Source organism: Salminus brasiliensis, chromosome 5 (genome assembly GCF_030463535.1).
Source record: "Salminus brasiliensis chromosome 5, fSalBra1.hap2, whole genome shotgun sequence".
Classification (NCBI taxonomy): Eukaryota; Metazoa; Chordata; class Actinopteri; order Characiformes; family Bryconidae; genus Salminus; species Salminus brasiliensis.
Window position 1 is genome coordinate 45907502 of NC_132882.1, and position 72089 is coordinate 45979590.

Below are 72089 nucleotides of genomic sequence, written 5' to 3' on the forward strand. Positions count from 1 at the left end.
TGTACACCAATTAGCATGGTGCTAACTGCTGGCCTAAATCACTACACACTCTCCTCAAACCCTGTGGAGTAACCTGATTATGTGGTTTCTGACACCGTGTTCTGACACAGTTATCTAGAACGTGGACTGAATGAAGGGCGGACACGGTTCAGGACACCAGCGTTAGCGTCATAATGAACATCAGTTTCAAGGAGCCTAAAATAGAACCCTGTGGGACTCCACAGGATGAGCTAACCCAAGTGATTACTGAGTAATTCACAGTAGTTTCTGCATTAGAATTAATATGAATATGCATTAATGTAATATGAATAATTAACCCAGACGTCTATTAAGACGTCCATCTTTCTTAATTGCTCGAAATCTAAAGCTGAGCTGATGTTTTCAGTGTGTTGCCTGATGAAGTGCCATGCAAGTATTCTTTAATCTGCAGTATTACTTCTGTATTCAGTAGACCTAATTACAAATGATCAGTGTTGTGCCATTTAAGCCTGAAAGTATCTGAAATATAACCACAGTATATTTTAATAGGAATAAATATTACAGATTATAAAGACTATATGATATTTGCATATAATTATTGTGATTATATGTCATTATAAAAAAAGATTATAATTACGTATAATAGCCCTGCTTTACGTCTGCATCATTTCGCACCTCGCTGAAGATCCTGCCGTCTCATTTCTCCACGCGGTTCAAGGTGATTAGTATTAGCCAACAGAAAGGCCTCAGTTAAAGGCCGTGATTATGAGTGACCTCGCTGAAGCCCAGTTTGCTCCCGGTAAGATACTGATGTGGAAATTCCCACTAGAGACTGGTATTGACTTTTAAATGAGGGCTGTTGATGATATTGACCTTCTGTGCTGTGGAATACTGATGCACTGACTGTGCCTGTTTACTGTCTCCTCTGAAGAACATCAGTGAGGGGTTTACTGTACCAGACTGAGGGGGGCGCTGTAAATCCATACACACCCAGTTCAGTTCTATACTGTGTGATGACTGACCCACCATCACATCTACAGGTCTTTCATTGTTTGTTAGTTATAGTAGCAATGTGTGAAACTACCTCCACCATGTTTGGAGGCTGTACTGTAGTCTGGCTAGCTCTCACTGTGAGCTGTAGCAGTGTGTGAAACTACCTCCACCATGTTTGGAGGCTGTACTGTAGCCTGGCTAGCTCTCACTGTGAGCTGTAGCAGTGTGTGAAACTACCTCCACCATGTTTGGAGGCTGTACTGTAGCCTGGCTAACTCTCACTGTGAGCTGTAGCAGTGTGTGGAACTACCTCCACCATGTTTGGAGGCTGCACTGTAACCTGGCTAACTCTCACTGTGAGCTGTAGCAGTGTGTGGAACTACCTCCACCATGTTTGGAGGCTGCACTGTAGCCTGGCTAACTCTCACTGTGAGCTGTAGCAGTGTGTGAAACTACCTCCACCATGTTTGGAGGCTGTACTGTAGCCTGGCTAGCTCTCACTGTGAGCTGTAGCAGTGTGTGAAACTACCGCCACCATGTTTGGAAGCTGTACTGTAGCCTGGCTAGCTCTCACTGTGAGCTGTAGCAGTGTGTGAAACTACCTCCACCATGTTTGGAAGCTGTACTGTAGCCTGGCTAGCTCTCACTGTGAGCTGAAGATGATCTGCTTTAAATCGGAGCTCTATTACGCCACCAAGAGGAGCTTGAAAGAGGACATTCTGGGACTTCTGCAACACCTCAGTCATCAAACACACTCACAATGAAAGCACACAGTTTATCTTTTGTTTGTTTTTGTTTATATTTTCTAATTTTTAATATATAATATAATAATTTAAAATAATAATTTAAAAAAGAGAAATTAAATTAAAATTAATATTTAAGAAATAATCGTTTAAAAATTAAGAAGTGTTATCTCTATATTCACCGCTCCCAAATAATCGTTTCCTCGGAACAGCGCCGCCTAGTGTTTTAATGAAGAACTGCGTTAAGCGCGCCAGCGTTGCACCCAGCTGCTGCTTCAGGTGTGTAATTAACCGCTACTCATTCAAACGGCTTTCATTGGTCAGTTAACACATTAGACCCGCCTCTTTTAGTGACAAGCCAATCGACCTCTCGTAAAGTCACGATTGACATGACCTTCAGCCAATCCCCGTTTACCAACCATTTCCAGCGCTTTCTCAATCAGCGGGGGAAGCTCTCGGCCCGAGGCGGCAGTGAGGAGGACAGAAGACTGAAGACTTTTAATAAGCAGATATTAAACTGATTAATTATGAGTTCAGATAATTACCTGATCAATAACCCGCGCGGAGGATCAGCTCGAGGTTGATAAGGTAAGGTCATATCAGTCTGAGGCGTCGCGATAAAGACAGGTAGCTAGCGCTAGCACGGCGGCTAACGGCGCATAGCTTTAATAAACGTGTGGAAATGGAACACTAAAATACACAAAACTTTAATAAACATCTTTAAATACTTAAAGACTTTAAATAACGGGAGTTCCTGTGGAGTTTCCAAGAGCTCTAGAGTGTAGTTCAGTAGTTTAGCTAGCGCTAATCAGCTAGTGCTAACTCTGTGGCCGTATAGTAATAATAATAATAATAATAATAATAATAATGATGATGATGATTAATAATGATAGTATTATAACTCAGCAGTGTTTAAGGGTTAAACTGTTGGACTTAATGTGTTTTCCTCTCTAAATTACCACAAGTGTTTTGTTAGCATCAAGCTAACGGTGTTCTGCACACTGAGGCAGAATCTCTAATGGCTCCGAGCTCGCGCTGCATCTGATATTAGCCCTATACCATTGCATCCACCCTCATATCCATCTATACCCACCCACACCCTTCATAACCATACCATGCACCCATCCTCCCTCGCACCCATGCACCCATCCACCCATTCCATCCTCATACCCATCCTCCCTCGCACCCATCCACATACCCATGCACCCATCCTCCCTCGCACCCATCCTCCCTCGCACCCATCCACCCATCCTCCCTCGCACCCATCCATCCTCATACCCATGCACCCATCCACCCATCCATCCTCGCACCCATCCATCCTCGCACCCATCCATCCTCGCACCCATCCTCCCTCGCACCCATGCACCCATCCATCCTCATACCCATGCACCCATCCTCCCTCGCACCCATCCATCCTCATACCCATGCACCCATCCTCCCTCGCACCCATCCATCCACATACCCATGCACCCATCCTCCCTCGCACCCATCCTCCCTCGTACCCATCCACCCATCCTCCCTCGCACCCATCCATCCTCATACCCATGCACCCATCCTCCCTCGCACCCATCCTCCCTCGCACCCATCCACCCATCCTCCCTCGCACCCATCCATCCTCATACCCATGCACCCATCCACCCATCCTCCCTCGCACCCATCCATCCTCGCACCCATCCATCCTCGCACCCATCCTCCCTCGCACCCATGCACCCATCCATCCTCATACCCATGCACCCATCCATCCTCGCACCCATCCATCCTCGCACCCATCCTCCCTCGCACCCATGCACCCATCCATCCTCATACCCATGCACCCATCCACCCATCCTCCCTCGCACCCATGCACCCATCCTCCCTCGCACCCATGCACCCATCCATCCTCATACCCATCCACCCATCCATCCTCGCACCCATCCACCCATCCATCCTCGCACCCATCCATCCTCATACCCATGCACCCATACTCCCTCGCAACCATCCATCCTCATACCCATGCACCCATCCATCCTCATACCCATGCACCCATCCATCCTCATACCCATGCACCCATCCTCCCTCGCACCCATGCACCCATCCTCCCTCGCACCCATCCACCCATCCTCCCTCGCACCCATGCACCCATCCATCCTCATACCCATCCACCCATCCATCCTCGCACCCATCCACCCATCCATCCTCGCACCCATCCATCCTCATACCCATGCACCCATACTCCCTCGCAACCATCCATCCTCATACCCATGCACCCATCCATCCTCATACCCATGCACCCATACTCCCTCGCAACCATCCATCCTCGCACCCATCCAACCATCCATCCTCGCACCCATCCTCCCTCGTACCCATGCACCTCTACATTTCCATAGACGGGTTTCCTGTTTACAAAAGATCTTATCTTCACCTGCAGCTTTATTTTATTTATTTATTTTCGAGCAACATTTTACATCTTCTTCTATACATCTAAACTATTAAGAAATAGTTTTAAGCTTTGACTAAAGTAACGCTTTTGTTCAACCAAAAATGTTTTTATGATCAATAAATAAATAATAATAATGATGATGATAAAAATAATAATGATAATGATCATCAGCTGTCGAACAAGAGGAAGAATTGTGGTGCTGTATACCATAATACCATAAAATCATGATTTTCCTCATGGGGGGAAAAACCTTGCAACCGCTGCAACCCCAACATGTACCCGTTAAGCCGCCCCCTTGCTGAAGCTCCGTATACCATCTATCTATACCCATAAGCCATGTCTGAGGTGTGTAGCTTGTGCTTTTCTTAGTGATTATAGAAAATATAATCATTGGATCTGAGGGTAGGACAGTGAGTACATGATCAGTAGCAGTCCTGCTGTTAAATGCTGTGTACTCTAAATACTCTAAATATAGCACATTCACCCGCCTGCGTCTCTGATTGTTGCTGCAGTCTTCCCACAGAGACTCAGTGTGACCAGCTGAGCTGAACGGACAGGGAAATGATAGATCAGGAGGGAGGAAATGATGGGGTAGAGAAGGGCCGCAGCGCTCCCAGCAGGCAGTAATGGCCCAGCGGGGGGCGTTGTCACAGCAGCTGTTCGGCCATTCAGACTCCAGCTCCTGCTGAGACTGTAAGTAAACCGACTGTTACTGTGCTTTAGAAATGAGCTGCTGATGATGCTGCCTTGTGACCCCCCCCATGCTACATGGCCACTTTATTGGAAACACCAAAGTGTATGCACATTGTAGGTGTTTCTAATAAAGTGGCCAGTTAGTGAGGATACAGGTGTAGTATGTGGTGTAGATTTCACATCAGGCAGCAGACTGCTGTAATACCCTGGAGGTCATGGCTGGTGGCAATGGACAGTGAAGACAGGGCTCAGCAGGGGTGAAACAGCACAGTTGGGCTTTATTAAGGTCAGATTTTCAGTGCTTTCAGAAGAACCTGATTTTAAAAAGGCAAGTACAGTCACCGTCCTCAAGTGATGATTGGCGGAAGTAAGAACACGTATTGCTTCTCTGTCTAGTCTCTCATCCTATAAAAGATCACAAAATTAATTTAGAGTATTTACAATGTTTACATGTTTATCTAACATGCAGATGAGTTACTGGTCAGTCAGTGGCATTGCCAGATCATACAGACCAGTACAGCGTGAAGCAGGACAACTCCCAGCTCCTGACTCCCAACCCTAATTGCAGACTGTCCAACAGTCTACAGTAACGTTCACACCAGGCTCAGCCACAACTAGGGTTGCAAAGGGGTGGAAAATTTCCAATAAATTTCCAGTATCTTTCCAAGGGGACTTTAGCTCGGGAACTTTGGAAATTTTCCAAATGGTCTCAATAGCCCTTCAGTGTGTAGTGTGTCTAGGATTGAGGAGCAGCTTTGCTAGTAAACTGTTTTGGTATCATATCTAATTATTTTTGCCAATATTATGCTTTAGTATATATATTTTTTACCAACTATATGCAAGAGTCTAATCGTTAACTTTGAATATTCCCATTTTATTCCCATTATTGCCTGTTAATTCCCATGGCAAATTTCCAGAATATTGCAACCCTAGTCAAGACCTAGTAAACTACCGACCCCTGTTCACTCTGGTCCGAATCAGTTCAGGAGTTTGTGATCGTGGAGCGTTTCCCTCTTGGTTTGGTCTGTTTTCTCACAGGATAAAAATTTAAGCTCACCAAAATCCATCACAGAAAACCACCTGAGAACGTTCTCTCTGCCGAATGGTCAGACCTGTCTGGAAGGTGAAGGTGCTGTGTTCTGGACTAGTGCAGTTTAAGCCGGAGCAGCAGCAGAGATGCATCTGCTCATAGCCGTTTAGCTCAAACCTGCATCGGAGGTCAGACCCAAGACACCTCTCCAGCGTTCGTTTGGGTCTGGCCTGAAACCACCTCCTCTAAAGGGTCTCAGGGTGTTGTTTTAGACTGCATCGGAGTGTGATGATTGCTGTGTTCACACCCACCCAAACGAATCACACCAAGGGGGAAACGAACCAGAGCCCGGTTTATATATTAAAACAGAATAATATTCTGCAGTGTGTAGCTTTATAGTCTAATTGTTAGAAATGCTAATTGAATGTAGTCCAGGATGAATCTACAGTGTCCACAGCTAGAAACCAGTTAGCCTGAAGCGCAACACTTTACTGTTTAACAGTAATTATTTCCGGAGCGGGTTTAATCCAGTATGAATCTGGTGTGCGTACGTGGCTTTTACAGGCTGTTTGTAGTAACTGCAGATTGGTTTGAATTCAGCATGAATTTGCACTGTGTAGCTTTTCAAGTCTGACTGTAGCAATAGTTGAAAGACTTTAATCCAGTATGAATCTGAGCGGTGTGTATATAGTGTTTAACAGTCTGACGATAGCAGCTGAATACTGACTTTAAAGGCTATGCGCTGCAGATTCATACTGGGTTTAAAAGGCTGACTGTAATAATAATCCAGGGTTTAAACAGTCTGATAGGATTGATCAGAGTGATGTCTGTCTGAACTCACACTGTATAGTGTTTAACAGTCGTAGGTGTAGATTTTACAGCCTGACAGTAATAAATGTGGAGCGATTTTAATCCAGTATGAATCACAGAGTAGTGTAAATATGCCCAACCCTAAACGGTTCCAGTGCTGATTCACTGTTGGCGTTAGTTTACTCCAGCGTGTGAGAGTGCGTCGGACTGGACGTATCTGATCAGATAAATGGAATCTGGCTTTTGCGCGTCTTAACTTCAGCACAGGAAACTACTGCCACTCCGACACTGAGTACTTCCTGTCTGACTACTATCGCTTTGCCTCTGAAAGCTCACTCTAGCTGCAGACTGTCTGTCTGCCTTTTCCTGATTGTCTAAGGCCGGAAACCTCTGCCTGAAGCACTTTCTGAGCAGGGTTCCTGATGCGAGGCTGCAGGTCTTTCGTATGCAAGGCCACACTACTGCTACCTGGAGAGACAAGAGTCCACCTGGTCTTAATCCGGTATGAATGTGCTATGTAGCTTTTGTAGGCTGTAGGTGATGACTGAATTGATCTGAACTTTAATTGGTGTTTTAGGTCGGTCAGTAATAACGAGATAGTGGCTTTAATCCAGCATGAATCTGCAGTACGTTTAGTATTTACTGTCTAACCGTAATAGACTAGTTTTTATCCAGGATGAATCTACAGTGTAGCTTTTACAGTCTGCCTGTAGTTGTGAAATGCTTGTAAATCCAGTATGAATCTGCACTATGCTTAGTGTTTTACAGTGAATCCAGTATGAATCTGCATAGTGTGAAGTGTTTAAGGTCAAACAGTACTTATGGATTATTTTGGACCATAAATGGATTTTTTTTTTAATCCGGTATGAATCTGCACCCTTATTCCATCATCAAGAGATCGGCTACTAGTCATCGTAACCTGCTGCTGATGGACAGAGTGATTTTTATTACCCCAGTGGCGTAACGCCAACCTAACCGTCGGGGTGATCTGTGGAACTCTTCATCCTAACCTAATTATCCAATCAATCCCACACATGATGTTCCCAGCCTCCTCTGGGACAGTCATCCAGCCGCAGTGGTGCTTCAGTGCAGATCAGGTTGTTGTTTAGGAGCAACCATCATCTTCTGCAGAGTCATCTCACATTTCTGAACCTAATCAGAAGATGGATCTCCTTGGCTCCTCATGATTTTATCTCTGCGGTCAGTAAGGTTCAGTTCAGTTCGCCCCCTTGGGGCTGCCTATTGTAATTGTGCCCCATCTCCATCCCTTATGCTGGCGAGAGGGAGAGTGGCGCCGTGTCTTCTTTCAGTAGTGGTCTGCTCAGAGCTGCTGAGAGTCCTACACCTTCGGCTCCAGCCTGTGAGACAGTTCGAACAGAGTCTGCTGATTGTCGATGATGTGGAGATAGTTGATGTAGCCTCTGGCCTCTGGACTGTCCTTCTGCGTCAACATGTTTCCTTTAAAGTAGCAAAAAAGTGAAAACTCTGTATTAATTTTCACAGCTGGATTAAAGCTAAGAATAAGTGTCATGTTAATTCCACTAGATATTTAAATTAGGATAATTTATTATTATTTTTATTAGTATTTTTAGGTTTCAGAGCTAAACTAATTATTTTATTGATGTAACTGTTTTCCAGCATCTCCTGATCCTGTGTGGAAAGGAGCTCTGTGCCTTAAAAAGCAGTCTGGGCTGAAACACTCCTTATCACTTCAGTGGAGTGGGTGTGGGTAAATGCCGTAGGCTGAAAGGACGGGGGTAAATGAAGTAGATGTTAAAGATGTAGTTGTTCTATGGATGCCGTGTCCAGTCCTGCTACAATAGTCAGAAAGCTTTAGGGTCTCACCCATCAGGTCTGTCTGGCACTGCCTCACGATCCGCACCATGTCCGCTATCATGTGCTGCAAGACGGAGTTAACAGCAGTTTAGAGAAGCACGGATATCTGAGAGCACGTTCTGCTGAAGCACGTCTGTAACTCACCAGCTTTTCAAAGTTAACCAGGTTATCAAGAAAGGTCTTGTTGCCCTCGTGAATGAACGTAATATCTGGAACAGAGGAAAGAGGTGGTTTAAAGCTCATCGCTCAAACAGGTGAAGTGAGGAGGGCTGAATGGGCAGGGCTAAACTAGGGAGTTTTAATGGGAGGGCAGCTAACCTTTCAGCAGCAGAGGTAGGAAAGGGATCTTGGGAGATTTCATCTTCTTGAAGGCATCTCTGTAGGCTTTGTGGTTGAAGGATGGGTCCTGGAAGTATTTCAACAGCATTATACACACACACACACATATATATATATATATATATATATATATAAAATCTCACACAGACCGATTACCACAGACCATATTAAATGATGGAGCTCAGCATCTGCCCACTGACTTCTATTATCAGTGAGATTACAGTCAGTGAGTTTCTGCTCTTTACTGAGTTCAGGGAATCGTGTAGAAATGAGGGTCTGTGGTGATGGACCGTACTCTACAGATACAGCAGATAGAGGTCAGGGTGATACACACCGGACCACCCCTTTAACTCCTCTGCCCACTGACTTCTATTATCAGTGAGATTAGAGTCAGTGAGTTTCTGCTCTTTACTGAGTTCAGGGAATCGTGTAGAAATGAGGGTCTGTGGTGATGGACCGTACTCTACAGACACAGCAGATAGAGGTCAGGATGGTCCTGGATTTTGTACTGAAGGTTACTCACTGTCAGGCTCTCGAGCTCAGAGAACAGCTTTTTAAACCTCCCAGGGACTTTCTGAGATAGAGAGAGGGAACACCAAAACACACATAAATATGATGCCAGTCTTGGATGAGAAATGAAGCTCTGGAATAAACCGCTCTCTCACCTCCCACGTCTGGCTCAGCCGGCTGACCGCTGCTGTGTTCAGACCCATGATGATGGCAAAGAAGGAGTTCAGGTTCCTCTGTGCTTTACAACTGAAAGGACGAGATCGGTGCATGTGCAGTTTAACTGATATTTCATATATATATGGTTGCAGTCATGTAAAAAATGAAGATCCTTTAACAGTAAGGGATAGCTGCTGGATTTGCACTGTCAAAAGGTAAGAATGTTCCATCTTTCTGTAAAATTGCTGTTTAAATATACAAGGTTTTTGGTCTACCTTAATATTTATACACCACTGGTCATTCCATCAGCTCCACTGATCGTACTCTATCCATCTGTTTCTCTGCAGACTCTTAACCCTGTTCTTCAGTGCTCAGGACCCCACAGGACTGACCACCACAGAGCAGGCAGGTAGTAGTTTTGGGTGGTGGCTCATTCTCAGCACTGCAGTGACACTGACTGACCTGGTGGTGGTGAGTGTGTTAGTGTGTGTTGAGCTGCTGGTACGAGTGGATCAGACACAGCAGAGCTGCTGGACTGGGAATAGTCCACCAACTAGCAGCGTCCAGTGGGCACAACTAGGTAGGAGTGTCTATTAGAGTTGACACAGTGTTTACTGATGCTGCCCACAGGACGCTACTGGCTGGACATTTCTGGTTGTGGACAGTTCAGCAGGGACGCTGAGGGGTTTAAACACTCCAGCAGCTCAGCTGTGTCTGATCCACTCGTACAACCAGCGCAACACACACTTCAGCATCACTGCAGTGCTGATAATGACCCATCGCCCAAATACTACAGCCTGCTCTGTGGTGGTCAGTCCTGTGGGGTCCTGAACACTGAAGAACAGGGTGTATATATACATATATACACATTAAATCAGGTGAGGTTGTTTTCTCTCTGTGTGTGTGTGTGTGTGTGTGTGTCTGTGGGATGGAGGATCACTCACTGAGCTGCGATCTTGATGAACTTCTTCAGCAGCTGGACGCGTTTGCAGAGCGCCGGACACATCAGCACCTCCGTCATCACCCACTGCTGCACCTCGTTACAGCGCTGCAGCAGCAGCTCCAGCGCCTCCGTGTGGCCAGCACACGAGTCACGACTCAGCGTGAAGTAAACCAGCTCTTTCTGCACGGAGAGAGGGAGGAAGCAGAGCCCAGTATGTGCTGACTGACCGGCTTACTGACCGCCTTAAATCTTAAATATTGCTCGAGCGTGATGCTGTACTGTACCTCCTGCAGGTTGCTGAAGAGACTCCAGTCACAGTTGGTCAGAGCAACAGCCACGTCCCACGTGTTCATACTCAGCATCCTGACCGCCGGCTGCTGACCGTTATCAGTCACAGGGTTCTGATTTGGAGATGGGTATCTTTTATTCTAAGACTTTTTTTATATATGGCCAAAGTTTGTGGACGCCACTCCAGCTCATCACAAAGGTACGGAGTTCCATCACTCCGGAGAACCTTACAGCTCAATTCTGGGGTGCTTTATACCCCTTGAGCCTGGGTCTATTGCTCAAGCTGGTTTACTAAAAAAGGGTGTCCACAAACCTTTGTGCATAATGTGTATGTTGAATGTCTATATGAACCCTGACTCCTCAGTCAGTAGAACGGTGGTAAGTTAACTAAGGTAATTAAACACTGCAGGAACTTACCATGATTTCAGTCAGGTCCCTCCGGCACACACACAGTCTGCCTGCAGCACCGAGGGAGTCGGAGTACACACACTGCTGCGGCTGCAGCACGACCTTCTCTGCACGTGGGATAGGAGGATACAAGCAATGCGTTACTGTACCAGCAGAGGGCAGCAAAGCACAGTACTTCAATCTGACAGCTAAGTCTGAAGATCTGAGCAGGAGGTCGACCACAGCTAAAGGGTAAAGAGGGCACCCGGCTACAGCACCTAGGTGTGCAGGAGACGCAGCCAGGTGCTGTAGACAGATGTTAGCAGTAGTGTGGGAATAGGTGAGGGGTGTAAAATGCGACTCTGGAAGACTGGAGACTCGTAACCTGCGTTCACACCAGCAGCCGACAAGTTGCTTATGTCACCCCACCTGCAGGTGTGTGCAAAAGGTCCAGCTTTCAACAAGAAAATGTAACAACCACCAATACTAGAAGTATTTCTATTTGAAATCATTAATAAATGTGTATTTAATATCTAAATAACTCAATTTTATTGATTAATTTAAACATCAGCGGTTCTGAGCCTCTCCTCCATGTTTGGCACCACACGGCTAAGAATAGGAATGAAATGCTGGTGGGAGCAAGACGTGCAGTAAGCAGGAGCTGGGGCTCTCACACCACAGAGTCTACGATTGGTCAGGAAAAACGTTCAGAGTGATAATTTGCATAAAACTGAGATAACGTCAACTTGATTTGTGGCCAAACCGCGGCTACAATTTACATACTCCCGCAGGAAGTGACCGGTCCCGTGTCTGTCTGTCGCCTGCTTGTGTGAAGGCAGGGTTCCAGCTAATGTGGTGGTTGTTCACGCCTGCAGCTCTGACATGGTATTTTACTGGAACCCAGGTGTTTACAGGTACAGGTAAAGACACAATGTCCCCAGAGTCAAAACCTCACATCCTCTCTAAACGACTACTGAGTTCACGTTCCACTCCGCTGGTGATCTAGAACCTTACTGCACTTCCTGCTAATGTTCTGCCCTCTAATCTCCCTGGTCAGCTTCACAGTACAAGGCCTTACTGACGCTTAAGGAATGGAAGTTGTTACTGGGGAGATGCCACAGTATATCCAGGTGGTTGCTAAGGTATTGTAAACACTGAGTCACAGACTGGTACCTCTGGAGTAGGCGAGGGCCACCAGCACCATGTCGTCCTCCACACACTCCAGCCTCTCCGCCACCGCGGCCAGCAACTCCTGCACCGTCACAGCCGTGTGTGTCCTCACGCTAACATACGAGTCCACCGTCACATGCACACGGCACAGCACTGAGACGACGACGACGACAACAACACACACACACACACACACATTAGCCAAATCCCCTCCAGCAAATGTTCAAATAACTTACTACGGCTTTTACTTTTAATAAAAACTATTAAAACTTTAGATTTTTCTAGATGTTTCCATAAAGGAGAACAGTTCTACCTACACTCTACTAGAACCCGACCATGTTCTACTACGGCACCGCCTTCTGACCTCCAGGGTCAACTTCTCTGTACCAGAGCGGGCGGTTGACATGGTCCTCCAGGTGGTTGATTACATGTTGCTACATGGTTGCTATGGTGTTCCAAGATGCTTAGCACTGTTTATTCAGTGCATTTATATATTTTATTGCTGTTGGGCAGAAACATTGTATCTCCAGAACAGCAGATTTACAGGAGGAGGAGAACCTTCTTATCTTATTCCAGGTAATTTTGGAGATTTCTATTGGTCCGTTCATCATGAAAGTGGGGAAATAATGGAGATACAGGGTTTTTCAGGACGTGGACAAATAATAATTTGCACAATTACTGTTGTTTTTGTCTAAATATTATTTATTAAATATTAAAATAAAGCTAATAGTAACTTGTTCCAGGTGTTCTCTCTCCACAGCTCTATTATTGTCTGTACACAAACCTCAGCTTCCTGTGTAACGTCCTCATTGTTCCCTCGCGGCCCCCTGCGCTCCCCGAGGACAGCGAGAGCCAGGAAAGAGCGCGTGGAGGAGAGAAATGAGAGGGAATATTTCATGAGCCTACCTTCCTTACTCTCCCGCGGGGGCGCTCTCACGGGCTGCCAGTTCTCTTTCAGGCTCAGCTGGTGGAACAGCGCTTTATTCTGAAAGAGGACAGTCAGACAAACACAGACGATAAACACCTGGAATAAAGGCCCTGACCAAACACCGTCCGAGTCTCAGGGTTGGTGATTGAGGGGAGCTTGTGTTTAGGTAAGCCTGAGGGTGGCGCTGCCTTAACAAACCCTCTGCCTTCATCAGTGTCTGAACAGAGCTGAGAAAAACCTCATTAACCCTTACCTTCCTCTGAGGGGAATACTCGTCCACTGTGCTGAGAGAGAAAGAGAGAGAGGGTTTAGACAGCAGCACTAAATAATGTCCTAATAAGTAACCAGTAAATGACGTAAATAATTGGATATAAGGCGTAATAAAGGAATCAGAATCCGTGAGCAGGTCACACACTGAGACGAGCGCAGTAACACAATTAAACACAATTAGTAATCAGTGTTGTCTTTACACAGCATATGCAAATCTCTGCTGACTGACATCACTGAACTGTGTGAAATGGTTTCACTCTGTCACTGTAAATCAATCTGCAAGTGCGCACACACACACACACACACACACACACAGAGCTGTCTAGAAGCTTCAACATCACCAGTCTGAGTGCAGAATCACAAGTGTTACGCTTTTCTAAAATCCAGAGCAGAAGTCAACCATCAAATACTTTCAGCACTAAACATCACTGTTTTAATTAAAACCCCCATAGAAATGATCATCTAATCCACACACTCACTCTGACAGACTGTAATACCCTACAGGAAGCGTAGGGGGCGCTCTATAATGTTTATATGATCCACACGCAGACTGTAATACACTACAGGAAGCGTAGGGGGCGCTCTATAATGCTCTATAATGTTCATGTGATCTACACGCAGACTGTAATACACTACAGGAAGCGTAGGGGGCGCTCTATAATGCTCTATAATGTCCACCAGATGCAGATGCAGATGGTGTTTTGGGGTTGAATGAGGACAGTCTGACTCCCACAGCTTCATTAACACTGGTGGAAATAAAAGACTGTTCTTCTGATCTTGATTCTCATTATCTGAGTGAATCCGCATTCTCCACGTGGGTCTCCCAGACGACAGAAGCAGAGAGACGTCCAGACTCGTTTGCATCTCAGCGTGGTTCATTTAAAAATACTCCTCTGGATGAAAACACACTGGCTCTCTGTTCTCTCGCTTCATCAGTAGACTCATTTGTTCAGAAATCTGCGGGAACCTGATGAGTGATCATTAACCCATACATGTCTTGATCGCTCCTGTGATGCTGGCAGAGTTCCGTGGCTGCCAGCTGAGCTCATCACTGATTTTACAGCAAGTTAATGATGATCTGCTGCAGAGAGTCCTATTCTATTGGCACTTCTTGTGTACAGGGACTAGACAAGCTGTGTGTGTGCATTTGCACATCTGTGTCAGCAATGGGTGCAGCTTAAAGTAGTGTACTTCTGACGTTGACAGCTCTCCAAACACATTTTTTTACGAGTCGCTGGTAACGAGGCCGAAACGTCACGCTGATGTTCCACCGCTACCCAAAATCCGCTCTCGCTGCCGTCTCTGTGCGTTCGGAGGGTAATTGGGCTTTAATGACGTTCTAAATACATCCAGCAGAACATCCGTCCCGAATGGGTCCGATTTAGAACCCCCCCCCCCTCCTCCTCCTCCCCGCCCATTCACAGACAGATGACTGACAGGAAGGATCTTTAATGTCAGACGCGTTTCGGTCAGTGTGGAGCGGTTCTGACTGGGCTTACTGTCTGCGCTGCATCCGGAGAAGTTTCTGAAGCTCCTTCAGCTCCGTCTCCAGAGTCGGGTACTCGTACAGGTCGTCCAGGACATACCGGTACAGCGTCTGCAAGACAAAATCCACACTGAGGACGGACGTTCCTGACCGACACGAACTCGGACGTCATCTCTACTCAGTCAAACAGCTGAAAAGTATCACACACCAACACCAACACAAATAATAAACACCACCCCGTCACGCAAAACAATACCACTTCACCTTCATGAAGAGTTTGGTGTGCTCGTCCTCCTGCAGCGTGTTCCTGCACAGCGAGCTCCAGTGGGACAGCAGGTGCAGGACCTTCTGCTTTCTCTCCAGAGTCTCGCTCCCGTCCTCCCTCGTCCTCCCTCGCTTCAGGCAGTAGGTGGACACGGGGCAGTTAAGGCAGCAAAGCAGAACGACGTCAAACAGCTTCTGTACGCTTCAGCAAAACACACACACTCGCACACTCGCACACTCGCACACGCACGGGTGGGGGGGACAGGACGAGCCTGAGGACGGAGGACTGAAAGCACTGCAGTGGTGGAGATTTAATGGCATGCTCTCAGCTGGACGCCTGACACAGACCTGCTGTACTCCAATCACGCTAAACGTACACTTCACTGCCTGGTCCACTCTGCACCCTGCAGAGACCCTAAACCACCACAGTTACACACACACTATATGGACAAAAGTATTGGGACGCCTGCTCATTCACTGTTTATTATAGGGGATTAAAGAGCTGATCCTGCTTCTGTTGGAGTAACTGTCTCTACTGTCCAGAGAAGAAGACTTTCTACTAGATTCTTAAGCAGAGCATTGCTGTGAGGATTTGATTGCATTCAGCAAAAAAAGCCGTCGTTAGTGAGGTCAGGATGTTGGATGATGATGATCACCACCCCTCCTCATCATCCCCAACTCATCCCTTTTAAAAGTACTGGATGGAGCTCCTCCACCATCATTCCAGAGAACACAGTTCCTCCACTGCTCCACAGCTCCTCAATGCTGGGGGGCTTTATACCCCTCTAGCCCACGCCTGGCATTATTAGGCAGCATGGAGCCAATAGGGTCATGATGTTGATCTGCTGCAGAGAGTCCTATTCTATTGGCAGTACTTCTTCTCCACAGGGACTAGACAAGTTGTGTGTCAGTGTGTGCATTTGCACATCTGTGTCAGCAATGGGTGCAACTTGTTAGAAAGGGTGTCCACACATAAAGGACATATAGGACATACAGTCCAGACTGGAGCTGTAATTTATATATATTTTAATGTGACAGGTCAACCCACTAAGTTGGGTGTTTTGGGTGGTTACAGAAGGATATTGTCCAAGGAGTGCTTGACAGAAGTCGCTGGTGGACATGAACATTGGGTACGTCAGCAGGAAGTCGTCCAGCAGCGTCTCTGAGGAAATAGAAACAAGAACACAAACCTGATCAATAACTGAAGCTGAAAGTGAGCTGATCAGGAAACACCCCGGAGGAGAACATTAACCAAGGGTGGAGGTTTCCTACAGGACGTAAAAACGTCCTCCCTGAATCCCACACAGACTGAGCTCCACAGGCCCACAGCCTTCCCAGAGCCATGCCCTTAATAAATAAATAAATAACAACAAAGGACCAGCTAAAGGAATGAAGCACAACGACCGCCTACATGCTACAGTGTAGTCCTGCCCATTTCAGAGCATTATATAGCACCCCCTATGCTTCCTGTAGTGTATTACAGTCTGTCAGAGTGAGCGTGTGGATCATATGATCATTATAGAGCATTATAGAGCGCCCCCTACGCTTCCTGTAGTGTATTACAGTCTGTCAGAATGAGCGTGTGGATCATATGAACATTATAGAGCATTATAGAGCGCCCCCTACGCTTCCTGTAGTGTATTACAGTCTGTCAGAATGAGCGTGTGGATCATATGAACATTATAGAGCATTATAGAGCGCCCCCTACGCTTCCTGTAGTGTATTACAGTCTGTCAGAATGAGCGTGTGGATCATATGAACATTATAGAGCATTATAGAGCGCCCCCTACGCTTCCTGTAGTGTATTACAGTCTGTCAGAATGAGCGTGTGGATCATATGAACATTATAGAGCATTATAGAGCGCCCCCTACGCTTCCTGTAGTGTATTACAGTCTGTCAGAGTGAGCGTGTGGTGTAAACACAGATAATATAATGTAAAACACCATCAGATGCTTCCACCGCTGCACATTACAACACAGCAGACCACCCCAAGCACTATCCCACCTAATAGTCTCCTCTAATTAGCTGGTGTTTGTGTCTTGGGTGAATGTAGAATGTAGGTGTAGCTCATCCCTGAAACAGGGCAGTCTGAGTAAACACTGGAACACAGGAAGCGGTTCTGTTGGGGGGGGGGGGGGGGGGGGGGCTGTCTCTGCATGATTAAAATTAGACTAATTATACGAGTGCTCATAATTGAGAGCGAGTGAGTGAGCGAGCAAGGGGAGAGAGAGAGAAAAAGAGTGAATGATGTAGTGTGTGTGTGTGTGTGTGTGTAGCGGTGTGTGTGTGTGTGTAGCGGTGTGTGTGTGTGTGTGTGGAGTAGCGAAACTGAAAGAGACAGTGCTCCTCCCTAAGCTGTAAATCCTATTAGAAACACTCTGGTCGCTGCCTGTGTGTGTGTGTGTGTGTGTGTGTGTGTGTGTGTGTGTGTGTGTGGGGGGCGTTTGCAGTGTTGTAAATTCCACTTTAATTTCACACTTACTTCCCGGAGCTTTGTGCACGTTCTGCTCCGGTGAGCTGCTCACATCATTATGGTAATCCACAGAGCGCAACCGTACACACCGCTACACACACACTGCTATACACACACACACACACACACATATTCCATACACTCACACACGGGGGAAAATATTGGGGGGGTGGGGGGATCCAGTGGATCAGGGATATCGGCTAGTTAAACCCAATCCTTTGTTTTTGCTACTGTGCCACAGCGCTACAGCTCCATCAACTGACGCTATTCCCAGCATGCAGTGTGGAACTGTTCTACAGCAGAACACCACCACCCGTTATATATACGGTTCTAGTATTAGAACTCAGAAATAAGCATCCGTTTTTATTAGTAGTAGTATTATTATTATTAGTATTATTATTATTCGGCATTTGCAAAAATGAAGTGGGACAGGATTGGAATTACAGGAGGAAAAAATAATCAATTGTTATGGATAAGTGAATGAAAATAAAGATGACATCATAACGGGCTGTCATCCAATCAGCTACCATGCTGCTATGCAGTCACACTACACACTGGAGGTGGTTCTTTACAGAGTCTCAAACATTGGTAGAAATCCGTCCTGCTTATGATCCAAGCAAGTGTCCGGTGTTCTACGCATGCGGACAGCTCCACAGAAAAGCACTGACCAATAGAGGATGCTCTGAGGCAGCCGCGAGCCCGAGGTCACCACGCCCTCAGAGAGCCACTCGTACGCTGGTAAGATGGGCAAATCAAGACAAGACCTCGGAGTCAGGACACAGCAGTGCTCTTCCACTGTGACCTCATCACAAAGTCAGCCTTTGAAGTAAGTGCTACATTATATACATATAATCACCATAGAAATGCACTGATCAATAGCATAAGGTCACCGGAGTAATCTGGAGTGATGGAGCTCCATCCAATACCTTTGCATTCGGATGTGAGAGCGCATCAGTGAGGTCAATCAAACCCTCCTCACCGCAACAGCCTTCCCAGTTCTGGTGGAGCTGACTGGGGCTCTGACCTGCGGAGGTAACGGCTGGTTTACGCCGCCAGAGCTCCTCTGTGTGGCTGTAGATAAGTGTGAGCTGCTGGGCCTCGTTTATGTCTCCAGCGTGAGCTCGTTCCACAGGAAATGAGATGAATTTTTCATTATCTGAGAGACCGAGAGTCTCGCTGCAGAAACGGGTTCAAACGCTGCCTCACAGCTTTCCACAGAAACTTCCCAAAAGTGCTAAAGCAGCAGAGCATGAACGCCTCACACTCACTGCTGCTGCCACGGCTGCAAATCACGACCAAAGGTTTATTAATTAGGTCATAAACCCCATATAAACCATTAACAAGTGGTTCAAATAAATACAACTGGGCAACAGTGACCCGTCTCTAGTTTTCCAAAAGAATATTTACTCTAGAAATACCATGAATAACTCTCACTGGGGTCAGGGATATTTAACAGACGAGGAAAATTCAACTATTTTAAACACGATCCTTTGTTTTTGCCGCTGTGTCGCCGTGTTAGAGCACCGTAAACGAACACAATTCTCAACCTGCGGCAGTGAGGACGTTCTCAGAAGAGAACAGTGCAGTTTAGGGTCTGCAGTGTGGAACCGTGAGCCACATTCATCTCCACGGTTAGAGCTTAAATAATGCAGGCTCTTTCTCAGCAGGTTTCTACTATTGAAGCCCAATCAGGATCAGTCTTTTCCCCACAGATCATCACCTGACCTTCACATTTCCTCCTGTTCAGTCTGAGCTTTCTTCTTCTCAGATGGTCCATTTATTAACGAGTAATTAACACTTAGAAACAGCAGAAAGGCTCTTATTGTAAAGTGCAAAAACATGAACCTCAGCACTGCTTATACAGTGTAGACCAGTATAGACCAGTACAGTACTGTAGTATTTAGTACAGTATAGACCAGTACAGTACTGTATTATTTAGTACAGTAGACCAGTATGGACCAGTACAGTACTGTATTATTTAGTACAGTAGACCAGTATGGACCAGTACAGTACTGTATTATTTAGTACAGTAGAACAGTATGGACCAGTACAGTACTGTAGTATTTAGTACAGTAGACCAGTATGGACCAGTATGGACCAGCCCAGTATAGTATGGTGTAGAGTACTAGACAGACACAGACAGATTAGACATTTACAGAAAGGCTCTTATTGTGAAAGTTAATGAAGATCAGCACTGCTGAAACTGTGAAGCTCAGCAACATCGCTCAGAGCTCAGACTGTGAGAGAACTTTCTTCACATGTTAATGAAGCTGATCAGACGATCATTAGTGATTAAAGCTCCTGTCGGGGTTCAGCTGTAATCAGATCTGTACCCCAGCTCACCTGCACAGAGAACACAGGCCTTCAGACACGAGTCTCATCATGGACGCCACCGGACAGACCCAGGCCAGACTGCGGTCTGAGATGCACTCGACCTTGCGGGAAGCCATGCAGCTCATTGCTAAACGTTAGTATCTTTTAGATCTTTCAGAATGGTGATTTTACAGCAAGGACAGACCCTCGAGTGAAAGCAGTAAAAACAGGCCGAGGGGCCGAGGGGGACAGGGCTGGAGAGTGAGTGACAGGCTGATGGTGGAGGTCAGCACTGAGAGGAGAAACAGACTGATGGCTGTCGGGCAGCTGAAGGACACAGCAGAAGATGGCTTGAAGGCTAGTTACTGAGGGAACGGTCATTCCATCATTTCCAAGAAAACAGCTCCCTGCTGCAGATCACATGACTCAGACATATGCTTCCACGTGTAGCAAACATACACAGCTGAACGTCAGCGCCGAGAGAGCCGAGCTGCTGAACGTCAGCGCCGAGAGAGCCGAGCTGCTGAACGTCAGCGCCGAGAGAGCCGAGCTGCTGAACGCTGTAGAACCCTTTGTGTAGTGCAGGAAACAAAAGCAACAGCACTTACTGGGACCTGAAGAAAACCTTTAAATATCAGATTAAAAAAACAGAAGATCACTACAATCAATTTCTCAGATGATCACAGTGGATGCAGATCAATGCAGAGGTGACCAGGTCGAGGTGTTCTTACACCCCCACAGCACTCCAGAAGCACTTCACGTGTGTGTGTGTGTGTGTGTGTGTGTGTGTGCGTGCGTGTGTGTGTGAGAGAGAGTGTGAGAGAGTGTGAGTGTGTGTGTGTGTTTGTCTTCGCAAGCGTAATCATGACTCCAGTCTGAGCTAAGCGATTCATTAAGTTCTCCGGTCATCCGTATTGGACTGGTTTTGACTGCTGCTCATTGACCACCGCTCACCAATTACCCTCAGCAGAGATGCTGCCTGAGCGCTGCTGCCGAGCTGATTGACTTCATTACAGGAAGATAAAGGAGATGTTAGAGCGGCGACTCAGCCCATAAAACCCAGAACTACAGCAGAACCATCCTTACAGATCCAAACCTTCCAGCACATACACTACATAGACAAAAGTATTGGGACACAGCTCTTCATCACTGAACTCAGGTGTCTGATTCAGTCCCATTCAGCCACAGCTGTGTAAAATCCAGCCTCTATTTCTGCAGTCTGCCTTTCTTACACACATCAGTGAAAGAATGGGACGTTCTAAAGAGCTCCCTGAACTCCAACCTGGACACCTTCTGGAGAGTTGGACGCGGTTTACCCTACCAAAAGAGGGAGTTACCAATCCTGAAGGGCTCTTCCGTAAGTGTCCAAACATTTGAACACGATGATGCAATTGTTTTTGTGTGTAATATCGGCCATATCACCAACACTGACCCTGATGAGCTGCCCTTCATCTGCGGCACCAATACAGCACCTTTCCCCTCTACACACCAATCAATACCTCCAGAGCTCATCTCACCTTCTCCACCACCCCTCATTTCCTTCATGTGCCAGTCTGGCTTTTCCATACGGACGTAAACAGGAGCTGCGTACAGGATCTGCTCACGATCCCTCAAAAGCACATCTCTGGAAGCGTGAAATCAATACCTCTGCTATCTCAGGGCTCCAATGTGCCGAGCATTACAACCACATGTAGTGTAGTGCAGCGGGAAGCCCCCCCTCCCCCGGACACGGCCTCTGGGAATCGCCCTCTTCCAGAAAGCTCTCAGCATCCACAGACACCGCGCTCTCTGCAGTCCTGCTGCGCAAGGTTGGCTCCACCCAGGGTACTCTTAATAGGTTGTGAACTGTATGGAGGGAGGAGAAGGTACTGAAACTTTAGGAACTACGTCACCAGCTTCAAAAAGGAGGAAAACTTGGTTTAATTAGAGCGGCCCTTTAATTGAACAGTACATAGTGCTGTGGAGTCTCAGCGGGAGAGTTCCAGTAAACAGCGTCAGCAGCTCTCTTTAATTGCAGCACTTAACCAGACACAGTACTGATCAGAGAGGGAGCGAGAGGGAGCGAGAGCGAGCGAAATAGGCCATACTGCAGCGATTAATGGCTTTAATGAGGTTAGCACTCTCTCAGCTGTACCGCAGCCAGCCTGAAACTCAGAGTCTACACACACACACACACACACACACACACACACACACACACTTAATAGAGCACCGGTTTGAAGCAGATCAGTAACAGTGAGAGCTAACCAGGCTACAGTACAGCCTCCAAACATGGTGGAGGTAGTTTCACACACTGTTACTGTAACCAAGACCCCCAAAGTAAAGAACGAGAGGGTTCTATATAGTACTGACAAGAGCGTTTTTTCACAAGTAACAACACTGGAACCCTTGTCTGTGTTACAGAACCCTTTTTAAAGAGAAACAGTGCAGAGCAGAGCCTGTCCTGACGTACGGCCGGCCTGCACCTCCCTCGATTAAGTATTTGACCCGTGTCTGCAGGGTTTAGACTACAGAGAACCGCTGCTCCTCTGGAGACACTCTGGATCAATACCGCTACATCAAACAGAACCGCAGGGGAACGAGGAACGAGCCGAGTGAGAACACAGTCTGACAGAACAAAGCCTCTCAGCTCCTGTCTCGCCTTAGTCTGCAGAACCCGAGCACTGTACTGTACTCCTCACATCACCGTAATCACTGCCGCCACGCCCCCCGGGGGGGGGGGTATACACACGCTTATACACACGGCTATAGAGATGGTTATACACACGGTTATACACACACGTGACCTGCTGCACCTCTACCGGCTGCGCAGGTCTCCTTCTTACCAGCCTATTTTCCCTAAATACTCAGACTGCCAGACGTCCGCCCTGGAGAGCCGGTTCTGTCCTGGTTCTCTGAGAGGGACAGAATTTAGCACATCCCTCCTCACAATTCCACCAGTGGCCTGACACACTGAGAGCGAGTGTGTGTGTGAGTGAGTGTGTGTGTGTATCATTGAGTTAGATAGATGCTAAACACACACTGAGGCCGCACTGCCAGGCCCTGGAGAGATCCTCTCTCACATGAGACCAACAGCACACACTCACAGGTCCACCACTACAGGGTCACTGACCTCCACTCAGACCTGCAGGCGGTGTTCCGAGCTGAAGCCTGGCTGTAGTGTGTAAACAAGCGCAGCGCTGCTGAAACTCCATCTGCTGACATGAATGAGAATCAGTAAACCAATCTGTGTTGACTCTACAGCGGAGCGCTCCTCCAGAGTACACTCAGTTACAGTCAACAGAGTGGGGTGCGAGGTGTGGGCTTTTGGAGTGAGAGGTACTGGGGTATAGAGGGGTGTGAGGTATGAAGCGTGAGGTATTGGGGTATTAGGGTACTGAGTGTGAGGTACTGGGATAATGGGGTGTGGGGTATGAGGTATTGGGGTGTGATGTGTGAAGTGAGGTATTGGGGTATTAGGGTATTGGGGCTATGGGGTATTAGGGTAGTGGAGTATTGGGGTGGGAGGTATGAAGTGTGGGGTATTGGGGTAGTGGGGTATTAGGGCATTACAGTATTGGGGCTTTAGGGTATTGAGGTAGTGGAGTATTGGGGTGTGAGGTATAGAGTGTGAAGTATTGGGATAGTGGGGTATTAGGGTATTACAGTATTGGGGCTGTAGGGTACTAGGGTACCCTACGACTCCGACAGTAAACCGCTCCCTCACTCAGCACAGTTTAACAGGACAGAACCCCTCCTTAGCGCCACACCCCTCACCAAGCTGAAGTACAGCAGATCTCTCTTTACCACACAGAGACATTACAACCACCGCAAGTCAGTAATGCTGCATTATAATGAGCTAATGACACTAATGCTGTAATTAACTCATTGTATTTAATTACAGTAAGAAAGACTTACCTTTAATTACAGTAATGTTGTAAGAACCTTTTAAGGGCAGTAAAGCAGCACATTACCTTTAACTGCAAAAGTAGATTTTTAACTGTAATGGAACCAATACTTAATCTAATTACAATTAGGTTACTTTTCAGAAACTACTGTAACGAGTCATGTTTAATTAGCTACTAGCTACTTTAATAGGCGGTAAGATTGTAGCATAAGTTATTGTTGAGTGCAGAAATGCAATAATGCAAGAAGTTACTCTTAATTACAGTATTATGTAATTAAAAAAAATTACTCTGTGTGGCAGTAACAGAAATAGTACCAAAAAGTACCAAGTTACTTTTAATGGAACTACTTCTGTAATGTCAAATTACTTTTAATAGCAGAAATACTGTAATGTGACCAGTTACTTATTAAAGTACAGGGGGAGGAGCTGGGGGAGGAGCTGCAGAAGGCAGGTGTATCTCACCTGTCTCTCCAGCCTGTGGGCGCCCACCTTCCTGGTCCAGCCTCAGGTGGCTCAGCAGGTGTTCCAGGACCTTCTGTGGCGTAGCGGGGACAGCGGCGTACCTGCGGGAGACAGAGGAGGAGGAGTCACTGGAGTTCTCCTCCTCGATGGAGGACAGCGAGCGGCTGCTGCACCACTCCTCCTCCTCCGTGCCTTCGTCGTCGATGTAGCGAAAGTACGGCACGTCAAAGGTGGGCAGCGTCTTCATCTCGCTGCTGCTGCTGCTGTCTGAGCCTTCGTCCTCATCCTCGTCCTCCTCCTGCTCCACCAGAGCCACCAGCAGCACCCTGCCCTCCGGCCGAGGGTCCATCGCCCCCAGCCTGGACCTACAGCATTTACCCAGAACTCCCTGGGGCAGAGTGAGTGAACTCCGGCTGACGGAAGCCCCGCAGTCCCGGCGCTAACCGCTAACGCCAGCCTCTGAAGCTCCGGCTCAGCAGAGAGAGACGAGCGGTGCAGCACATCCTCCACCAGCGCCGGGCTGAGCGTGTGTGTGTGTGTGTGTGAGCGCAGGAGAGAGAGACTGACTTCAGGCACAAGAGACAGGAAGGGGAGAACAGTTTGAGAGAGGCAGAGAGAGAAGGCAGGACGAGGTAGAGAGAAAGAGACAGGGCGAGAGAGATGGTAAGAGAATGGGAGTGTGAGAGAGAGAGAGAGAGAGAGAGAGAGAGAGAGAGAGAGAGAGAGAGAGAGAGAGAGAGGGTGTGTGTGCGCACCAGCCTGCACTCACACATGCATGTGTGTGTGTGTGTGTGTGTATGTGTGTGTGTGCACGCATGTGTTACCTCCTTCCAGTAGAGGAGGGGGGGCGTGGTGACGTCGTCTTGTGAAGCAGCAGCATCTCTCCTCTCCGCACACACACTCGCCCGCTCTCCCTCTCCCGCACACACACTCGGACTGCTGCGTCACACACTGGCTGTGGAGAGATGGGGGGGTTACTTTATCACCAAGGAGATTCCCTGTCTTCCTGATTTCCATCACAATACACATCCCCCCTCACACACACACACACACACACACACACACACACACACACACACACACACACACACACACACACAGAAATTTAACCAACCCACATCAAACAGCTCCGACCACTCAGGGATTTATTTTATCACCCGCCACACAAACACTCCCCATCACACCCACGTTCACGCCGGCATTTATACATAATTTAATCATTAATTCATCAGGGAGATTAACCCTTCACACCCTGACCGCTCTTCAGCAGCACTGCTCAGCGGCATCTACTACAAATGATTCAGTCTCTGAAACAAAGAATTCATATCTAAAACCAAGCGATTCAGCATCTATTTCGAATCACAGATATTAGAAATATCCATTTCGTCATGAATCATTCGGTGTGAATAACTTGTATCTCCTACAAATGATTTGGCATTTATGATGAATAATTCACTGTCTAAAACAAACCCTTTCAGATCTAAAATGAATGACTCAGTATGTCCAAATGTATTGTATGAATGATTCAGTCTCTACTACATATGATGCAGTATGTGAGAATGATTCAGTATCTACTATATATGACTCAGTATGTATTATAAATGATTCAGCATCTATGACAAATGATTTGGTATCTAAAACGTATGATTCAATACCCACTAAAAAGGATTCAGTATTTACCAGGTATGATTCGGTATGTACTCCTGCATCTGTGACTCAGCATCTTTTCAGAATTATTGATAAACTACTGTATATTATTCAGCATTCAGGATGAAGTATCGCTGATCGGTGGCCACACGCAAACACACGTTTTATGCAAATCAGGTGTCATTAGGCTGAGGTCAATGTGTGTTTTGCAGCGTTGCAGTTTGACAAGCTGTGCATCTGTGTGTGTGTGTATGTGTGTGTGCTGTGTTTATCTGTTGGACCCTTCTATGTACGCCACCTCATCACTGGGGTGTTATCAATCTTGCACACTTGCCTGATCTATTACACACACACACACACACACACACACACACACACACACACACACACACACACACACACCTATAGCACCTAGTCTCCTCATCCGGAATAGGAAATCCAAAGTAAATAAAAGCCCACCCAACCGCATGACTACAGCCGTCCCCCCGCAGAAAGTAAACACCGCCTGCGCTCAGCCTGACGGCTGCAGCAGGACTGCTTTATGCTGTTTTCTCCCTCTTGCGTCACTCGCTCCCCTGCTGGGACCTAGTCTGCAGGAATAGGTGGAGAGGGTAGTTATGCATGCAGAGCCTCGGGGCAGTGTCTAATCTCGGCTGCTCCCAGTCACATTACAAATGTGCTGCTCCAGTTCTGGGTGATAGGAAGGGTAGTGCCTGCATGTTAAAGGGGTGCTCCACTGTTCCCCTGACCTCTATCTGCTGTATCTGTAGAGTACGGTCCATCACCACAGACCTTCATTTCTACACGATTCCCTGAACTCAGTAAAGAGCAGAAACTCACTGACTCTAATCTCACAGATAATAGAAGTCAATGGGCAGATGAGTTAAAGGGGTGGTCCGGTGTGTATCACCCTGACCTCTATCTGCTGTATCTGTAGAGTACGGTCCATCACCACAGACCCTCATTTCTACACGATTCCCTGAACTCAGTAAAGAGCAGAAACTCACTGACTCTAATCTCACAGATAATAGAAGTCAATGGGCAGATGAGTTAAAGGGGTGGTCCGGTGTGTATCACCCTGACCTCTATCTGCTGTATCTGTAGAGTACGGTCCATCACCACAGACCCTCATTTCTACACGATTCCCTGAACTCAGTAAAGAGCAGAAACTCACTGACTCTAATCTCACAGATAATAGAAGTCAATGGGCAGAGGAGTTAAAGGGGTGGTCCGGTATGTGCTTTTCATACTTGCCAAGTGTGTTTCTGCTCTTTTCTAAGGTAACAGTGTGTGTGTGTGTGGCGTAGTGGTGGGTGTAGCTGCTTTCTGCAGTACTGAAGCTGAACTCTGAGGAGGATGTGCCTTTATTGCTCCTCTCATCGAGAGCAGGATTTGAATGTGTACTGTAAACATGGGTGTGCCACTCCAACACACACACACACACACACACACACACACACACACACACACACACACACACACACACTTCAGTGTTAAGTACTACACACATGCATGTGGAATGAACAGAATAACAAGTTCAGAACCCAAAACTGCAGGGTGTCACCAGGAGGTCACAGGTTTGACCCCTGCTGATGCCACAGCCCTCCCACCTCTGGAGTCCCAGAGAGCGTAACGGTCCTCTCTCCCCCTGCCCATCACTCAGCGTGAGGGATGCAAGCTGGTCTGCGGACGCCTGCTCCTCCAGCGTTTCTTCTGAAACCAAGGCTGTTATCCACGAGCCTCTACTCTTCTGGGAAGACTTTGCACTAGATAGTAGAACTTTGTTGTCAGGAGGATTTGATTGCATCCAGGTCTGAGAGAGAGAGCAGCAGTGAGGTTCTGCCACTCCACCTCATCCTAATCAAAAGTACTGGATGGAGCTCCTCCACCACCATCATTCCAGAGAACACAGCTCTTCCACTGCTCCACAGCTCAATGCTGGGGGGCTTCTTTATACCCCTCTAGCCCACGCCTGGCATTAGGCAGCATGGTGACTCACATTAGAAGGGGCGTCTGGATACTTCTGGACATATAGTGGCAAAACAGCACATAAACAAAACACTTGTACAACAGCCATCAGTCAGCGTCATTTTGGGGTGGGTGGGGTGTGTGTGTGTGTGTGTGTGTGTGTGTGTGTGTGTGTGTGTGAGAGACTATAATTAGGTGGACAGACAGGCTGGAAGAGCCAGCACTTTTCTGCTCTAATTGCCCATCACTCTGAAGCATCGAGAGACCTTCACTGATCTCTCCTGTATACACACACACACACACACACACACACACACACACACACACAAGGATGTCACTGGGGCAATCAGTCTCCTCTACAAATCCCATTAGAGCAGTCTCTTTCTCTCACACACACACACACACACACACACACACACACACACACACACACACACGTCAATGGCTTCAGTAGCTTCAGCCTGGCTTTGCTCATTAAACAGCCCACACCCACATCTCTCATAGTTTACCCTTCCACTTCAGCTCCACTGATATATTCCTCTGCGTTTATGAGCTTTTGAATACTTTACTGTGCCTTTAAGACTGATATATGTAAATTAGCTCTGTTCTGATTGGCTGCCCTGCATTGGACCTTCAGTCTGGGCTGAAACACTCACACTTTATAACTTCAGCGTGAATGCACACGGCTAAACTGCTGTAGGCTGAAGGGGTGGGGCTAGTCATAAGCAATCTAAAGGGGCACAGCTAAAACACCAAAACACTCGGAACAGCTTTAGCGTGAAAGGGCATGGATAATGTGATGTAGGTCCAATGGGTGGTGCTAACGTGCTGCAGGCCTAATGGGTGGGGCTCATCATAAGAAGGCTGACTGGGTGAAGCTAAAACACCAAAGCACTCCTTATAACTTCAGAGATCGTAGATACGACAAGCGGGAGAGTTCCAGATCATCCCAGCCCTACTTCTAAGACCCTGACCCTCTGTACCGGTCAGCAGGAGTAAAGGAAAGCAGGCCTTAATTCCAGGCATTGCAGCACTGCTGGCTGGAGCAGCGTGAGTGAAAGCAGAGCCGGCTCTCAGAAGGTACGGTATGCACCCGTAAGAGAGGCTCTAAATCACAGAGCTGCCTGCGTCCAAATGTGTTTAGATTCAGCCACCAGCATACGACAGACCCCGGTCAGGACTCGGTCAGGACTCGGCCAGGACTCGGCCAGACGGCATGAAGCAGTAAGCACTTCTGAGAACAGTGTGGACAGCTGCAGCTTCTCTAGCTTCATCTCCGCAGAAAAGTGCTGACCCAAAAGGCCCCCGCACCCAATGATGACCCCCCTGCACTGGGCGAGGCAGCTCTCTCTGGAGTGATGCTGGAGCTCCATCCCATCCCTTTGGGGATGAGCTGGAGTGGCGGAACTAATCCAACATCAGTACCCGACCTTACTGATGCTCTCATGGGGCTGAACACAATCAAATCCTCCCCACAGCAATGTTCCAACATCTAGTCTAAAGCTTACTCAGAACACAAGAGGCTGTAACTGCAGTAAAACACCCTTGACCTCCAGAGGAACGTTGGAGGAGCCTGAATCACAAAAATCAGACCCACCAACTGGAGCTGGTTACTATGGGGATGCTATGTGGTTGCTATGGTATCTCGGGTGCTTGCTACGGCATTGCTATGGGGTGATTGCCAAAGAGTTGCTTAGTGGTGCTAGGCGGTTGCTGTGGTATAGCAAATGCTTGCCATGGTTGCTAGCCTGTTGCCAAGCGGTTGCTATGGTACTGCATGTGGTTGGTAAGGTGGTACTAGAGTATTTTTATCATTGTGACATAAGAAGGGTGCGCGCTCATCCTATCTGTATACGTTGTACAAGCTTTCTTCATAATTCCAATGAGCCAAAACATTAGGAGCCATCAGTACCGCCAAAAGCGGTCTACGCTGAGGAAGAACTATAAAGTCTGTCCACAAGGGGGAGCTCTCAGCATTCTCAAAATGTCCTTAATTTATTATATTTGTGGTTGAGAAGTCAATCAAGTATACAAAAAAGCTTTACCATCAAAGTGATTTGAAGATACACTGTGTGGCCAAAAGTTTGTAGACACTGTAGATATTGTGCATGCAAGTAGACTTAAATGAATAATGTTTTATACCTTTATATTCTTGCATTTCTTATTTTTAGATGCTTTTATTTGCATTTTATTTTATCCATCTTGCCTTTTACCTTAAATGATCAGCCAGCTGTCTAAGCATTGCACTGCTAGTTGTGGCATGCATGACTACAGATGTGACCACCTGTAAACTGGTCACTAGGTAGCCAAACTACAGGACAGACTTCAGGTCTAAGCTGCAGTGGGCAGCGCGAGCTACTGCGCTACTGATTTTCAGACCTCGCCCAGGCCGAGTGTAAAGCAGTTATTGTATAAATAGTAAATATTTATGGAGGTGTAAAATCACGCAAAATCTGACATTCACTGAGACAATAAGGGCAGGCAGCTGTTGGCGTCAGAGACGAGAGGATAAACAGCACAGATTACTGTACTAAACGTGAAGACTAAAATTAGTCCATTCTGCTGCGCTATAAACTCCTGGAAAGGCCTGGAAGGAAAGGTCAGCAACACAAAGGCACTCGGTTTGACATGCTGTGGTCAGGTCCAGCGACCGGCTTGGTCCAGTCTTTTGGCCGTTGCGTCAGATCTTCCTGCCATTGTTGATGACCAACAACTGACAGGGGGCAAGAAATGGACTATAGCGTGGTCAGCCAATCAGAGACAGGCATGAGATAATTAACTGGCACCTTATTCGAGGGGAGACTCCACCCCACTGTAATGTACATTTTTGTCCAAGTATGTTATTCAGGTATTGATATTAGCAAATTATTCAGTCTCCACTATAAATTACCCATCATCCACTAGAAATCTTTCCATATCTACTTAGAATAATTTTATATATACGCTATATACCAAGTTATGTCCACTATGAATTATTCTATGGATGTACACTACAAATTCAGTGTTCACTATGAACAATCAAATATCCACTATTAATTATTCAGTACCTACAAATTATTTAGCAACCATTATGAATTATCCAAAATATACAATGACTTCAGCGTCCAATATTAAGTATCCTGGATCCACTATGAATTATTCATTATGCACTAGGAACAATCCAGTATATAATAGGAATTGTTTTATATCTACTTTGAATAATTTGATATACACTCTAAGTTGTGTCCACAATGAACTATCTAATGTCCACTATGAATCATTCTATGCATGTACACTACATATTCAGGGTCCACTATTGACGATCAAATATCCACTATGAATTATTCAGTATCTACAAATTATTCAGCCCCCATTATGAATTATCCAATATATACAAGAACTACAGGGTCCACTATGAATTATCCATCATCCACTACGGATGACATAACCCAGTATTTCAAATGAATCTTCCATACATCTACTATAAATTGTGTCCACTATGAATTATTCTATATATGTACACTACATATTCAGTGCCCACTATGAATTTAATATCCACTACGAATTATTCAGCACCAATTATGAATTATCCAATATATAAACAATGACTTCAGCGTCCACTATGATTCACTATAAACGAATCCATACACAGTACCACATTCAGTATCCACTATGAATTTTTCTACATCCACTATGAACTGCAGTGCGGGTTTAAATGGTAAAGAGCACCTGCTAGGGTTCAGGGGGGTAAGCAGAAATGTCAAAGTGTCCTAAATGCACAACTATAGCTTCAACACACACTGCAGTAGTCTGATTCGCGTCTCTCTCACCTCAGCTGGTGGTTCGGTGGGTCTGAGTGGGCTTTGGAGAACCTTGGCCAGTTTCTGGACCACCTCCATGCGTCTGATTTCCTCAGTGTGGTGAAACCCAGCCTGGGGGCCGTGCTGCAGAGCAGGAGAGACAGAGAACACAAACCTGAGGCCACAGTCCCACGCCATGACCCCTCAGAGAGACCAGCCCAAACACTACACTCTCAGTCCACTCTCAGTCCACTCTCAGTCCACTCTCAGTCCACTCTCAGTCCACTCTCAGTCCACTCTCAGTCCGAGCTGGGACCCAGCGCTCCTGCTGCAGCGGGCATCTCTCCTGAGGAGGAGAATGAACCTGCCTCTCTTTTCCCTTATATTCTCCCCCTCTCCTTCTCTCTTACGCACAGAGCTGAGAGGAGGGGGGTCAGGAAACATCTGCCAGTGGCTGCGATCCTGGATAGGAAGTTTCACAATCTCCAGAAAGTGGGAGAAAATCCCACCCAGAGTGTGGAAGAGCACCAGGGCTGGAAAAAGCCTCGGATTCCAGCTATTACACACATACAGACTGCATCACACGGTTAAAGGGGAAATCCACCAAGGTAATCAGGCACTTAAAACAAAATTAAATCAGAGTGGAGGTTTGGTGAGTTTGAAGTGAAACACTCGGTTCTAGATAACCTCCCCCAGTCAGAGCTGTGGTTCTACAGTGGAGGTTCTAGATAAGCTCCCCCAGTCAGAGCTGTGGTTCTACAGTGGAGGTTCTAGATAAGCTCCCCCAGTCAGAGCTGTGGTTCTACAGTGGAGGTGAAGGGAAGCAGACGTCTGAAGCTCTACTAAAAGCTCCTCACAGAAAGTTCTTCACCTAATGGTGATGAAGACGCTGCCTGATGCCTGAGACACGGTTCTACCAGAGTTCTGAGAAGAGTTCGGCTCTAGAACCTGCTTTTAAAATCAGATCATTAAAATGGTGGAGGGATACATGCTGCAGGGTGTAGTGCAGCTACAGAAAGTAGTCCCTAAAGAAAACTGCATTAGTTAGGATCATGTTTAGGACCAGGGTTAGGGTTGAGGTTAAATTAGGGGGTTAGGGTTAGGATTAGAACCAGGTTAAAGGCTAAATACAGTGTTACCCAGGTTTCCTGCTGTTGTAAAGGTCATAAAGACATCAAAGCATTTGTTACGACAGCAATGATATGCACCTGCACACACACACACACACACACACACACACACACACACACACACACACACATATATATACACACACACACACAGACCAAGCTTCCTGAAAAGAACTCAATGACCTCATGCTTTAAAGTGAGGGAAACAGAAAGGAATGTGGTGGATCCACCGTCCTCACCAGAGGAATTCCATATTAGCTGGATTGTCTATATAAAGAAGCTGAAGCTCAGAGCCTCGAGCTCACACTCCTCCCAGCCCTCGGCACAGAGAGGCAAACGCCAATAACCCATAAACACAGAGGAACCAACTCCCTCTCTCATTTACACATCACCTCACTCTCCAGTCACACTCGTCTGCTCCACCGTGGATCTGACCACACCACACACTCACAGTGGAGGGGTCATCTTCAGTCTAGTCAGTAACTCTCAGGGCTAGGAGAACATTCCTCACGGCGGTCCCCAAATCCGGTCTGTCTGTTTCTAGTTCATTACCTTCACAGACTTTTAGCTTTTAACACTGAAATCTGGAGAGAGGTACAGTACCATTTTTAAAATAGCTAGAATTATTATTATTATTGATTTAATATTGACTTTAAAGATCCGTTTTCTGTTACTTTTAATAAAATGCATGCAGAAAACACTGGCAGCCAGGTTCTAGCTAACAGGAGCCAGGTTCTAGCTAATGGCAGCCAGTGTTTTCTGCATGCATTTGATTAAAAATGACGGGTCTTTCAAATCAATCAACAGTTCCTCCTGTGTTCAGGAAAATGATCACTAGTGTGTTAATCGTTTTGCTGGAGTATTGTTCAGTACTGAGTAGATCACTCTCAACACCAGTATCAAACATCTGTATCAAGTAGATGACGATCCTAATTACCAAAACAGCCTGATCAATACAATAGATCAATACATTAGCTAGTATTATTGTACTGATAATGATGACTCGTGCTTTCCAGAGGAATTACTGTGACTTTTTGGTCACCCGGACCCGGTCTTAAGACCCCAGTCCCAGCTGCGCTCCCTTCCCCGTGACCCTCAGGATCATCGCCGTACCTTCTCCTCACTGGAACACGGTGTGTGAGCCGGGGGGTCAGCGCTACGGTCTGGAGGGGTGTCCTCAATCACTGCAAAGACATTTAATACACAATATTCAGGTGAGGAAAGGAGGAGCGGGATTTCATCTGATCACAGTAATAATAGCACATCGTCATATTGCCCACCCCTAATTACCTCTACTGCAGCTCATTATTATTATTATTATTATTATTATTATTACTACATGTCCGTTCAAATGCTGAAAGACAGCAGTAAACTAATCTTACTTGATTTGGTCTTTGCTTTGCGAGCCAGCGCAGCCACCAGTTCATTCTGCACCTGTTAAAACACAGCATAGAAGTCAATGGGCAGAGGAGTTAAAGGGGTGGTCCGGTGTGCATCATCCTGACCTCTATCTGCTGTATCTGTAGAGTACGGTCCATCACCACAGACCCTCATTTCTACACGATTCCCTGAACTCAGTAAAGAGCAGAAACTCACTGACTCTAATCTCACTGATAATAGAAGTCAATGGGCAGATGAGTTAAAGGGGTGGTCCGGTATGTTTTAAACGTGCTAAAATGAGGGTCTGTGGTGATCGGCCGTACTCTACAGACACCGCAGATAGATTATGTTAGGTTGGAAAAAGTGGTGGAGTGCTCCTTTAATGCGGTGCGCTTCATGGTGTAGATCATCTGCAATCTTCTCCACAGCAGGTGCCGAGGGCACAAGGCAGCGGATCTTCATTAGTCTCTCTAAAGGTCTCAACTGGCCTGAAGCTCTGAATCTTAAATGAACCTTTAAGTGAATTTAAATCGCAGACAGGGAGAGCAGGACTGCTGGCCCGTTTCCTCTGACTGAGAATCCGATGAATAACCGAAGAATATACACCCAACACCTCCCATTACACCTGCAGCCACGCACATACACACTACACGACCAAATACTTGTGGACGCCCCTTCTAATGACTGGATTCAACTACTGTAAGCTGCACCCATTGCTGACACAGAGGTGTAAATGCACACACACACAGCTGGTCTAGTCCCTGTAGAGAAGAAGTACTGCCAATAGAATAGGACTCTCTGCAGCAGATCAACATCATGACCCTATTGGCTCCATGCTGCCTAATAATGCCAGGCATGGGCTAGAGGGGTATAAAGCCCCCCAGCATTGAGGAGCTGTGGAGCAGTGGAGGAACTGTGTTCTCTGGAATGATGGTGGTGGAGCTCCATCCAGTACATTTGATGGGATGAGTTGGGGATGATGAGGTGGTGGTGATGACATCAAGTATTGGGACGTCTGCTCGTTCACTATTTCTTCTGAAATCAAGGGGATTAAAGAGCTGATCCTGCTTCTGTTGGAGTAACTGTCTCTACTGTCCAGAGAAGAAGACTTCTGGAGGATAGAGCATTGCTGTGAGGCGGCAAGAGCATTAACGAAGTCAGGATGTTGGATGATGATGATGATGATGATGATCACTACCCTACCTCATCATCCCCAACTCATCCCAGTACTGTATGGAGCTCCACCACCATCATTCTCGAGAGCACAGACACCAGACATGTCTTGGCTGATCGACTGAATCTGGTCTCAGAGATCAATCATGATACTCCGATTTTCCACCAAACTGCCCCTTTGACCATGCCCAGCAGCCCAGGAAAAACTACATCCCCCATGAGGCCGAGCAGAGCAGCGAGAAAAGGCCAGTGATAAATGGGGGTTGTTTGGGAACTGCGACACAGTGACCCTGCCTGGCAGTTCCACTAATGCAACTATTAAACTCTCTCCAGCTAGACGGGAACAAACCCCAGGACTACAGGCTTTGATATGAAGTACAGAATTACGCGTCCTGCTTTCTCCTCTCCCTGAGGCGTAGATTTATAACCTAAAAACAGCCACAGCTCACTGCTACGCAACGATTTTCCAGCCTCTCTTCAGCCTTTAGAATTTAACACACTGTCCCTTTAAGACTGAAATGTAAAAAAAGCTCTGTTCTGATTGGCCGTCCTGTACTGTGAATTGGAACACTCCTTATAACTTCAGTGTGAACAGGGCGGGGTTTAACGTGTAGGGCGGATATTTTCAACGATCCTCGGCCTCACTTATCTAGAACATGGACTGAAGTTCCAGTGCTAATTGGTGGGGTAAGACTCCCTGACAGGTTAGCTACATTAGTTTCGTTGCTCCGATGCTAATTGGTGGGTAAAAGCCTTTATTGTCTGTTAGCTACATTAGCCTTGCTGCTTCGGTGCTAAAACTACAGAAGCCGACCCCCAGACACCAGAAACAGGTCGACTACTTTCAGAGTTGGGGGAAAATGTGTCGGTCAGTTTTTTTTATCGCTTTAATACTCAGAGAGCCCAAGTTCAGGATAGGCCAGCAGTCAGCGTGAACAGCAGAGCTGAACAGCCGAACAGCTGAACACATTCCAGCTCCATACAAAGAACAGCAGGAAATTAATAGTGCACTCCGTGACGTCCCCCGGGTGTCCGGAATAAATGCAGAATTGCGGGCAAGGGGTTCTTTTTCTGTTGCCAAGGACACCGCAGGTGCACAGCCTCACCTTGAGCAGCAGTTCTGCAACGTTACCTTAATGGCCAGAAGGGACGAGCTCAGCAGGACCTAATGTAAAGACTCTGAGCCCTGAAGTGCTGACGCTCAGAGAGCTTATTACAGAGCAGATGAACGTACTGAACACAAACCACAGTACTGTACATCCAGTATGAAGCTCTAATGACATTAATATCCAGAATGAAGCTCTAATAACATTAATATCCAGTATGAAGCTCTAATGACATTAATATCCAGAATGAAGCTCTAATAACATTAATATCCAGAATGAAGCTCTAATAACATTAATATCCAGAATGAAGCTCTAATAACATTAATATCCAGTATGAAGCTCTAATAGCATTAATATCCAGTATGAAGCTCTATTAACATTAATATCCAGTATGAAGCTCTATTAACATTAATATCCAATATGAATTAGTAATAAAGTGGGATTTTTTTTCCACAGTGACTGTAAGGTGTATCTGTAATGGACAGCAGTAAATGCAGTGACTTCTCACCGTTGATGTGAGACGCTCGAGTGCCCTCATCTGGACAACATGGCCGGAAGTGTCCGAGTGTCTCTTGGTCTCTTCATCCCACCTGCAGACAGAAACATGGTGATAAACAGCTCTGTTCGGATTGGCTGTGCCTCATTTAAAAAGCATTTGGAACTTAGGGCTGTAATGAGTGGGCGGGGCTAAAGTATGTTACAGGTATATATGTACACTCAGCCTATAGCAGTTTGGCCCCACCCACTCATAATGAAGTTATAAGGAGCGCTACAGCCTGGACTTCTTTTTGAACGAGGCACAACACAGGGCAACCAATCAGAATACAGGTAATTTACATGCATCAGTCTTAAACAATTAATTACAGAGCACAGGAGGAAAATTTTATTATATATATATATATATATATATATATATATATATATATATATATATTATTACTATTATAATTAGTATTTATTAAGCTGAAATGAAGAGTAACAGGCTGCAGCAGAGCCGCTGTACTGGGGGGGTTAGCTGACGGTCACGCGGGGGCAGCGCTAGGAAGCGATGGCGATAAAGGAGAGGAAAAGGGGTCTAAAAACAGAGCTCATCTCAGCGAGGGGGCGTTTCCTGGACTAAACGGACAACAGTGAGGACAGCGCCACACTGACCCACTTTACAGACTTCCATTTACATCCGTCTGCTCTTCCGGACTGGGCAGACTGGCTGGTCCGAGTGTGTGGCCTCAAATAAAGGGTTATTCCAAACTGTGCAGGATCTGATCAATTCCTGTGAGGGGGGATTCACTGAACTGCGGGAAAAAGGGGGGGGGGCAATTCAGAAAGTTCTCTTTTTGATTGTGAGCTTTTATTTTCTGGCAGAAATAGGGTTGATGGGCTTAAGGAGGCCATCATAGAACCTCTCACTGTAGGTCCATTTTGGTTGATAGACTTCTTAAGAGGTGGAGCGTTAGCACCCCCTACTGGAGATGGTAAGCACTACATAAGGAAATGAATAAATAAATGAATAAATAAATGAATAAATAAATTTATAAACACATTTCAAACATATCCATACATGAGGCCTGTTACTTTAAAGCTAATATGTAAATGAGCTCTGTTGATCTTGTTCATAACAAGAAACTCAAAACTGGCTGTTTTTGCAGCCTCATTTCCATACATGAGCCAGTATGGATTGTGGGTTTTACACAGAAATTCTTCACAGGGGTGTGCTGACCACCCAGACATCGCTCCTCTGTGGTCCTATTGGAGTTACAGTCTGTATCTGTACATCTACACAATGCAACTGTTTGGCAGGTGTTTCTAATAAAATGGCCAATGACTGCTGATATTAGGTGCCACATTTAAATACTGGAGTGTGTGTGCTGGACATGACTGACAGAGCGTCCCTCACTAACACTGTGGTATGTAGACACCTGCTGGCGGGTGATGGAACTGCACCCTGAGTCGCACCCAGTTGCTATATTTTATAAGTCATGTACTCAGACGATGTCTTCAGATAAAATAACATAATAAAGTAAAAAATAATCAAAACAAATGTCTAAAAATAAGATGAATAACATTTCTAATTAAACCTCCTTACTTGCAATATGTCTGCATTTCAAAGTGTCTTGGGATTAAAAAATTTATATGAAAAAGAATTGAATAAACTTAAAACAGCACCAAAACCACATCACAGAGCTTAAACATCCACTCACTGTTTATGGGTCCCAACGCGGAGCTGCATGTGGGGGACCAGCTGCAACAGCAGGCTCACTCCATTCTGCCACTGGCTCGGATTCCTAAACTCACAGCTGTGAGCCTCACACTCCTCAAAGGAGAACTGGTACAGAGAACCGGAGTCCTCAAACACCGCCTGCCTCTCCACTGGAACACACAGCAACACAGCAGGGCTCAGCGTTACACTGCCTGACAGGACAGGGGCACCAATCCCTGTGAACGAAGGCCTCCAGACCGAAGTTCAGTGTGTAAAGCAGTGTGAATCTGTGTGTATCAGCGCTCGGAGGCTCGACTGTACAGCTGATATTCCCCCCTCACTGTCTCCTGTTTGCCATCTTTTACTGAAACCACCATTAAAATGATACAAAATGACGTCATTTCCTGCGAAGAGACTGTTTGCGTTTGTTGAACAATATTTTAAAAATTAAATAAATAAAAAAATTTAAAAAGCTTAACCATCTCCACATCTAGTTCCCATAACTAACCAGGCTTCTCTAGATGTTCTGCAGCCTTCAAACACAGAGTTCAGTGACCAGGTCGCAACTGAAGGTTGTTTGTGTAAGCAACGCTGCACAGTAGAACAGTGCACCACCCTCCTGCAGGTTCTCTGCAGTCATATGGGGGGTGCTGGTTTGCCTGTCTTACCAGCATATGAGCAGTTCTCTCCGAGAGGCTTCTTGGGCTCCCTGACCTCCACACGTCCTCGGAGCTGCCACACTGTAGAAACTGCAAGCTGCCTTGGGACCATCGGTTACTTTCTTATTCACATTTAGGAAGGCCCATGACCCAGGTCCAATTTAAGCATTGTTTTGTTAAGGTCACCAGAACCTTTGCGTATACCTGAACAAGCCCAACATTCTGCGTTGGCCATCTGAAGAACATTACCCAATACTGAGACAAACCCTACATCACCCAAACTTCTCATTATATAGAGTTTATCTAGTGTCAATAAGCCCCACAGGTTCATCTTAGAAAGACCAGCGTTCTCCACGTACCTGAGAGCAGAACCCGATGCTGCAGCAGAACGTTCCAGACTCCAGCAGCTGTGCTTCTGCTCTGAACACAACCACGCTGCTCCATCAGCCACTGCACCAGCTCCAGCCCTACGAAACTTCTTCTGTAGGAGGACATCAACACACACACACACACACACACACACACACACACACACACACACACACACACACACAGTCAACGACGGAGTCACACAGCTTAAACTTAAGGAAGAAGGAGTTCATAGAGGAACAGTCCATAAACTCCCATCCTAATCACCACAGACCCTCACACACCGGACCACCCCTTTAACTCATCTGCCCATTGACTTCTATTATCAGTGAGATTAGAGTCAGTGAGTTTCTGCTCTTTACTGAGTTCAGGGAATCGTGTAGAAATGAGGGTCTGTGGTGATGGACCGTACTCTACAGATACAGCAGATAGAGGTCAGGATGATACACACCGGACCACCCCTTTAACTCATCTGCCCATTGACTTCTATTATCAGTGAGATTAGAGTCAGTGAGTTTCTGCTCTTTACTGAGTTCAGGGAATCGTGTAGAAATGAGGGTCTGTGGGGCCAAACCAATTATTTCATCAATATTTAATTAAATGGTGTCTGGACTTACTTGATGATTCGGGCTAGTTTGACGTGGGCTTTCCAGTTTTCCTGCCCGTTGGATAGGAAGGCGTTCCTCAGGGCGCGTCCGGCACACGACACATTCTTCACACAAGCCTTCAACACAAAACAGATATTTTCTCTCAAAACATCAACAGAGACAACAAATACATTCCCCTCTCCAAAAACACACTGTAAAATATATATATATAATAATTTATATTATATTTTGCACATTATCCACGAGGCCCAAGTTTAACATATGTGTTTCTGAACTAAAAACCAGTCAGAATTCATGTCCACACTGCCTTTTCCAACCCGTCTTTATTCCTTAGAATTGAACACACTGTGCCTTTAACACAAATATATGCAAATGAGCTCTCTTGTAACTGGCCGCTCAGTCCTGGCTGTTCATTCAAAAAGCAGCACAGGCTGCTACAGCACAGATGACCTCAGCAGATGACCTCAGCATGAATGGGCGGGGTTAAATTGCTTCAGGCTGAGTAGGGAAATGTATGCAAATGTGTTTGTGACATCACAAAAACATTAAAGGGCAACTAACCCTACATTTTATCTACTAACCTTAAAGCACTAACATACCTTACATATAACATACATCTGTGTGAAGTAAGTCCAATGTGATTGGCAAAATTTGTCTCCAGCTGTTCTAAATTGGGGTAGAGCGCCCCCTTGAGGTCAAAAATTCAGCTCTGCTTTCAGTAACGCCCCCTTAACTGATTATGACCTAGGAAAGATTAGGTAGTGGGGGGCAGCCAGCGGCCTTCTGAAGGCTGACGCAGCAATGCCCGAAGCAGAAGAGCCTCTGATTGGCAGATTGCTTCCCTGCCCATGCACCACTAAGTCCCGCCTCCACAGGCTCATAATTCTGCATTGTTCTGCAGTATTTATGAACCGTAGGACGCTCTGAAGCCCTGTTTACACACTACACTAGTAGGTTTTCCACGACTCTGGCCCTAACAGGAGTCCAGCAGCGCCGGCGAGTCGAGTCAAGCTGTGAGTCAGGGCTAGAACAGCCGTCACTCAGCGCTAAAGTGCTGATAATCAACAAGAGAGGGGTCAGATTTCACCCGGCGGGCACGTTTGCAACCAGATTTTCAGGTCTCTCCGGCGGGGAGGATGAGGAGCGTGTGCTGGGATGTGCGCGCCTTACCTGGAGTCCGGCGGCCCCGGAGTTCAGACAGCGGATGGTCTCAGGTGACTGCTCCTCCGATGCAATCTAACAGGAGGAGGCGGAGGTTAAACTCTTTATAAACAATGAGCCTCTGTCTCCTCAAACAATAAACACTGTCTGCTCAGTCTTATCTCCCAACACGGCTTCAATCAGCGGCGCAATCACCAAATTACAGACTGCCTATCCAGACCATCTCCCCCATTCACAAACCTGCAGCACTCCAGAACTCCTAATCCAGAGTCGGGGGTCCGGTGTGAATCTGAGCCTCACTGTAGAGAAACTGACCCACTCTGATCTCTCTACAGTGGAGGTGAAAGGAAGCAGGCGTCAGTCGCCATGACTACAACACAGATACAGCCCATAATGTATCTCCTATCCAAACCCACCAGTGCAGCTACACAAATCATCATTCCATATAAAACTCAGATGATGATGATGATGATGATGAAGGTAAAATAGTGAATAGAGAATCTGAACTAATGCAGTTCTCTTTAGGGACTACTTTCTGTAGCTGCACTACACCCTGCAGCATGTATCCCTCCACCATTTTAATGATCTGGTTCTAAAAGCAGGTTCTAGAGCCGAACTCTTCTCAGAACTCTGGTAGAACAGTGTCTCAGGCATCAGGCAGCGTCTTCATCACCATTAGGTGAAGAACTTTCTGTGAGGAGCTTTTATTAGAGCTTCAGACGTCTGCTTCCCTTCACTTTCACCAGTAAATAGTATGTAATTCATACTGAATATGTATCAAATGAACACTGACCAAGTCATTAGTAAACAACTCATACTGGATACTGAATAATTTATATTAGTTACTGACCAACTCCTACTGGATACTGACCCATTCATACTGGATACTCAACAACTCCTACTGGATACTCAACAACTCCTAGTGGATACTGACCCATTCATACTAGTTACCCAACAACTCCTACTGGATACTGACCCATTAATACAAGTTACTGAAGAACTCATACTGGATACTGACCCATTCATACTAGTTACTGAAGAACTCATACTGGATACTGACCCATTCATACTAGTTACCCAACAACTCCTACAGGATACTCAACAACTCATACTGGATACTGACCCATTCATACTAGTTACCCAACAACTCCTACAGGATACTGACCAACTCATACAAGTTACTAAACAACTCATACTGGATACTGACCCATTCATACAAGTTACTAAACAACTCATACTGGATACTGACCCATTCATACAAGTTACTGAAGAACTCACACTGGATACTGACCCATTCATACAAGTTACTGAACAACTCATACTGGATACTGACCCATTCATACTAGTTACTGAAGAACTCACACTGGATACTGACCCATTCATACAAGTTACTGAACAACTCACACTGGATACTGACCCATTCATACTAGTTACTGAAGAACTCATACTGGATACTGACCCATTCATACTAGTTACTGAAGAACTCATACTGGATACTGACCCATTCATACAAGTTACTGAAGAACTCATACTGGATACTGACCCATTCATACTAGTTACCCAACAACTCCTACTGGATACTGACCCATTCATACAAGTTACTAAACAACTCCTACTGGATACTGACCCATTCATACAAGTTACTGAAGAACTCACACTGGATACTGACCCATTCATACAAGTTACTGAAGAACTCATACTGGATACTGACCCATTCATACAAGTTACTGAAGAACTCATACTGGATACTGACCCATTCATACAAGTTACTGAAGAACTCATACTGGATACTGACCCATTCATACAAGTTACTGAAGAACTCATACTGGATACTGACCCATTCATACTAGTTACTGAAGAACTCATACTGGATACTGACCCATTCATACTAGTTACCCAACAACTCCTACTGGATACTAACCCATTCATACAAGTTACTGAAGAACTCCTACTGGATACTGACCCATTCATACAAGTTACTGAAGAACTCATACTGGATACTGACCCATTCATACAAGTTACCCAACAACTCCTACAGGATACTCAACAACTCATACTGGATACTGACCCATTCATACTAGTTACCCAACAACTCATACTGGATACTGACCCATTCATACAAGTTACTAAACAACTCCTACTGGATACTGACCCATTAATACAAGTTACTGAAGAACTCCTACTGGATACTGACCCATTAATACAAGTTACTGAAGAACTCCTACTGGATACTGACCCATTCATACAAGTTACCCAACAACTCCTACAGGATACTCAACAACTCATACTGGATACTGACCAACTCATACAAGTTACTAAACAACTCATACTGGATACTGACCCATTAATACAAGTTACTAAACAACTCCTACTGGATACTGACCCATTCATACAAGTTACTGAAGAACTCCTACTGGATACTGACCCATTCATACAAGTTACTAAACAACTCCTACTGGATACTGACCCATTCATACAAGTTACTAAACAACTCCTACTGGATACTGACCCATTCATACAAGTTACTAAACAACTCCTACTGGATACTGACCCATTCATACAAGTTACTAAACAACTCCTACTGGATACTGACCCATTCATACAAGTTACTAAACAACTCCTACTGGATACTGACCCATTAATACAAGTTACTAAACAACTCATACTGGATACTGACCCATTCATACAAGTTACTAAACAACTCCTACTGGATACTGACCCATTAATACAAGTTACTAAACAACTCATACTGGATACTGACCCATTCATACTAGTTACTCAACAACTCATACTGGATACTAACCCATTCATACAAGTTACTCAACAACTCATACTGGATACTAACCCATTCATACAAGTTACTCAACAACTCATACTGGATACTGACCCATTCATACAAGTTACTCAACAACTCATACTGGATACTAACCCATTCATACAAGTTACTCAACAACTCATACTGGATACTGACCCATTCATACAAGTTACTCAACAACTCATACTGGATACTAACCCATTCATACAAGTTACTAAACAACTCATACTGGATACTGACCCATTAATACAAGTTACTGACCAGTGGATCATAATTATGTATAGTAGTTACTAAGAGATCCATTGAGGATACTGCATAACCACTAGTTACTCAACAACTCATACTGGACCCTGAATACTCTGCAGTAGCTACAGCATCACTCACAGTAAACACTGAATAATTCATACGCATCATATTAGCAGTTATTAACGCTTATTACTGCGTTCCGTGTCTTCAGCTCCTTCTTCAGCTCCGCCCCGCCGAACAGGTCTGCAGTGACTCACTGGGATCAAATGAAGGAGCTGATTCAGGCCTTTTACAGCCAAATAAACGCCGCCAACGGGCGAACAGCAGCACACAGCAGCACACAGCCGTTTCTACAGGTTTTATTGGCGTTTCTAAAAACAAAACCACACCAAGAAGCCCGGTTTAACCGCCTGAGTTACGTGGTTTTGCAAACAGGGATAAACTTCCACACTTTCCCTCTAACTCTCCGCTCCACCTTAAATGCGGCGGCGGCTGCGCTCGGACTCCTCGGGCGCCTGACTGTAACCGCTGCAGCATTTAAGGTGGACCGGACAATTCCACCAAACACGCTGTAACTTCGACTTACGGCCTCAGAGCTCTTCTTTTTCACCGGTGGTCTCTGTTTCAGCCTCGTTTCCTCCACTTTCTCCTCTTTAACTGGACTCCAGCTCCACCGCCAGCTCAAAAACCCACTCTTCCCAGTGGAGGGGCTCTCCTCCACCACCGCCATACCCCGACCTCCCTCACAGCGACACGTCTAACCAATTAATCCACATTACCCACACCCGCCCCGCAGCCTCCTTTGTTTAATTCAAGCCGCCTCAGCCGCCTTCCAGTCCCGGTTCACAGACCTGAACACACCGGGGAGCCGAACCCTCCCAACACTCCCACAGGTATCAGCCTGAGCTCGGAGCTCCTGCCTGGCTTCGGTCCGAAAAGCGACCATAAAGCCCAGAGCCCTGTTTGAACCACTAACACGCGCACGTGAGTAAATAAAGGCGTGGCTACGTTGCTTAGAAAGGTGAAGTCACGTGACGCTCACGGTCACCTACGAAGAAGGTGTCTGTTGAATCCCCAATATCGAGAACCGATTCTTTTGAACTTCGTTCGTGGCAATGAGTCAAATCGATCCAAAGCCCAGGACGACGAGTCACTTTCATTCGAGGTGAGCTTTGGGCTCCACAGGTCACTTAGTTTTATTCCATTATAAATATTTAAACGCTTTTAAAGGTGTTTTTATTCCTCACAGTGCCATAAAATCTGAATTCTGACTCTTAAATACCCCCTTTATGAATCTGTCCGTGTATAATAGCATTTCCCAATGTATTATATTTACCTGTGTGGCAGGTATTACTACACGTCTGTGACACTGTTTATAATGTTTATGATGATCAAACATCATTAAAGCACTATTTTAGAGCTTTTGAAAGGTTTAAGAAATTTACATTCAATTTACATAAAATTCACAAGAAACCAACCAAATCAAATGTGGCAAAGTGTGAGAAACACAACATACAGCTGATTAAAACAGGCTAACTGATCTTTTGGTGGCACAGAACTTTACAAAACTCTATTACTGTGCCTCAGAACTTTTGTAAAGCCCCTTATTCTGCATAAAAACTGGCAAACCCTTTTATTCTGGCCCAGAACTTTTCAAAATTATACCATAGAACTTTACTGTGGCCCAGAACTTTACAACCTCCTTATTGTACCTTAGAACTTTACTGTGGCCCATAACTTTACAACCTCCTTATTGTACCTTAGAACTTTACTGTGGCCCAGAACTTTACAACCTCCTTATTGTACCTTAGAACTTTACTGTGGCCCAGAACTTTACAACCTCCTTATTGTACCTTAGAACTTTACTGTGGCCCAGAACTTTACAGCATAACCTTACTGTGGCCCAGAACTTTACAACCTTCTTATTGTACCTTAGAACTTTACTGTGGCCCAGAACTTTACAGCATAACCTTACTGTGGCCCAGAACTTTACAACCTTCTTATTGTACCTTAGAACTTTATTGTGGCCCATAACTTTACAACCCCCTTTGCGTGGCCCAGAACTTTACAACCCCCTTATTGTGCCTTAGAACTTTACTGTGGCCCATAACTTTACAACTTCCTTAATGTACCTTAGAACTTTACTGTGGCCCAGAACTTTACAGCATAACCTTACTGTGGCCCAGAACTTTACAACCTTCTTATTGTACCTTAGAACTTTACTGTGGCCCAGTACTTTACAACCCCCTTTGCGTGGCCCAGAACTTTACAACCCCCTTATTGTGCCTTAGAACTTTACTGTGGCCCAGTACTTTACAACCCCCTTTGCGTGGCCCAGAACTTTACAACCCCCTTATTGTGCCTTAGAACTTTACTGTGGCCCAGTACTTTACAACCCCCTTACTGTGGCCCAGAACTTTTCAACCCCCTTACTGTGGCCCAGAACTTTACTGTGGCCCAGTACTTTACAACCCCCCTTACTGTGGCCCAAAACTTTACTGTGGCTCAGTACTTTACAACCCCCCTTTCTGTGGCCCAAAACTTTACTGTGGCCCAGAACTTTACAACCCCCTTATTGTGCCTTAGAACCTTATTGTGGCCCAGTACTTTACAACCCCCTTTGCGTGGCCCAGAACTTTACAACCCCCTTATTGTGCCTTAGAACTTTATTGTGGCCCAGTACTTTACAACCCCCTTACTGTGGCCCAGAACTTTACTGTGGCCCAGAACTTTTCACCCTCCCCCACCCCCCATTCCTGCGAGCAAGACCAGCTGGAATAAGACGAGCTGAGAGTGCAGTAGTGAGGAGATCCTACTGAAAGTTTTTTTAATGATTGTCTCAAAGAACTGCCGGACACTGAAAAAGACCAGGAAGGACCCGGAACAGTGAGACTGACACAGCAGCCGGAGAAGATGCTGTAATTACAAAGAAATGAGGAGAGAGGCTGAAAGGGTGTAAGTGGTTAACGTCTCCATGGTTACAGTATTATGGACAGGCCCTGGTTGTGCTCTCTGAACTGTACGATTGGGCTTGGCGTAAGAAATGACAGAGGAGAACCGAGCCGGAGTCGGGAACATCACGGCCGCGTGCTGAGGTAAGGTCCTGTCTTCATCCACTGGGACTTCAAGGGAGCACATCGGTTGAAGTGGTGAGATGAGCAGACTGTTGTGTAAACACTGCGCTGTTTTACAGAGACGCCTGCGGTACAAACATCTTACACAAGCGTCACACACCAGATTCAAAACTGCTGACTGAACAGCTGGAGAAGAGCAGCTGCTGAAGCTCATCTTTCACGTGGTGGTGGAAGCCATGATCAGATGTGTGGAGTTTACACTGGAGCTACGAGGCTAATGTAGCTAACACAGTTAGCATGGTGCTAACTGTAGCCTAAATGGATTGTAAGTGCACTATATGGACAAAAGTATATGGACACCTACTCATTCATTCACTGATTCTTCTGAAACCAAAGGTTTTTAAAAAAAAGTAAGGATTGGATTGATTGCATTCAGCTCCTCCACCATAATTCCAGAGAACACAGTTCCTCCACTGCTCCACAGCTCCTCAATGCTGGGGGGCTTTATACCCCTCTAGCCCACGCCTGGCATTATTAGGCAGCATGGAGCCAATAGGGTCATGATGTTGATCTGCTCCAGAGAGTCCTATTCTATTGGCAGTACTTCTTCTCTACAGGGACTAGACCAGCTGTGTGTCAGTGTTTCAGCAATGGGTGCAACTTAAAGTAGCTGAATGCATTCAGTAGAAGGGGTGTCCACAAACATTTGGACATGTAGTGTACATTGCAGTCAGTGCTGTGAAATAGTAATTACACCCTTTTTAGATTTTCTTTGTTGCAGAGGCAGTCATCATGTTGTTGATTGATGGAAGAGGACGGACCCCTCTTCATACCTGCTTTGGTCGAAACTAAACAGCCCTAGAGTTTGAGTGCCTGTTCCTTTAAATGATAATGAGCCCCAGCTCGGCCCCGCCCCCCTACATCCCCACCCTTTTCATTGATCCTCTCAGCTACACCCATTCTTTCCCTTTGCTTCTTTGCTTCTAAGTTCAGGCTCATTTGTCCTTCTTTGCACTTCTTAGCTATCATTTACTTCACCTTGAGTTCACATCTCTCTCTCTCTCTCGCATCTCTCGCTCGCCCTCGCGCCCCACATAAACACACACTCTCACTTCCTATTTCTCCCTCTTGCTTGCTAGCTCGTCCTCTCTCTCCCACCTATAGACTGCTGTTCTTGTCATAGCTCTTCATGATCTCACTCCTTCAGTCCAGCTGTTCTTGTTGTTCTGGTGTCGACCAGAGGAGGACGGGTTCCTCTCCTGAGTCTCGGTTCCTCTTAAGGTTTCTTCCTTTCGACCTGAGGGAGTGTTTCTCTGCCACTCTCTCAGACCCTGATCTCCACACTGTACAAATGGGAAGTTCCTTGAAGAACCTCTAGCTCACTCCAAACACTCATACGTTCTTCAGTGCTCTTAGAGGTGCATGTAAGAACCTTTTGGATGGGTATGAATCCTGGTTCCTCAAAGAACTCATTTGAATGAAGGTGGGTTGATTGGTGCTCCACACTGTACACAATCCACCAAGTGTTATGAGTTCCTTGAGGAACATTTGAAGGTTTTTCCATTTGAAACTGTGGAGGAACCTTAAAGGAGGTTGTGGAGGTTCCTCAAAGAATTTTCAGAAGGTCCTTTACAGTTTTAAACTGAAGAACCTCTAAAGGTTCCTCAAGAAACTTATACTTTTAATAGTGATGGAATCTCAAATGTTCCTCAGTGCTTTTAGAGGAGCCTGTAGGAAGGTTCCTAGAGGATTTCCCTGGAGGAACCCTGGAGAATAGGTTCTTTTAAAAAACCTTTGCTGGAAGATTCTATAAAGAGGTTAAGAGGTTTTCCCATAGTTTCAAGTGACAAAACCTCCTAAAGTGTCTCAAGGCTCTTGTCATTTTAACAGTGCAGATTCCTAACAGAGGGAGCTTTGGATAATATGTCCCCTTATAATGAAATTATGACTTTTTGATAAAGTCTGATCTTCATCTGATCTCACCGTGTTGTAAATAAAGGTGTAACAGCATCAGCTGTGTGTACAAAAACAGAGAAAATCTGGAGGGGGTGAATACTTTTTCACAGCACTGTAGTTAGTCTTTTTTTTTTGCAGATAACTGGATACCAGTTTGTAGAGACTGTGGAGTGTCAGAAGACACTGGTGCTAACTGGTGTGGTTTATGACTGCATTAGCGGTTAGCTACATTAGCCTTAGCGCTTTCGGGGTTAACGACTGCGTTGAGCCGAGACAGAAGAACAGCACATTAGACGCACACCTAAAAGTCATGCTCTAGCTGAGGAGGCCTCAGCCTTGAAGATCTGACCGCAGAATATCTTCATGTTTAAGATCAGACTTTAGCTTTAAGGCTAACTGAGGTTGGGTGAAGAAGACCACAACCCATCTATCCGCCGGGCTTTTCTGCCTGGACTGGGCTTTGTCCACCTGTTGTGTTGCCACGTCCCTTTCCGGTGAAAAATCCCGTCACAGTGCAGCTGAAAAGTTTCAAAACACACCGAGCGGCTAGCAACGGGTCAGGCCGGCATGTGTGCTAATCTGATAGAAGCTTCAAAGTGTCGGGACTAAAGTACCACAACAAAGCAGCTGCTCAAGCGAAAGCCCAAGACCTGCAGCCGCACAGGACCTAAGTAGGTCGTCGGGGTCAGCTAGCATAGGTCGAAGAACACCAGTGACCTTTGGAAAAGCTAGCAGGGCTGGTAGGAGCACATGCTTCCCTAGACACCCAGCAGGTGGTGCTGTTTCCCGCTGTAGTTGACCTGAGGTTTGGGGCTGTGGCCGAACGCTAACTACTGGAAGGCACGGAGGCACGGAGGCAGGCGTCTGGAAATGGAGAGTGGTAAAAGTGAGTCATGGATGAAACAGGTGTAGAAGTTCGGTGTGGACCACACGGAGAGACACACGTCCATTTCACGTGCTGGGGGCAGAATCTGCACCTCGCTGTGTCGCGCTGTCGTCGCGCAGCTGTGCGGTGTTTACGTTTTGAGGCCCGGTTTCCTCCTGGCCTTCCGGGCATAAAGGAAATACATGGTGTGCCCCGTGGTGATGAACAGGACGGAGACGATGACGAGGATGCCGAAGTGCTGCGGCTGCGGCGCGGAGATGACCATGAGGAAGTGCAGCAGGTCCATCAGGTAGTTCATAGAGCTCTGAACTCCGTTGACCACGCCGCGCTCGGACTCGCAGATGGTCTCCTGCAGAAGCTGGGTCACCGTCAGGTCAAACGACCACAGGCCTGCCGAGAGAAGAGCAAGGGTTAAAATCGGGATCAGCTAAAGTAGTTTGGGCTACAGTCAGGTTCTGACAGAATTGTTTGGACTACAGTTGAGTTTAGACACAATTGTTTGGGCTACAGTCAGGTTCAGACAGAACTGTTTGGGTTACAGGCGGGTTCTGACAGAACGATTTGGACCACAGTCGGGTTCTGACAGAATGGTTTGGGTTACAGTCTGGTTCAGACAGAACTGTTTGGGTTACAGGCGGGTTCTGACAGAACGATTTGGACCACAGTCAGGTTCAGACAGAACTGTTTGGACTACAGTCGGGTTCTGACAGAACGATTTGGGCTACAGTCGGGTTCTGACAGAATGGTTTGGGTTACAGTCGGGTTCAGACAGAATGGTTTGGGCTACAATTAAGTTCTGATCGAATTGTTTGGGCTACAGTTGAGTTTAGACACAATTGTTTGGGCTACAGTTGGGTTCTGACAGAATGGTTTGGGCTACAATTAAGTTCTGATCGAATTGTTTGGGCTACAATCGAGTTTAGACACAATTGTTTGGGCTACAGTCGGGATCTGACCAAATTGTTTGGGCTACAGTTGGGTTCTGACAGAACTGTTTGGGTTACAGTCGGGTTCAGACAGAACTGTTTGGGTTACAGTCGGGTTCAGACAGAACGGTTTGGGCTGCAGTCGGGTTCTGACAGAATAGTTTGGGCTACAGTCGGGTTCTGACAGAATAGTTTGGGCTACAGTCGGGTTCAGAGAGAACTGTGTCGACTTCAGTCTGGATCAGATGGGATAGTTTGGGCTACAGTCAGGTTTAGACAGAACTGTTTAGGCTGCAGTCGGGTTCTGACCGAATTTTTTGGGCTGCAGTCGGGTTCTAACAGAATAGTTTGGGCTGCAGTTGGGTTCTGACAGAACTGTTTGGGTTACAGTCGGGTTCAGACAGAACGATTTGGACTACAGTCGGGTTCTGACAGAACTGTGACGACTACAGTCTGGATCAGATGGGATAGTTTGGGCTAGAGTCAGGTTTAGACAGAACTGTTTGGGCTACAGTTGGGTTTCTTACCAAATTGTTTGGGCTACAGTCGGGTTCTGACAGAACAGTTTGGGCTACAGTCAGGTAAGTGTACATGTAGTGAACCTGAATGGCTGCACAGCCGGGGCTGTTATTGTTACAGAGCCTCTGTTGTTGTAGGACTAAGACCAGGTCAGCCAGCTGCAGGCTCACACACTGAGCCGGAAAGCCCAAAAAATGGGCCGGGCGATCTCCCCACTCACCGACTCGAGCCGTGATGACCCCAAGGAACAGCAGGGTGATGGACACATAGGACTCTGGGCTGCTTCCTGGCGGCGCGTTTTCAAACAGTACTGTGCTGTTGGTCCAGTGAATGGAGGACCGGTCAGGAAGCAGAGGCTGGTTGCTGCCTATCTGCAGCGAGTATCCATGTCTTTGGTGTCCTCCCCCGGTCATTCCTCCCACATCGGACCCATTACCCTGCATTAATATGCCCAGGTCCATTGGACTGCCCGGAGCGAACACCGAGCACACGCACAGCAGCAGGCAGGCCAGGTGCAGGCCGCTGGAGATCAGACCGGTGTTGACCAGTCCGTATGCCTTGCGCAGCTTGGTGAACAGGATGGTTCCCAGCAAGCCGGCCACGGCCGACACGCCCATCAGCAAGCTCAGCAGAGAGCCGCTGATGCCCTGGGTGTAGGCGTAGCCCGTCGTGATGCAGTCAAAGCCCAGCACGGTGGTGTACAAGAAGGCCAGGCCCAAACCTGCCAGGAACACGGGCTGCCTGTAATACGCCCTCCAGCCTTCCTTGCAGGTGCTGAGGAGCCCACGCAGTCGGCGGAAGCATGGGGGCAGCATGGAGGTCCGGTCTCTCAAAGACACACGTCCAGCGTCTTCGGTCAGGAACACTGTCGGCCTCAGCGAACTCTCACCTGAGGAACAGAGGCGCAGGTTAGGGTTTTTATTCAGTCTGCTGGAGAATTTCCATGAGTCTCGAAGGTCGCTGTCTTTACCCTGTGAGCTCTTCCTCTCCTGCTGCTTCTGCGGGGAGTTCTCCTCCTCCGTAGCTGGCGGTTTGACGGAGAGCGCCGGGACAATCCGATAAACTCGGGACAGGAAGATAAACTCCACGATCAGGGATACCAGGTTCCAGCCCAGGATGAAGCCACAGCCCACCACATTCGAGGCCAGGGTCATGACCTGGCCCACAGCCAGCGGTGCCAGGATGTTGGTGACTTGATCAATCCGTCGCATGGTGGCGTTCATCCCTGTCATAACACAGCAGTATTAATCCCACAGTTCTGAGCATCCATTCAGCATTTTTTTTGAGTGATTCTGACATTTTGAACAATGATTCTTAACATTTGAGGAATGATTCACATTTTTTGAACAGTGATTCTGAATGTTCAAAGAGTGATTCTAAATTTCTGGGAAGTGATTCTTAACAATTAAGGAGTGATTCATGTTTTTTGAAGAGTGATTCAAATGTTTTGAACAGTGATTCTTAACAATTAAGGAATGATTCACATTTTTAAAGAGTGATTCAAATTTTCTTGACATTTGAGGAGTGATTCATGTTTTTTAAAGAGTGATTCAAATGTTTTGAGGAGTGATTCTTAACATTTCAGGAATGATTCACATTTTTTGAAGAGTGATTCAAATGTTTTGAACAGTGATTCTGAACTTTTAAAGCGTGATTCCATTATTTTGAGGTGTGATTCTTAACATTTGAGGAATGATTCATTTATTTGAGGAAGGATTCTTAACATTCGAGGAGTGATTCATGTTTTTTGAGGAGTGATTCAAATTTTTTGAAAAGTGATTCAAATTTTTTGAACAGTGATTCTGAACTTTTAAAGAGCGATTCAAATATTTTGAGGAGTGATTCTTAAAATTTAAGGAATTACCTGCTAGGTGGCCGCGGTTGTAGCCCGTGATGACCACTATCCAGTCCCTCTGGATGGCGATAGTGAGTGCTGTGCTGGCGAGGTTAGCCACATCTGCCAGGACGATCACCACCGTATAACAAACCACCTGTGATGCAACATGTTACTACACACACACTTCTACAGGGCCCACACAGTAATCCCTAAAGACTGGACTAAAGGCAAATGCTGACATTAGTTTTATGAATATAATTTTGTGACTTTATTGCTGCACATTTGTTAATGGTATTGAAGCAAGTTATGAAGTATTAATACCAGCTTAATAAAAAAAACTCCTACTTTTTATTAAAGCCAATTTGATAAAAAATTATAACCTTCATTAATGCAAATTGATTGACTTTATTCATGCAAATTTGTTAATTGCATTAAAACTTAAATTGATATACCCACATTATGTGTATATATATATATATATATATAATGAGCCTCCTTAATATGCATTATAAAAGTTGAAAATTCACTCACGGTTAACCAGCCGTCCCAGATTTGTTCAATCCACTTTTTGTATGAGAACACCAACATAAGCACAATACTGCACACCGTCACTGAGATGTTCTGAATGAACAGGGAGGCGTGGGCCACTGCGCCGAAGAACAGAGAGGAGAATAGATTCAGTGCTTAGTCAGCAGCAGGACATCATCTGACCCTCAGTGACCTTCACACCTGAAAAGCTCTCAGCTGCAGCAGTACTGACATCACCTGCCTGAGGGTCAACCGTACTCTAAAGATACAGCAGATAGAGGTCAGGGTGATACACACCGGACCACCCCTTTAACTCATCTGCCCACTGACTTCTATTATCAGTGAGATTAGAGTCAGTGAGTTTCTGCTCTTTACTGAGTTCAGGGAATCGTGTAGAAATGAGGGTCTGTGGTGATGGACCGTACTCTACAGATACAGCAGATAGAGGTCAGGGTGATACACACCGGACCACCCCTTTAACTCATCTGCTCATTGACGTGTTGATCTAGTACCTTTATTTCTAGGGTTGCGGTCGACCCAGTCTCCAATCAGAGCGCCCAGCAACAGCACAGAGCCGGCCACCACCAGCCCGAAGATGGCAGTCAGCAGTAGGTTGCGCCCATACAGCTCGATCAGGAAGACGGAGATGGCAAAATGCCACATGCGGTCACCCTGGCATGGAAACAAACACTGTCTAAGCTATACTGTATATCACTGTCTGTATCACCGTATGACGTATGCTTCACTCTATTGTAAATAGGACACTCTGAGATTCTACACTTTGAGACAATATTACACTCTGAAATACATACCACTATTAAATATCACACTCTGAGATGTATAGTGCACCCTGAGATTCTGAACTTTGAGATATACAGTATATCATGCTCTGAGATATCACACTCAGTAATATTCCACGCGGTTGGGAAACCACATTGAGAAACACTCTGAAATTTCACATCTGACAAATCACACTTTAAAATATTACAGACTGAGATATCACACTCTGAGATATTACACACTGAGATATCACACTAATATTACCACATTCTGAAATATTGCTCTCTGAGATATCACACTCTGAGATATTACACACTGAGACATCACACTCTAATATGACCACATTCTGAGATATCACACAATGAGATATTACTTTCAGAGATATCACACTCTGGGATGTCACTCTGACATACCACACCTTGAGATAAAGCACTCTGAGATATCACACTCTGAGATATTACACACTGAGACATCACACTCTAATATGACCACATTTTGAGATATCACACAATGAGATATTACTCTCAGAGAAATCACACTCTGGGATGTCACTCTGACATACCACACCTTGAGATAAAGCACTCTGAGATATTACAGACTGGGATATTACACACTGAGATATCACACTCTAATATGACCACATTCTGAGATATCACACAATGAGATATTACTCTCAGAGATATCACACTCTGGGATGTCACTCTTATATACACATATACACATACCACACCTTGAGATAAAGCACTCTGAGATATTACACTCTGAGGCATCACACACTAAGAGATCAAACTCTGGGATATCACTTTGAGATAAAGTACTCTCAGATGTCATTCCATGATTTCATCTCAGCATAGCAGGTATTGGTGTTGAAAGGCTTCTTACCCACATAGACAATGCTCCACTGACATATATGAGGAACTTCGGGCCCTTGAGGTAGAAGAGGGCGGATCCTGGGGGAGAGAGAGAGGGCATCTGAGAGACCTTTCAGCAGAGCTAGATGATTGGGTCTTTTCAGGATTTGCATCAGCGTGGATGGAAATACAGTATAGAGACCAGGATTTCTGGCTCTTCTACTCTGCAGGTATGGCTGAGGTGGCTCACCTGGTATGCTCCTTTTTTTCCTTTGTCGTGCCTCTCTGATGTCATCGTTCTCGTACTCCACCACCACGCCGCCACACTGAGCTGCATCTGCTCTCAAAGACATTCTACAGAGGACAGAGCACACGTCTGGACCAATCTGCTTCTCCACACATCCACAACAAGTCAGTGTCCTCTGATCAATTCACCGTGAGGCGTAACTGCCAATCCACCAGTCAACACCGATCAGCCATAACATTAAAACCACATGCACGTACTATTGTGTAGGTCCTCATACTACCAAAACAGCTCTGACTCGTCGAGGCATGGACTCCACAAGACCTCTGAAGATGCCCTGCGGTATCTGGACACCTTCAGATGTTCGCAGCAGATCCTTTGAGACCTGTAAGTTCTCAAGGTGGGAAGGCGGGACCTCCATGACCCTGTAGATGTCCACTGGTTCACCACTTGTCTTTCCTCTGAGCACTTTTGGTAGGTACTGACCACTGCATACCAGGAACACCCCACAAGTAGGGTCTGCTAGATGTTTTGGAGACTGGAGACTGGAGCCTGGTCACAGTCTGGTTCTTGTCAAAGTGTCAAAGATTCTTACGCTTGTCCATTTTTCCTGCTTCATCACCTTCATCATCTTCGTCACCTTCATCACCTTCAAAAACGAACTGTTTACTCGCTGACTAACAGATCCACCCCTTTACAGGAACTATTGGATCCAGATCATCAGTGTTCTTCACTTCAGCTACCATTGGTCTTAATGTTATGGCTAATCAGTGTTTGAACACCTTCATATCTAATACCCATAGATAATTAAAGTGTTTCAATTAAAGGGTAAAAGATCCACCTCCTGGAGCAGTTTAGCTCTGCCTATTTATACTGCATTCAGCGTTTTAGCATGGATTGTTTTAAACAAGGTGCAATACAGGGCAGCCAATCAAAACAAAGCTCATTTACATGTATCAGTCTTACACGTTATGAGGTTGAAGATAGGCCGAGACATTGTGCGACCAAAATCCAACATCAGGACAATGTCTAGTGTCAACATCAATTTGACATTAATTGCCAACGTTTAGTTGTGAGGTATGGAGACCTAAACCCAACATCTGCTAAACTTTATATTGTTGTTGTCCAAGACAACGTGGCATTCTAACCCAATGTTGGCATTTGATGGAGGTGTGACTTTGATTTCCAACCAAAATTTTACGTCTGTTTAACGTTGGAGCTGGACGTCAACCCAATGTTGTGTTTTGAGAGACATGACTTTGATATACAACCAAAATTCAACGTCTGTTTAACGTTGGAGCTTGACGTCAACCCAATGTTGGTTTTTGGTGGATGTGTGACTTTGATTTCCAACCAAAATTCAACGTCTGTTTAACATTGGACCTGGACGTCAACCCAATGTTGTGTTTTGAGAGACGTGAATTTAATTTCAAATTAAAATCCAAAATTCAAACCATGGAGCTTGACGTCAACCTAATGTTGTGTTTTTGGCGGATGTGTGACTTTGATTTCCAACCCAAATTCAACACCTGTTTAACGTTGGAGCTGGACGTCAACCCAGTGTTGTGTTTTGAGAGACGTGAATTTAATTTCCAACCAAAATTCAACGTCTGTTTAACGTTGGATTTCTATTGTCAACCAAAATTCTACGTCTTTCTGATATTAAAGTCCAACATCTTTCGGACATCAAACTGATGTCCGGTGCCTGCTGGGAAGAGAGATTTGACCATAAAAATCCCCACAGTGCTATTAGTGAAGCTCAGAGAAATGCTCAAATACTCAAATACTCAAATACAAGACCAATAAAGACTACTGGCCCTTTAAGACTCTGTTAATTGACCATTCTGAGGTCAAAAAGGAGAAGAAAACAATGCGCAGTCATCATTAATGATCATGCAAAGATGAAAAACTGAATAAATGAATAAAATGGACCACCATCACAAAGCTGAGCCCAAAGCCAGAACAGCGGTGATGTAATACACAGTACTGTACTCATGTGGAACTGATGAACTCGTCTGAATCAACACTAATGAACTCGGTGCTCCTTTCGAGCAGCAGCCGGAGGCCAAACAGCCGCAGGTTACCTTCTCTTATCTGCTGGATCTTCTCGCTTCTCGAGTCCTAGCCGCGTCCCGGGGCCGTGATGTCCTCTGCCATGTGTTCTAGGTAAGGAAACCTGACAGCAGGCCTGTAGTGCAGCAGTTGTAGTGAGAGTAAGCTTGATAACATAACAGTGAGCACGGGCACCATTGTATGAAAGTGCCAGAAAAGCAGAACGGGCCACAGCGCGGACAAAGGCAGCCCCACCGCAGCCAGCATGTTCCACAGCACGTGACAGCTGGGGGACAATGTCACCGGCGACCCCCAACGAGTGAAAAAAGAGAAAGACCACCGTGTCACTCAGGTGACGTTAGCTCTCGCACGCTCACACTTTTTACATTCCATTTCAGCGTCCAAACAGTTCTTTGAGTTGTCCTGGTTCTATAAAGAACCACTGCCTTCATGTACACTTTTCAACATGGGACTAATGAAGGGTCCAGTACAACTCAAAAGCTAAAGTACAGCTTCCAAACATGGTGGAGATAGTTCCACACACTGCTACAGCTCACAGTGAGAGCTAGCCAGGCTACAGCACAGCTTCTAAACATGGTGGAGGTAGTTTCACACACTGCTACAGCTCACAGTGAGAGCTAGCCAGGCTACAGTACAGCTTCCAAACATGGTGGAGGTAGTTTCACACACTGCTACAGCTCACAGTGAGAGCTAGCCAGGCTACAGTACAGCCTCCAAACATGGTGGAGGTAGTTTCACACACTGCTGGACAACAACAACTAAGGGTCAGTACATGTATCTGAGCAACCGGACAGTAAGAATAACCTCGGCGCCTTAATAAACCCCAGCAGGGCAGTAAAGCACAAAGTGGAGCTGGGAGCTGATTCAAGGCACTAAAACACAGCAGTAAATCACACGACAACCTGGGTTTGAAGGTTCGAAGGTTCTGACAGTTCAGAATTCAGTCAGACTTTATTTGAAGGCCGCCAACACAGAAACATCAGAACACACAGAACACATTTAAAAAAGCCTTTCTGAAGAGTTTATGTCAGTAACCAACGTAACATATTGACATACTACGTATGTCCAAAAGTTTGTAGACACCACATTACTTCTAAAAGCCAGGGCAGTAGCCAAGGCTTTGTCATACTTCGCTGCAGCGACAGCCTCTACTCCTCTGGGAGTTGCACTAGATGTTGCACTAGGAACATTGCTGTGAGGAGGGTATGACTGCATGCGGAAAGAAATGGCAGTTCAGGGGAACTGTGGAAGTTCTGGAAGACGGAGGTTTATAGCTGAGTCAAGAGGGTGGTGCACTGTTCTACTGTGCAGTGTTGCTAACAAGAGCATAATCGTACCTTCACCCTCGTCATAAAACCCACTGTTTGAAGAACGCTACGCAACATCTAGATGAACCAGGTGAATTTTTGAATAAAACGTTTTGAACACACACAGTAAAGGGACAGTCAGCTAAACACAAAAACCTGAACCACATTTCATGAAAAGAACAGCATGGGGGTGGACGTATCATGCTTTGGAGTTGGTGCTGCTTCCAGTGGCATTAGCAGTGTGCAACAGGTGGAAGAAGGAATGGATTCCACAACATACGTCTACCCAAAAGACGACGGCATCTACAATAGCCTCAAACTGAAGCTTTGGGAATGGCCCCTACAGTCCCCTGACCCCTGAACATGCATGGAGAAGATCTCAGAACTAGAGTCAGGGGAATGTTCCAACTACGAGATCTGAAAGCGTCTCTGTAAGGTCCCCAAACTTTTGCCTAGGATGCTCTGAAGATTATTTATTTACTTATTTTAAAATGTTTGACCAATGTTTTGACTTTTTCTACCAATTTGGTACTGTCATTTAACTCACCCCTCTGTAGCGCCCCCTAGCACTAGCAATGTTTTCTAACTGCCACCAATGTGGCATCGCCGGGTCGCCAGCACACTCAGAGGAAAGCACCGGGTCTCCAGCTCCAACGTGCCAGCTAATAGACGCCTGTACTGGCTAACATCGCTTAAGAGTGATGAGGGGAGAGAGAGCGCCATCTACCCATCTGGAGAGAGAGAGCACGGCCAGTTGTGCTCTCTCTGACTCTGGCTGCCGATGGCAAAGCGGCACAGCTCGGGATTCGAACTCGGGACACCCGAGCCGTAGTGTCAGCTCATTAATGTGCTATTAATAAGCTAATAAAGTCAGAGTATAAACACAGAAGGATCAATAACAGGCGATTGTCTCCGCTACAGTCTTGCACATAAAGGTGCTACAAAGGGTTCCCCAGAAGAACCGCTTTTGGTTCCATAAAGAGAAGTGTGTTTGAAATAGCTTTGAAGCTTTGAAGACTTCACACTTACAGCTCTTTTAAAAATGCTTCTTCATGGAACCAAATAGGTTCTTCTATGCTCTATACAGGGGGTCAGGGGTTATTGTAAGGGGTTCTAGATTCATTCCTGTGGACCCCAAGGTTCTTGTCAGTGGTCAGACAGTATATGAAGACATGTCTCTATGTGTCCACCACATATCCTTCATTATCATAAGGGTTGTTCGCACGTCTGTTCGCTGCAGGTTTCTGCAAGAACCGAGCCAACTGGTAGAGCGCCCCCAGTGGGATGAGTAGGCAGGGCACAGCAGCCAGGAGGATGCAGATGGAGTAGACCCAGCCGGGGTAATTCAGCTTCTCAGGAGCAGGAAACCCCACCTGCAACATGTACAGCAGATTAGTTCGTGCACTCCGTAAACCACGCCTCCAGCTCAGAGAACCACAACCGCACGAAGGTTTCTTACGTAGTTTGGGTTCCACGCTTCGTAGGTGGGGTTCTCCTGGGCCTGCACCACCACATAGGCCAGGAAGACCATCAGGAGCATCAGCGGGCTGATCACCCGCCACGTGGCCTGCCAGTACAGGTTAGGCCTGTGTCCGGTCATCCACTCCACGTCGTCGCTGAACCTGAACACACAGGAGAACACAGTATGAGCTCACTGCTCTATATATGCTATGTGGCCAAAAGTATTGGGACACCTGCTCATTCACTGTTTCTTCTGGAATCAAGGGAGATTATTCAAAAGAGTTGATCCTGCTTCTGTTGGAGTAACTGTCTCTACTGTCCAGAGAAGAAGAATTTCTACTAGATTTTGGAGGAGGAGCATTGCTGTGAGGATTTGATTGCATTCAGCAGCAAGAGTGTTACTGAGGTCAGGATTGATACAACATAAAGAACAACTGCGAGATTCACTTTATGGAGAAAAGTGATAAATGACAAAAGTGCAGATACAAGGTTTTAGCGTGATGAAAATGTTTACATGCATTAAAGGTCCAGTTTTCTGGCCTAATAATCCTAAAGCAGCCAGGTACCACCCTGTTACACTTTAAGGAGTGCATTAATGAGTACCTCTTGGCTCCGTAGATGTACATGACGGCTGTGATCTCGAAGAATGCGATGACCAGCAGGGGCAGAGAGCCCACGTAATTATTAAAGATTCCCAGCCAGTAGTTCCCCGAGCCCAGAGTGAAGATGAGGGCCACAGTGAAGGAGACCAGACACATCAGACCTGCAAAGCAAAACACCTTCAGCACCGAGCCCCGTTACCATCACTGTAACCGCCATACACGCCCCCTAGTGGTGGAGACGCTGATGTAGACATTTCACAAGATTCTTTACCTTAACAAGTCTCACTGTCTGTCTGTCTGTCTGAGCTATCTATCTATCTGACAGTCTGTCTGTCTAACAGTTACTGTGGAGCTGCTGTTCTCTGCCGACCTGTGAGGATCTCCTTAGGGATACACTTGGGTATCAGGTGCAGATCCAGCAGAGGGGTCAGGACCCCCTCCAGGTTTCCGAACATCGAGGACAGGCCCAGGCTGAAGAGCATGATGAAGAAGAGGACGGCCCAAACCTGCGAGCCGGGCATCTTTATCACGGCCTCCGTGAACACGATGAAGGCCAAGCCTGTGCCTGAGGCACTCTGAGGGACAAAATAACAGAAACACTTAAACTTTGAATGAACTGGAGGTGCGGAGACCAGCAGTCAGCACACAGAGCCAATATTTACTGAGCTGTATGGCATTCAGGTGTGCAGGTGAGGCCGAGGCTAACGACTGTCGGCACAAAACACTTCAAATAAGACCCTCGTTGACCAATCAGAGCTCAGCCTCGGTCAACAGAGAGACAGGTTAACTCTTATCACTGAGGGACTGCACCCATTCTGCGCCCACCCTCCCCTCCCTACACTGTGAGATTTGCCGCTGGCCTGAGGGCTGAGTGAAGCTGGTGGAGGAGATGTTGAGGCAGAAGTACCTGGCTGAGCAAGGCCTGGATGTTGCAGGTCTTCAGGTTAAGCCTCTCCACCTCGTACGGATGTGAAGCGTTCAGGTGGGACAGCCACTCCTCATAATTTGCCTCGGTTATGTTCATGTCCGCGATGTTAAAGGTGTTCGTCAGCTGCAGGATGTTTCTGCAGGGAAAGGAACCGAATGAAATGTCGAAAGTCTGTAGAACATCTCACCTGACGTCTCACATCCAGCAGCTCAGGGCTTACCCGTTTAGGCAGTCGTTGTAGTTGGACAGTGCTTTAAAGCCCAGGATGGCAAAAATGGGTATGGAGGCGTAGATGGACGTAGCGCTGTTGATGCACCCCACGATCAGAGCATCTCGCTCACAGTTGTTTCTGAGGAGACGAGCACAGATTAAAGGGTTTGTGCTTCTTTCAGTGTAGCATGTTGTTCAGGGTTCCCTCCCCACCCCTGTCGCTTCCGTGATGTCACAAAAACAACTCATTTACATATTCATTTACATATTCGGCCTCCTCCCACTCATGCTGACCTGCTTCAGATGGGACTGCTTTTTTAATATAGGGAATGACACAAGGCAGCCTATCAGAACAGACCTCATTTACATATACCATGTCTTAAAGGTACAAAGTGATGAAGGTTCTGTGGTTTTGAGATCATAATAGTACATAGTCAGATGATTTCGGGTGGACTTTTACTGCTCCATATGAAGGAGACCACAAATCAGTTACTCCCCTTCACCTAGAGTGCAACAAACTAGCTACTCCTCCGGTCAGGAGTGGAGGCCTTATCTGTTCTCTCTATGCTGGCCACTGTGAGTTATTGTCCAAGTGACCTCGAAGTTGCATACCAACTCATTTGGGTATCTCCAGGTGTGTGAGGGGCTTATTTGAGCTTCCTTCTTCTTCATTAATTATGCACGTATGTTAACGCCCTTTTGTTTATTCATATCGCAATTAGCTGTAACCAATGCGCTGTAACTTCTTTGTCTTCTGTGAACCAATGGAAGGAGACAGCACCCCACTCTCCTCTACAGATATTAGAGGTGTGATATTTGTACAGATATACTGTTCAGCTGTTCAGCTGTTCTACTGTCCTGCTTTTCTACGGTCCTGCTGTTTTACTGTTCAGCTGTTCTACTGTCCTGCTGTTCAGCTGGGGAAGATATATAACCTTTTGTAACTAGGTCAACCTTCAGAGATCTCTGGGTATTTACCAGGAATTTCTCCCTGACCGAGAGGTTTTCAATAAATATATGACTTTGGAGTATTAATTGTGACTCTGTGATTTTACTGATTTCTGCTTATTTAGAGAATTTTCACCAAAGTTTATAAAAATGTCCTAAATAGAAAGTAAAGGTAGAAAAGAGCAGGATACCGGCCCATACTTTTGAGGATTGTAACTGGAAAAGGCGATGAGGCCTCCAAAAGCCAGAGACAGAGAGAAGAAAATCTGGGTGGCAGCGTCCAGCCACACTGTTGGGTTCTTCAGCGTTTCCCACTGTCGGAAGGTCAGAAAGGTCAGAAAGGTCACTTCAATACCGTGGTCAGTGTTTTTTTTATGGTTACTACAAGCTAACCCATCACAGTAATGGTCATACTGGGTTTGAAGGAGCTGTGTTAGAAGGGTGACTCACATTTGGGGTGAAGAGGTGTTGCAGGCCGATCATTGCCCCCGGCAGAGTTAAAGCCCGGACCAGGAAGATTGTCAGCACCAGGTACGGAAACGTGGCTGTGACGTATATGGCCTACAGCCGGACACAAGCACATACTCACTGCATTTACAGGAGCACAGTGGAGGGGTTTCTAATAAAGTGGCCAGGAAGTGAAAGCTCAAAGTTTAGGGTAAATATCCGAACCTTGCCGATGGTCTCGATGCCGCGGATGAAGCAGATGTAGACGATACACCAAGCCGAGGCCAAACACACCACCAGCCACCACTGCGGATCTCCACTGATCTCGATGTTTGGAGTGATGTTCAGCGTCTCTCTGTACCAGAAGTAGTTCACCGCCGTGCTCTTCTCACACTCCTCCAGATAACCTGCAGCACCAAGAGCACAGCGCCCGTACAGAGCGTTCCCGAGACTCTCCTCTACAGATATCAGAGGTGTGATATTTGTACAGATATACTGTTCAGCTGTTCTACTGTCCTGCTGTTTTGATATTCTATTGCCCTGCTGTTTTACTGTTCAGCTGTTCTACTGTCCTGCTGTTCAGCTGTTCTACTGTCCTGCTGTTTAGCTGTTCAGCTGTTCTACTACTATCCTGCTGATCTACTGTCCTAATATTCAGCTGTTCTACTGTCGTGCTGTTCTACTGTCCTACTGTTCTACCGTTCAGCTGTTCAAATACTGTCCTGCTGTTCAGCTGTTCTACTGTACTGCTGTTCTACTGTCCTACTGTTCAGCTAGTCCTGCTGTTCTGCTGTTCTACTGCTCTGCATATGTGTTATTCTGCTGTTCTGCAGCTGTACTGTTCTTGTGTTTGGATGGTCACTCACCCGTGCGGTTGGCGTTGACCGGGCAGTGCTCCCAGGGCAGTGGGTTTTGGAAGGAATGGAAGAAGTACCACAGAACCCAGGCCAGTATAGTGTTATAGAACAGCCCCACCAAAAATGACACTGTCATAGAAGCCACACCTGCAAACACAACGCCAAACACCATTTAGTCGCTATAGTAACAGCATCAACAGTACAGGCTGTTCACACTGATCATGTGGTACCCCTTAAATCATTCTGACTGACTGAAGTTTCTCCATTACATGGACCCTCCTGTCCATCCTCACCAGTCTTGAAGTACCAAAGTGGTTTGAGAAGGGCTGTCTTCTTTGGAGATCCACAGTCACTCCATAGAGACTCACAGAGGTGTCCCACAGGGCTTGGTGCTGGGTCCCCTACTCTTTCCTCTTTCTACTGTCTCTCTTCCCCATGCATTGTTCTCTCGCTGCTTCTCCTGCCACCACTGTACTGACGAGTCTCTTTCTTTCTCAGTTACCCAAGAACCCAGTTCTTTTCTGAAGAACTTAACAGAACCCTGTTCATGAACTGCTGGTCTAGAACATACTCAGAACTTCAGTAGTTTGCTGATCCGCTACTCACTACAGTATCAGCACTTTTACAGGAGGGTGGGTTTAGGATACTTGACACCCCCTCTGCTTTTCTCCAGAACACTGAAAGAACCCACCTACTCCCAAGAGATACGGTGAGATGGAGGTCCAGACACCAATGCTGCCCATACGGAGCCTCTGCCCGATGGCCAGCTCCATGTGAAGGAGCGGCAGGCCTTCAAACACCAACGCAATGAGGTACGGGATCAGGAATGCACCTGGACACAAACACGGCACATCAGTACACTGTTAGAACCCTGAGACCCGTACGTAACGGCCCACAAACACATGGACGATAGCCAATCAGCTCTTTTGCTGGGTACTGACCACTGCATACCGGCAACAAGCCCCCCTAAGACCTGCCGCCTGATGTTCTGGAGATGTTCTGACCCAGTCATATCTAGAATGTCACAGACTGGTTCTAGTCTTTTGTGTTTCGGATTCTTACTCTTGTCCATTTTTCCTGCTTCATTACCTTCATCACCTTCATCACCTTCATCACCTTCATTACCTTCATCACCTTTATCACCTTCATCACCTTCAAGAACTTGCTGCATCAGTGTCATTCACCTGTTCTAATGTTATGGCTGATAATTGTACGTACAGGAGGCAGGGTGAATCTGCAGGGCTGGTTATCGGTGTGTGTGAGGTCTGCTCAGTGAGCTGATCTTTAACTCTAAATCGGTGTAAAACATTACAGGAGGTGTTCTCTCTCACTGTGGTAGAACCTCTCAATATTCACATGGAATTCAGGGTTAGGGTTCAGAGGTTTCCATAAACACAAAAAACCGAGGCCAGTGAGATTTCGAACTACTTCGAAGAGCATGCTCATCACAAACTACCACAGCATGAACTACCAGATTTTAATAAAGACTTTAAAGCCACTGAAGGTATAAACTGTTACTGTTCTTTACTGTTAATGACTGTTCATTAGTGTTCTTTGCTGTTCAGTGCTGTAAATTAGTGTACTTTGCTGTTCAGTACTGTTCTTTACTGTACATTACTGTTCATTGCTGTTCCTAAAGGTGCATTATTGTTCTTTACTGTTAATGACTGTTCATTATTTTCTTCTTTACTGTGCATCACTGTTTATTACTGTTCTTTGCTGTTCATTACTGTTCTTCGCTGTTTATTACTGTTCTTTACTGTTCATTTCTGTTCTTTGTTGATCTTTATTGTTCAGTCCTGTTCATGACTGTTTTTGCTGTTCATTACTGTTCTTTGCTGTTTATTACTGTTGCTTTGCTGTTCCTTATTGTTTATTACTGTTCATTATTGTTCTTTGCTGTTCTTTACTGTTCTATGCTTTTCATTGCTGTTCATCACTGTATATTGCTGTTCATTGTAGTTGTTTTTTTTTTTGCTCATGACTGTTTATTGCTGTCCTTGACTGTTCACTGCAGTTGTTTACTGTTCATAACTGTTTTTATTGCTGGTTATTACTGTTTGCACTGTGGGAACTCTGTGTACTGTTCGTTTTGTTCGTGCTGTGACTTTGCTGATATAAGGCTTGAATAAAGACACCTAGTGTTCACGTCTACCTCTGGTTTCCATATACACTATATTAATATATATATATACACAGCATATATATACAGTATATCTATATTTACTCAGTGGTTAATGCAGGTGTGAGTGTTTCGGACTGTGTAAATATGCCGTATCTCCCTACATAATAGCTTTTGATAGCTCGTCATGCTAATGTGTTCTGCGTGCCAGAGAATATACACTGTGTGAGTGATCTGCAGATCATGGGGACGCTGTAGATCTGCATGCAGAGTACTAATATATGAACTCTATTACCTCCTAATGAGCAGTAATTACACTCAGTCACATTTCTGACTGTTTATGCTCTTTTTCAGCTCTGCGCAAAGTAGAGCATCGACCTCCGCCTTCCTGTGTGGTCTTACAGTACCACGTTTATTTTAGTGACGACAGACTGGCTTGAAGTGAGTAAATAAGCAACAGACTGACAGTGAAGACTAAACCTTGAGCTTAAAGAGACACTTCAAAGTTTTCCATCCTAAAACTCTAAATCTGCTCTAATCTCACTGATATTAGAAGTCAATGGGTAGATTCTGGGTTTTTTAGCATCTGTCCATTGACTTCTACTGTAGTGTAACCATAGTGTTAGTGTTAGTGTAGTGTAGAGTACTGTAGTGTTAGTGTAGTGTTAGTGTAGAGTACTGTAGTGTTAGTGTTAGTGTTAGTGTAGTGTAGAGTTCTGTAGTGTTAGTGTAGTGTTAGTGTAGTGTTAGTGTAGTGTTAGTGTATGTAACTGTACCTTTGTACTTCATTTACTTAAAGGAAGGAAGTTGTAGAGGATAAACAGTAACCCTGGTTTGAGAGGAATCATAGAGAGGCCTTTAAAAGCAGAACAGACAGAGAGAGAGAGAGAGTGTGTGTGTGTGTGTGTGTGTGTGTGTATGTGTGAGAGTGTGTGTGTGTGTGTGTGTGTGTGTGTGTGTGTGTGTGTGTGTGTGTGTGTGTGTGAGAGAGAGAGAGAGTGTGTGAGTGGGTGTATGTTTGTAGTCAATGTGTGAAAATCTATCTAAACCACACTTTCCTTCCACCTCCACAGCACTGATACACAGAGACCTGCAGAGACACACAGAGACCTGCAGAGACACACAGAGACACACAGAGACACACAGAGACACACAGAGACCTGCAGAGACACACAGAGACACACAGAGACCTGCAGAGACACACAGAGACCTGCAGAGACACACAGAGACACACAGAGACCTGCAGAGACACACAGAGACCTGCAGAGACAGACAGAGACACACAGAGACACACAGAGACACACATAGACCTGCAGAGACACACAGAGACCTGCAGAGACACACAGAGACACACAGAGACACACATAGACCTGCAGAGACACACAGAGACACACATAGACCTGCAGAGACACACAGAGACACACAGAGACACACATAGACCTACAGAGACACACAGAGACACACAGAGATACACAGAGACACACAGAGACACACAGAGACCTGCAGAGACACACAGAGACACACAGAGATACACAGAGACACACAGAGACACATAGAGACCTGCAGAGACAGACAGAGACACACAGAGACACACAGAGACACACATAGACCTGCAGAGACACACAGAGACACACAGAGACCTGCAGAGACACACAGAGACACACAGAGACACACAGAGATACACAGAGACACACAGAGACACATAGAGACCTGCAGAGACAGACAGAGACACACAGAGACACACAGAGACACACATAGACCTGCAGAGACACACAGAGACACACAGAGACCTGCAGAGACACACAGAGACACACAGAGACCTGCAGAGACACACAGAGACACACAGAGATACACAGAGACACACAGAGACACACATAGACCTGCAGAGACACACAGAGACACACAGAGACCTGCAGAGACACACAGAGACACACATAGACCTGCAGAGACACACAGAGACACACAGAGACACACATAGACCTGCAGAGACACACAGAGACACACAGAGACCTGCAGAGACACACAGAGACACACATAGACCTGCAGAGACACACAGAGACACACAGAGATACACAGAGACACACAGAGACCTGCAGAGACAGACAGAGACACACAGAGACACACAGAGACCTGCAGAGACACACAGAGACACACAGAGACCTGCAGAGACACACCGAGACACACATAGACCTGCAGAGACACATCGAGACACACAGAGACCTGCAGAGACACACAGAGACACACCGAGACACACAGAGACACACAGAGACCTGCAGAGACACACAGAGACACACAGAGACACACAGAGACCTGCAGAGACACACAGAGACACACAGAGACACACAGAGACGACACCGAGCTCAGCTAAACGAAGCCCGAGCCTTCCGTCAAAATAATCCACTGATGTGACACGCCTGCCTCGCCTGCCGGAGTTTTTACAGATACATGAAATATGATATAAATAAATAACCAAACTATTAATAATAACTATTATATCATATCAATGATTTATTTATTATTCTTTTGTTGTTTAATATTCAGCAAAGTATAACACCTTTAGCCTATAGCACAGTTCATCTATATTGGACATCACAAAATGTATGTTCTAATGTGTTCTAATGTGTTCCAGTGTGTTCTAATGTATTCTAAAGTGTTTTAATGTGTTCTAGTGTGTTCTAATGTGTTCCAGTGTGTTCCAGTGTGTTCTAATGTGTTCTAGTGTGTTCTAGTGTGTTCTAAGGTGTTCTAATGTGTTCCAGTGTGTTCTAGTGTGTTCTAATGTGTTCCAGTGTGTTCTAATGTGTTCTAGTGTGTTCTAGTGTGTTCTAATGTGTTCCAGTGTGTTCTAATGTGTTCTAATGTGTTTTAATGTGTTCTAGTGTGTTCTAATGTGTTCCGGTGTGTTCCAGTGTGTTCTAATGTGTTCCAATGTGTTCTAGTGTGTTCTAATGTGTTCCAATGTGTTCTAGTGTGTTCTAATGTGTTCCAGTGTGTTCCAGTGTGTTCTAATGTGTTCCAATGTGTTCTAGTGTGTTCTAATGTGTTCCAGTGTGTTCTAATGTGTTCTAATGTGTTCTAGTGTGTTCTAATGTGTTCTAATGTGTTCCAGTGTGTTCTAATGTGTTCCAGTGTGTTCCAGTGTGTTCTAATGTGTTCCAGTGTGTTCCAGTGTGTTCTAATGTGTTCCAGTGTGTTCTAATGTGTTCTAATGGAGAACTCCAACTTTACTCACTATGTTAGATGAATTAACACCATACACACTCTTCCCAAACATGGTCCTGTAAAGAATCCTCCTCTGAAAGGTTCTTTAAGGAACCAAGTGCTTGTTCTATGGCATCCCTTTAAAAAGCACCATTATTAGGCCGACTTACTGCCCTAAAAGATGATGATTCTTTAATAATGACATAATAACTGAGATCTTGGAGAACCACCCAGATGCTAAAATGTTTTTTTTTTTTATGATGGAGAACCTGTTGTATCTGGTTCATCCAAAAAAAAAAGAACAAAGGGTTCTGTAAAACATCAAAAAGGGTTCCACATTTGTTGTTATTGATCAAAGAACATTTAATCTGCTACTCTATAGAACCTTGTTATGCTGTAAAATGACAGGATTTTTAAAACAGGCCAAAGAACCATGATAAACAAGGATCTCTTAAAGGTTTACTTTTGGTTATTGGTTACTGTATAGAACCCTTTTTTGTTCTTTAAGAGTTGGCATAGAACCATACTTCACAATGAACTATTTAAAGGTTCTAGCATGAAGGTTCTCACAGGCCTTCATGATAATCTGCAAAAACACTCACTGAACATTTTTCACGGAACCGAAACTGATTCTGTTTGTGTAAAGAACCCCTTTTGCACCTGTGTAGAACCCTTCTCAGCTTTCAAGTGCAAAATTAAAGTTTCCACCAAACAGCCAAAGAATCACAGAATGTTGAGAACCTTTTCAATGTTTAAAGAACATGTAAAGGTTCTAACACACGATCTCAGAGGTGTTCTTCGCTCTCCGACCTCACTTGCAATCTCAAAGACCTTCAAAAGTGCTCTTTTCTAAATAGAACCCTTTTTTCAATGGTTCTAAGATGTTCCTCTGGTGTAAAGAACCCGCGGCTCATTTCAATGGTTACAGTGTAACAGTGTACATGGTTCTCTGTTTTATTTGGGCTGGTGTTTGATGTTTCTGCAGCTGTGGAGGAGGAAGAGCTTTGCGAGCGGAGAACCTTCAGTTCTCTTGTTGTTTCCTGTTGAGCTTCTGGCTGAAAGCGAAACCTCTCTCTTTTAAAGTCTGTAATTCTCCCTAACGCAGCGTTCAGGCGGCCGAACATACTGAACACACTCACCTCCTCCGTACACCTGGCACAGGTAAGGAAAGCGCCAGACGTTCCCCAAACCAACTGCGAAGCCAATGCAGGTGAGCAGGTACTGGACCTTGTTGTCCCATTTGGGGCGCTCGTCACTCTCAGCAGCCCCCTCTGGACCCTGGCTTAGCTCTGGAGCTTTGCTCTTCTCGGAGATGTCCATCGTTTCAGTCATTTGGCTCTCAGCTCAGCGAGGCTCCCTCTTCTGCTTTTCTAAGCTCTCTCGGTGTAGAGGAGGGGCTTGGAGGTGGGCTTTGGTAGGTGCTTACGCTGTGATGCACCTACCAAATGCAGGACAGCGGTTTCACCAGGAAGCTCAGACTGCGTGTGCCGATCACTGCCATTGATTTGTTTGTTTAAGGCAGTTGAGGTTGTATTCAGCATCTCATCTGCAGGTTAATCACTCACTCATTGCCACCACTTCTAAATCAGAGGGTGTAAAACTCCACATCCCTTTCCTGCTGTCAGCAGCTGCACAGGAATCTGCATTGCTGTACTGAATCTATAACTCCAGTGAGTCTATATACTTAACTGAACATTCATGGCATTCTGAATCTA

The 72089-nt window shown here is 45.9% G+C and overlaps 4 protein-coding genes across 4 annotated transcripts in view; 1 reads left to right on the forward strand and 3 right to left on the reverse strand.

Moving 5' to 3' along the window:
• LOC140556574 (dynein axonemal heavy chain 11) overlaps positions 1 to 556 on the forward strand; it is a 74852-nt gene extending 74296 nt beyond the window's left edge. Inside the window, exon 82 of the mRNA XM_072680638.1 lies at positions 1 to 556. This exon is cut by the window's left edge and continues 329 nt beyond it. The gene's annotated coding sequence lies outside the window, so the exon portion shown is untranslated.
• Positions 557 to 5085: 4529 nt separating this feature from the next.
• On the reverse strand, positions 5086 to 45624 carry rapgef5b (Rap guanine nucleotide exchange factor (GEF) 5b). Its single transcript, XM_072680647.1, has 26 exons — positions 45204 to 45624; positions 41566 to 41631; positions 40405 to 40511; positions 39778 to 39899; positions 38761 to 38929; positions 37071 to 37152; positions 34286 to 34337; positions 34017 to 34087; positions 31804 to 31917; positions 25204 to 25334; positions 24380 to 24480; positions 16328 to 16406; positions 15245 to 15389; positions 14994 to 15091; positions 13478 to 13508; positions 13203 to 13281; positions 12300 to 12449; positions 11157 to 11254; positions 10736 to 10852; positions 10453 to 10631; positions 9508 to 9598; positions 9366 to 9416; positions 8822 to 8909; positions 8648 to 8712; positions 8513 to 8567; positions 5086 to 8125 (listed from the first exon to the last, which is right to left on the reverse strand). Exons 1-26 carry the CDS (start codon positions 45345 to 45347, stop codon positions 8007 to 8009), a joined length of 2604 nt encoding a protein of 867 aa, XP_072536748.1. The 5' UTR covers positions 45348 to 45624; the 3' UTR covers positions 5086 to 8006.
• Positions 45625 to 50663: 5039 nt separating this feature from the next.
• On the reverse strand, positions 50664 to 56327 carry LOC140555785 (ferroportin). The gene is made up of 8 exons (XM_072679099.1): positions 56225 to 56327; positions 56006 to 56073; positions 54856 to 55015; positions 54347 to 54462; positions 53843 to 53969; positions 52949 to 53203; positions 52199 to 52867; positions 50664 to 50923 (listed from the first exon to the last, which is right to left on the reverse strand). Exons 1-8 carry the CDS (start codon positions 56325 to 56327, stop codon positions 50664 to 50666), a joined length of 1758 nt encoding a protein of 585 aa, XP_072535200.1.
• A 2871-nt stretch (positions 56328 to 59198) lies between these two features.
• On the reverse strand, positions 59199 to 71801 carry LOC140556575 (sodium-dependent neutral amino acid transporter B(0)AT3-like). The gene is made up of 12 exons (XM_072680640.1): positions 71514 to 71801; positions 65743 to 65883; positions 65061 to 65198; positions 64420 to 64601; positions 64198 to 64308; positions 63949 to 64061; positions 62810 to 62938; positions 62569 to 62725; positions 62032 to 62236; positions 61663 to 61822; positions 61058 to 61220; positions 59199 to 60971 (listed from the first exon to the last, which is right to left on the reverse strand). The coding sequence occupies exons 1-12, from the start codon at positions 71704 to 71706 to the stop codon at positions 60777 to 60779; spliced, it is 1887 nt and encodes a 628-aa protein (XP_072536741.1). The 5' UTR covers positions 71707 to 71801; the 3' UTR covers positions 59199 to 60776.
• Positions 71802 to 72089: the final 288 nt, after the last annotated feature.

Excerpts from the sequence above, each read along its gene's own strand:
- rapgef5b (XM_072680647.1), bottom strand. The coding sequence starts at position 45,347 with ATGGCGGTGGTGGAGGAGAGCCCCTCCACTGGGAAGAGTGGGTTTTTG. Across the intron at positions 34,088-34,285 it reads CAAAGCAAAGACCAAATCAA|TGATTGAGGACACCCCTCCA; the intron begins GTAAGATTAGTT and ends ATGTCTTTGCAG. Across the intron at positions 15,390-16,327 it reads TGTCAAGCACTCCTTGGACA|CTACTGCCTGAAGCGAGGGA; the intron begins ATATCCTTCTGT and ends CCCCGTGTCCAC.
- LOC140555785 (XM_072679099.1), bottom strand. The coding sequence starts at position 56,327 with ATGTCTTTGAGAGCAGATGCAGCTCAGTGTGGCGGCGTGGTGGTGGAG. Across the intron at positions 56,074-56,224 it reads GAAAAAAAGGAGCATACCAG|GATCCGCCCTCTTCTACCTC; the intron begins GTGAGCCACCTC and ends TCTCTCCCCCAG. Across the intron at positions 50,924-52,198 it reads GGTCATCACGGCTCGAGTCG|GCCTGTGGTCGTTTGACCTG; the intron begins GTGAGTGGGGAG and ends TTCTCTCGGCAG.
- LOC140556575 (XM_072680640.1), bottom strand. The coding sequence starts at position 71,706 with ATGACTGAAACGATGGACATCTCCGAGAAGAGCAAAGCTCCAGAGCTA. Across the intron at positions 62,726-62,809 it reads TACAACGACTGCCTAAACGG|AAACATCCTGCAGCTGACGA; the intron begins GTAAGCCCTGAG and ends CTTTCCCTGCAG. Across the intron at positions 60,972-61,057 it reads AAGCGTGGAACCCAAACTAC|GTGGGGTTTCCTGCTCCTGA; the intron begins GTAAGAAACCTT and ends TACATGTTGCAG.